General features: G+C 42.3%; 2 protein-coding genes across 8 annotated transcripts in view; one reads left to right on the plus strand and one right to left on the minus strand.

Moving 5' to 3' along the window:
• Positions 1 to 1,353, plus strand: part of LOC144533134 (endoribonuclease ZC3H12A-like) — an 11,621-nt gene extending 10,268 nt beyond the window's left edge. For all 3 annotated transcript variants that reach the window (XM_078274307.1, XM_078274305.1, XM_078274306.1), the window contains one exon: positions 7 to 1,353. In XM_078274307.1, the coding sequence (XP_078130433.1) occupies positions 7 to 926 (920 nt within the window). In that variant the 3' untranslated portion in view covers positions 927 to 1,353. The remainder of the gene's footprint in view (positions 1 to 6) is intronic.
• A 3,789-nt stretch (positions 1,354 to 5,142) lies between these two features.
• tab2 (TGF-beta activated kinase 1 (MAP3K7) binding protein 2) lies at positions 5,143 to 54,479 on the minus strand. Of its 5 annotated transcripts, none has more exons than XM_078274126.1 (8): positions 54,084 to 54,479; positions 19,558 to 19,745; positions 16,397 to 18,086; positions 12,494 to 12,654; positions 11,482 to 11,575; positions 10,527 to 10,622; positions 8,442 to 8,522; positions 5,143 to 5,410 (listed from the first exon to the last, which is right to left on the minus strand). In XM_078274126.1, the coding sequence occupies exons 2-8, from the start codon at positions 19,657 to 19,659 to the stop codon at positions 5,271 to 5,273; spliced, it is 2,364 nt and encodes a 787-aa protein (XP_078130252.1). In that variant the 5' UTR covers positions 19,660 to 19,745; positions 54,084 to 54,479; the 3' UTR covers positions 5,143 to 5,270. The 5 variants fall into 5 exon arrangements, with proteins under 5 accessions (XP_078130252.1, XP_078130253.1, XP_078130251.1 ...); XM_078274127.1 differs by having other exon boundaries at positions 10,542 to 10,622; positions 19,558 to 19,748; XM_078274125.1 differs by having other exon boundaries at positions 19,558 to 19,748.
• Positions 54,480 to 72,089: the final 17,610 nt, after the last annotated feature.

A 72,089-nucleotide genomic window follows, 5' to 3' on the forward strand; every position in this document is an offset into this window, starting at 1 on the left:
CTTTAGGAAAAAAGTGTACTTATGGAGTCAAGTGCAAATTCTACCACCCAGAGCGGGCCAACCAATCACAGCTGTCTGTGGCCGATGAACTGAGGGCTCTGAGAGACAGAGCCAAGAACTTCTCGCCCAAACCGAGCCTGCAGGACACCCACTGCTGCCCAGCTGTGTATCAGCCGGCGGCCAGATACACTTCATCCACCCCTCCGCCTCTGAGCATAGAGGATCAATCCCTCAGGGCTTCACCCAACGAGCAGTTCATGTATCACAGAGACACCAGCAGCCCGAGAAGCCAACCAAACACCAGCCTCCATTTCTGCCCGAGCCCCGATGTGGACGAGGCCTTCGGCTCCATGGAGAGCTCCACGTCCAGGTTCTACATTCAGGATGCGCCCTACAGCATGGAGTGTCCTCCCTACAGCTACAGCAGCGGATTGGCCAGCTGCAGCCTGAGCCACGACGACTACTCCCTCTCAGGGTCCTTTGGCGGGAACACCCAGAGGCCCTGCCTGGTCGGAGGAGGCTACTACTCTCATCACAACGGTTCAGTGCCCTGTGAACACCCCATGTGCAGCCATTGCGGGTGTGGTCACCACGACACAAGGGTGTCCCACCACCTCCACCCAGCATGGAACTCCTGCCCAGCTCTGCCTCCACATAACAGGGAGCATCCTGGCCATTTTTCAGAGAAGCAGTACTTGAGACAGCATTCCAACAGACAGAGCCACAGCTTACCAAGGGACCCGTGGGCGCAGAGAAGAGACAAGAGCCCGTCCGGCGAGCAGAGGAAGGGCGTAAGGAGCCAGCTGAGCACCCTCTTCCCTCAGAGCACGGTGGAGCAAGTCATGAATGCTTACCCACACATCTCAGACATGTCCAAACTGATCTCTCTCATCCAGAGCTACAGGACGAGCCACATCTCCTTCTAGATAAAAAAGAACTCTTAGTTTTGACTCAAACTGAGTCCACATCTTCTCATCCCAGAGGCAAAGTGAAAAGAAATGAACATTTCTACTTCTCTTAACTATTACGAACCATACTGTGGCAAAACTATCTTGCTCGAACACATCCAACCTAAGCCCGAATCATAAAAAAAAAAGTGACTCGATCTGATGAAGTCTTAAACACGTAGCAGACTGAATGCTATTTCTTTGGTATAAAAGTGCAATGCACTACACTCTGTACATGCTACTTAATGTAGCAGTGGAAATGTTTTATTAAAGCAGCATGTGTTGTTTTCTCATGTTGCCTCAAAGTGAGGAACTCTATTATACTATTCTGTACTTGAATGTCATTGATCTGTTTTTATATGAATTCTGTTTTTGCAGTTCCTGTGAAATAAAAGCACTCAAATCATTCTGGATATTTGTCAATGATGAACTCTTGCTCTGCGCATTCAGTAATGACACAGCAGGTATTTCATTATCACAACCAAATACCTGCTGCAACATGCTGGGAGCTCTGGGCCAGTGGAGCAGCAATTTTTGGTTATTTTTTAGGTAACATTTAAAAAGGGCAGTCCAGTGATTTATTACTGCATTTCCTGCATACATTTGGGGGATTTGCATGAGTTTTAGTTTTTTCAACAACAACAAAAAGTCACTATAAAACAGCAGCAGATATCCTGACCACTAGGGGTAGTATTGGATGGTTTTCGAGATATTTCAGTTAACATCCATTTCTTCCTACACCATACAGCTACCATCTGTTTGTATGTATACAATGTATTAATACATGGCTAAAATGCTGTTGACAAAAAAGCGAAGAGTAACACCAGATTAATCCCTTAAAATGAGACTGTCACTTTTTCTTAACAGCAGCCATAAGAGACAAATCATGGATATGGCAAAAGCGAAAACAGAAGCAAAGGTAGAGAAGACGCATGAAGTAATAGATCCACTATACACACTATTATATATATCTTAGGTATGCTAACATTAGCCACCCTAATCTTCTGGTCATACCAGACCAAGTTAGACGGTATAGCAGCAAACTGAGTTTCTTACAGTCCAGCTTTAAAGCAACAGGGCAGAAAAGCACTGCTTCAGAGCTCTCTGTTGGTTCAAACCGTCAGGAGTCGGGGGGGGCTGCAACGTCCCTGCTTCTTGTCTGGCAGATCTTAGTTGCAGCTTTTCCTCCATCACTCTACTGTTATGCAGCTATTAATAAAGGCAGAAAATACCCAAAAGGAGAAGGAAAAAAAAAACTGAACAAACAAAAAACTAACTTATTAGGATGCTTATTATTATGCTATGTTATTAACATAGAGTAATATAACTTGTTCACAGGAGACATGTTGACTGGTCATAAATGGAAAAACACAAGCAAAATGGATAACAGCAATAATAGTACAATTCTGTTGTGTCTCAGTGAGCCAGCCCTGCACTCATTGTTAACTATTAGTTCCAGCTGCAGTTTTCCTGCTAGGACACCATAACCATGTATGCTCCATTAGTTTAGATCCCTTACTAATATTATGCCAGTGTAAAGATTTGGGAACATTACCGTTTTTCTCAATTGCTAAAACACAATTTCTGAAACCTTGCTCCATTTTCTGAAAACATTAAACACAAAACCTCATCTTCAAGCACTATTTCCAAAACCTCGGACTCCTCCATCATAGTAGCTCAAAACTGATCAGAAATTACTACTCTGCTTTGCAATTTGTTTTGTTCTTCCTCCTCCTCGTACCCCTATTTTTACAGTACTGTACCCTGCAGCTCACACACTTGTACTTTGTCTCTGTGATACTGTAATGCTTGTACTTTGTTGATATGAACCTGCAACCAGTCAAAATCTATTGAGCAGTCAGTACTGTACAGTACGTAACAAATGGAAAGCACAATCTTCAGGGCCATACAATGTGTTCATTGTACAGTATACAGCCTACAATGCACTGTACTACAGTATACAATAAGGGACAAAAATCAAAGGAGTAAACATGTGATTAATGTGCTTCTTCTCGTCTTTGGGCGGGGTCAGGCCACGGCACTTTGTCCACATCACAAGCAACATTGTCCCTCCTGAGGCAACGGGGGAAGAAGCCTCTTGTGTGCCGTATCCAGCCCTGAAACCTCACATACGCACTCGTCCTCTCACGTCGTTTGATGAGAATGTGTTTAGAGTTTTACCATGTGAAATGGTCTAAGGTATTGACAACAGACTGCACAGTTATCTAAATGAGTTCAGGCAACTGAGAACTTTGTTCAGCCAATGGGATTTAGTGTTTTAGCAATTGAGAAAAACTGTAAGTGTTAATACCTCCATGTCATGACATATGTTGGTCTCTTCTGCCATCTAGTGGATACAAGCATCAGCATTACAAAGACAAACCCCCAACAAATCTGAATAGATTTTTTTAATTATTTTTACAAATAACTTATCTGTTACAAAGACAGTTTTCCCAGCTAAAATCAAAAAAACACTTTAGATATCCAAATTATGTTGTTTCCATTTAATAAAACATGAATAAACTGCCTCTTCACACCAAGGTGCAGATCAAGCTGAAAACGGATTTCTTTGGATTGGGAAAAAAAAAAAAAAAGTATGGCGTAAGTGCTTAAGAGACAAGAATTCATTTTTAAATGGGTTTAAACAATACCAAGATTTAGGTTTTTAAAAATGGCACTTGGATGTGACAGAATAGAGTATCAATACAAATTCAATAGTTCTAAAAGGCACGGATGATGCAAGGCAACATTTCACAAGTGTGGAAACAAACTAAACAAAGAAACTACTCCACAGTTAAGGTAAGTTAATCACAAGAAGTAAACTTTAGAGACACCCTCATCAATAAAAGCTTAGGAGGATGAAATGAGCCAAATAAAAATAAGAGTATACAAAGTGGACAGTCATGTTTTTGTGACCCATAGGAATATTTCTACATCATAGGAATACTTTAAACACAAACATATTCACTTTGTTACCTCACGAAAAACCCAATTCAGGCGCACAGCAACATGGGAACTTTGAACCCAATCAGCTGCTCCAGGATCGTCCTGACTGAACTGGAAAAGTCTCTTTGCACTGAGGTTGTCGTCGTCCCCCAAAACATTAAACCTACATTCCAGTTGTCAGATAAGATGGTTTGTCAATTTCTTTGCTTTTTTTTTTTAAACCCCTTCCCTCCCCCGATAGTCCCGACAACATTTTTTTTTTTTGGCATCCTGAAAAATAAAGAAGAAAAAAAAAAAAAAGACTGCGCCATCGCCATTCCTCTTTGCTGCATCTGCAGACGGTGCGCAGGAAACCCAGCGATGACACGGAGCGGTGAGCGGAGCGGGCAGACGTAGCTTCATAGTGACTGCTCTGCTGCTCTCCTTCTGCAAGGCTTCAACTCTCACAGAAATCAAGTCAAAAGCTTTAAAAAAGGGAGCACGGTGCTTATTTGTTTGAAAGAGGGAAACAAAACAAAAAAATAGTTAATCAAGTCTATAAAGCTATACTTACAGGAAATACAAGTGATTCATAGTGTGAGGAAGACGGCTTTCAAGGCACATTCTAAAAGTATGTACAGTAAAAAGCTCAAGGGGAGTTCTGCCTCCGTGTACTGTACACAAAGCATGCAACATAGTTTCTTTTTTTTCATTAACATGACTGAAGAGAAAAGGTGAAGGGGGGGGGGGGGGGGAGGACAAGAGGCACGTTTGAGTGGTCCCCCTTTGACATCCTCTAGAAACAGCAAACAAACTTTAAAGTCCACGATTAGTCCGTTAGTTTCCCTTCAGATGGAGAGCAGTGGCTGAACACAGTTCCCAATCCCGCGACCATGCCACCGCACAGGAAATAAAACCAAAAAACTAAATGTCATCAGCAAAAAAGGCACGTTGGCACCTGGGTTGTGTGTGTATGTAGGTGTGTGTGTGTGTGTGTGTGTGTGTGTGTGTGTGTGTATGTGTATGTGTGCCGTCACACTGCAGGGCCACACTCGTAATACTGTAAGTGGGAGCAGCGAGGTATCCCCGGGGGTAAAGTGTCACCCGTCGAGTGACCCCCCCACGCCATCCGAGTCTCTAAGGTGAGGTATCATCCCACTCTGCCAGCCGTTTATGAAAAACACAAGCTGTAAACGCTATCCAGTCAAGCCTTCCGTGGACAGCGTCCTACAAACCTTAGAGAGGAGAAAAGAACCAGGACGCATGATGACGACGCCCACCCCCCCCACCCCCCCCCCTGTACGAGTTTTCATACGACGGCCGAAAAAGAAGAAACGGAAAGGCCCTTTGCTATTCTGGTCTGGCAGTAGACAGGCGGCGCGCGGCGGCCTCGTTGGCTCAGAAGTGCCGCGGGAACTCGCACTGTTCACAGCGGTTGAGGGCGGGATGGTTGAGGAAGGTGCAGGCGGTGCAGCTCCACTGCGTCCCCTCGTCCTCCTCCTGGTCTGCGATGGGCTTCACAATCTTACTGCCCGAGTCTGTGGAGAGGAGACGAAGAAGTGGGTCAGGACACGGAATGGGAAGAAGCAGTGCAATTGTCAAGCAAATTCTGAGCAAACCTATCAGGATTAGATAGTTCTATTTGTCATTTTTATGCACCACATAAAAACTAAATTGTGTTTCGTACATCCACTGGTCAAATGAGGGCTCCTTCACACTGGCTGCGTGGCGTGTCCGTTTTTATTTCGGCTCCCATGGTAACAGGTTAGAGCTTGCACACTGCCTGCGTGATACGCACGTCTCAGGTGCCGAAAACGTGTGCATGCTAGAAATAGAACCAACGCCTATTTTTCACACAACACGCAAGCGTGTTGGAAGCGTTTCCAGGCAAATTAGAATACAAAAAGATGTGTATATGTCATTTTGACAAATACATTTAATAAATGACATTTTGATGTTTGAAAGTCTCTAGGTTTTGACATAAATGCAGATATAAATGTCATTTAAAAAATAATAAATAATCGATTTTCAAATATTGCACCTGTCAATACAGAACGAAATATTCTGTAGCCTATTTTGCCGTCAATACTGCCGACGTTGTCTTTGCTGTAATCAGATCAACATACATTTATGTTTAACATGAAGCGTACTACTCCTTGAGTGCAGTAAATCAATGGGAAACATCCATGTGTTCAGACAAGGCTAGCAGCAGCAGCGCCGCGTCAGACACCTTTCTGGTGGGTAAAGACAGAAAACGCCACGCAGCTGACACGCAACAGAAACGCCACACTCATACCACGCAGCCAGTGTGCAGGAGGCCTAAGTCAGTGCAAGACAGAAGATGTTAACATTTTGAAATGTAGCAAAAAAGAAAAAAACTAGGGCTGTCAGCGTTAACGTGTTAATCGTGATGCGATTAAGGGCCGACGCGATGCGATTAATTTTTTTTAATCGCATTCCGGTATTTATTAATTTATTTTACACTTCACTCGGCTTTGCGTCGTGCCTAACAGGCTACTATTTTGACCCTTTGCAGCACCGTTACTTCTCATCAAGCTTCCACTTCCTCCTAACACATCCTGCTGCTGCAGGCTGCAGGCATGATGGAGAAAGACAGCAGCAATGAAATCCTGAATGGAGCTTTTTATTTTCCAAAACTCCCGGACAGCTCGTAGACAAGTCAAAGCCATATGCACGTTGTGTAAAGCCGAATTAAAATATCACCGCAGCACGTCAAGCTTGAGCTACCACCTACGAGCTAAGCATAGTAGTACAGTTAACATGATGCTAGCTGCTAGCATGCTACCCACTCAGGCAAAGCAGTATTTTGGAGAGTGCTACTTGCCGACCTGTGGATGAAACCAAATCCTAAAAAATGACTACAGCTCTTGCGAAACGGGTGGCAACTAACTGCAGACCTGTCAGCATCGTAGAGGACTCGGGTCTTAAAGACGTACTACGGTTGGCATGTTCTGACCCGTCTCGTTGCCGTCGAGGGGGACAGTAGTTTTCACGGATACACAGCCTGTACGACACGGAGAAAGCAGCCACACTGGAACTGCTGCAAGGTGCTGCAGACGCTGTCTCATTAACCGCTGATCACTGGACGTCAGTGAGGAATCAACATTATTTAGGAGTTACTAAACACCAGATTGACTCTAGTAAGGATAGGGATTTTTAGTTTTTTAGTTAGGTACTTGGAGGACAGAGTCACACATTTTTCTTTTTTTTACAGTAAATAAATAATTACAAATCTTAAAATCAAGTTTATAAAGTAACTTTCTTTGCATTCATTTGATTCCCAATCAAGATCCACTGGTAAGAATAGCTTTCGATTGTTAATATGTACTTAAAAACTGTTCTGAAATGCAAAATAATAGAATTTTAATCATGTGGTAAAATATGCGATTAATCGCGATTAACTATAGAACTTCAGCAATTAAAAAAATGTATCGTTTGACAGCCCTAAAAAGAAAAGAAATGTGAAACGGGTGCATTTCCATCAACCTACAGCGTAGTCAGAAGTCGGCACTACAGGCTACGCATGGCTGTAATCTGCCAATAAACAGAGTAAAATAAGTAGAGGTCGCTAACCGGAAACAAAACAAGTGGCCTTCGCCATCTAACTCATCTACGAGAGGTCTTTGGTTTTAATAGTTCTTTTACATCAGCTACTATTGGCCACGTTTCATGCTGTCAGGAGACGAAGCCACGTTATGGGAATACCCGAAAAGATGCCGACAGGAAACAGCTGATCAGTCCTGGGAGTTTAAATGTTCGTTACGTCAGAACTTACTCAGCAAGGTGTTTCCATATCCCATTTACAGCATCAGCTTTTTCTAAAGACTAAAAAAAAACACCTCAAGAGAGCGAGAAAACGTTTTCACACAACTGACATTTTATTAAATGTCGTTTCAATCCAGCTTTCTAATGCAAGACTTCAAAATGCATAAAAATATGTGAATGGGAACAGGACTAGCGTGTTTATCTGATTATGCTTGGCAGTGAAGGATTTCAAAACAACTTAAAACAGCGACGCGCCGTCTAGACAACATTATACTGAAAATACTAACATCTAGTGTGAAGTCAGAGCTGTAGGCCGCACGATAAACCTCAGAGGCTGTGTGATGATTAACAAGATAGACGATATTTGCTATACAAATACGTTTATTTCATTAACATTAATCTTTAGCATTTCTATTGTGAAATACTGGATAGTTTTACCTCTTCAGAACTCTAAATGCAGTTCATTTTAAATGGTCCCAAGCCAAAACAAACACTGTGCTAGGTGCTTCTGGATGGTGTTGTGTTGCTACAGAACATTTTAGTTTATAAAACACTTTAATGGTTTTATCAAAGCCTAAATACCGAGGGATGGCTATGGATTTCCAAATAATAAGCAAATAGCTTACACAGGGTATATACAATAATTAAAAGACCTGCTACATTAAGACGAGGGGTTTGAATTTCAAATCTAAAAACCAAGACGCTCGTTAAAGACCGTATGTATGGTTGATGATACAGGAAGGAGGAATGAAAGAAGAGGAGGAGAAGGACAGATATACCAACCGAGTGGGAGAGGAGGGGAAGGACCAGAGGAGGGCTCCATCATGAGCTCAGAGGTCACATTATATCTACATCCTCTCCTGTCTGGCCCAGGTATGATGGAGCCGAGCAGAGAGCAAGGGATGGATGGATGGATGGATGGATGGATGGATGAGAGGAAGGCGGTAAATGGATGGGTGAAGAAAGATTACGCAGCAGGTAGGGAGGAAGAAGAAAAGTGCAGAAATGAAGACATAAAACAGGGTTAAAACAATATTGGGGGTGGTTTGTAATGCAATGATTGACTACATCTAATCTATTATTAATGCATCCCTCATTTTGCAGAGATGTATTCACCACTGTGTATCTTACAGCTGTGAGCTTCATTTTTTCAGTAGAATCATAAGGGGGCAAAACAGCGAGTGCTAAAATGTCCATTATAGTCATAAAACACTGCTAATGTTGTTTGAAAGATTTTGGTATTGGTCTTTAACAACCTATATTGGTATAACCCTGATAAAAAAAAACATGAATGGAACAGAACGCCAACACAGAGAAAGAGGCAGGTGACAGACATCTGGCCGAAAAGAGGGACATAAGGTAGAATTTCCGGCAGCAACAGAGCAATCTCGGAAGTGGAAGGTCGTGGATATAGACTAGGGCCATACAGGTGCTTCTGCAGATGTTGGCCTGTTATCTAAACATGCAACACCACTGACAGTCACTTAAGCTAGTAAGTACAGTGTGAAAAAAATGACACCATGCAATAAATAAATGAATAAAAACCACATAAGGAAATATACAGTATATCATCTCTAGGACTGTAACAGGGGTCAATACTAACAAAGTGAATCCAATAGAAGAAGTCCAATAAAGTAAATCTAAGAATGGAAATGTCAATGGAATGAGGAATAACCAGACATGAGTAGGCCTGTCACGATAACAAATTTTGCTGGATGATAAATTGCCCCAGAAATTATTGCGATAAACGATAATATTGTCGTTTTCATCCAATATAATGATAATGGCATAATAATGCAGGTAAACCCATTTCAAAGATCAATACACTTTTATTTCTAAAGAATATTTAACACTGGAACTGGAAGACATAGGATAAGACACAATATGTCTTAGATCTCCTTCAGTATGTCGTCTTTCACGCTGTTAGCAAGTCCTACTGGCTGTCAAATGTTTGCAGCATTCTAGTGTTTGTGGATGACTACAGACTTTGTAACAACATTTAACACTAAATATTAAATTTCATATGAAGTATATTTAGACATTGCACATGCGATGTTTGTGCAAAATATAGCTTTCTGTTCAGCTCTTCAGTTTTGGCAAGCTGTCAGCTTGTGCTACTCTGCAAGTTAGACCGCATGGCTAGCAAACATATGTACACACACACACACACATACTTTCTGCACTCCATTGGCACTATGCTGTCAGCTTAGTATGACATTTGTGAGCTGTACACTCTGAACTGACACATGGCACAGCACACTGTCTGCACTCGATATTCTGTCAGCCATCTTTGGCTTTGGGCGTTAATGTTCTGTGCATTGTCTGGACACATGCAGCCACTTTTCCCGAAACCGCTACGACAAACAAGTCCACAGCGGGTGTATGTCGAGCCTGTCTCCACCGCCTCCACCTGCAGGTTGTCAACTGTATGGTTTTGGAATGAAAGAGAGAAAACAGGGGCGCCCGGTAACACTGCGAGTATAGCTCATATACCATCTTTGTTTTTTGACGGCGTCTTAACTGCAAAGTGCTGCAGGAAAACCCAACTGCTCCAACTCTCAACTAGCGTTTCTCTCTCGTTTCTCTGAGTCCCGCTCACATGGACCATAGGTGCTTCTGCAGAGGTTCCTCCTCGTTATGCTAAACATGAACACGACTGACAGTCACTGCTAGTCAGTCAGTTTGAAAGAGACACGATGAGAGAGACAAGTGAAAACAAACAAGCACGCAAAATGAGTAAATCATCTCTGACTGTACGGGGAGAAAATATTATCGAAAGCTCATTTTTATTGATCGTCCGATTAAAGTGATTTAGATTGACTATCGTGACAGGCCTAGACATGAGCATTCAACCTTTTCTAAACTTACCAATAGATAAAGTACCTTTGGGTTTGGGTGGGACAGGACCGAGGAATCCAATGTTGTCATAAAAATTATGGATTGCACTGGGATTAAAGTGTGGTCCTGTACATAGATGGAAAAAGAGTGGATTGAGCACATATACACACAATAAGATATATTGAAAGCATCACATGTTCAGAAAGGTAATCATTCATCACGTTTTGAATAGACTATAAAACAATAATGAATACATGCATTTACAAATACGTACTGTATACAACTTTTAAAAACCACACACTGTCCGATTTATCCACCAGAAACGTAAACAACTAATGATTGTCTATCCTGTAATATTATTAAAGCTGTGGCTTGGTGTGCCTCCCCGGGCCTTGGATCATATAACATTTCAGCTTTCGTTCCATAGCCATCACTACTGAATACTAACTACAAATAAACAATTAGAAAACTGACGGTTTTTGCCTAACATTAAATCCCAGGTACCACCAGGGCTGTGACGAGGGTTGGCTACCGGACCGAATGACAATTTTGTGCTTTCCTTCTTTCTTTCTTTTTTAAATATCAGTTCAGGCACTGTTTAGGAACCGGTATCGGGGGGGAGAACATTTATTTTTATTTCCAACCCTATCTGTGACAGGTACTATTCATTCATGTTAGCAGTCTCTGTCAGCAGTGGAGTGCTGCCAGGGGGGCAATAAATCCCTTGTTACCAACCAGCAACAGGATGCAATTCAGGAAGAAGTGGTAGTTAACAGCACAATGGCAGCACCTTAAGCGTGTGTGTAGAGAGGATGTGAGCAGCTGCAGAGCCTGGATCAAATCGGACTTCATCACTCAATTACTGAGTGTTACCTTTTATTATTATTATTATTATTATTATTCAACACAGACTTGTGTAAGTGGGATACTAGTTTAAGAATATTGAAGATTATATATTAGAGAAAGAGAGAGAACAGAATCATACCTCTTGTTTGAAGGAGATCAATTTCTTTGGTGAGGCAGTCAATGTCGATCTGCAGTAACCTGTTTTTGCATCGCAGCTGCTTCATTTCCTCAATCTGAAAAAGAGTGAGACAGGAAGGGATCAGCCGGTTAGCCATCCAGCCTCTCAGTCAGTGGGGCAGATCTGGGACCGTGTCAGAAGGAGAGCTGCTCCGCTCTCCAGAGCTGGCTCGCCTCGGGTAAACAAGGAACCAAGGAGCTACTGAGCTCGGCAACACCAGCCAATTAACCTCCCGCAGCCACGTCCCCCTCTGTTGACTCAACTGTAAGAGCCGACAAAAACAGCTGACTCGACCAAAAGCTTAGAGCGGCATTTGATCTGAACCCGAGGGGTTTCAACAAACTTACAGCTGCAGATCTTACATAAACATGAAGTAGTGCAGAAGATAAATGTGGAAAGTTCCCTTTGTTTTCTTTTGAGCTGTCACTTTCACCGTTTTAGCTGCAGAATGAACTGTGAAGTGAATCTGTGTGCTGTGTCAGTCTTTTTTGTCTGTTCAGCCTTCATCTGTTAGTAATAACCAGAAAAAAAAAAAAAACATTTGTTTGCCGTTATGAAGAACATCTCAGATAGCTGCTAATAAAATTCTATGAAACTTTTTTTTTTTTAATTGATTGATCTGCCGATGAAAGATGTTGGTTAGAGTTCCCTGACATTTTCCCGTTCAAATGTCCCCAGTTTTCTACATTCTGGCTGGTGTTAGCTGAAATATGACTATCAACTTATTAAACTAAACTACTGTTGTCAACAACAGATATCACAATTAAAGTAAAATTAGAATTGGGCGGCAGGAGGTCTCCTGGTTAAGATACAGTATACCATGTATAACTGCAACGTTTGAGTCAGTCTGGGGACCTTTGTGGCATTACATACCCCCATATGTCTTCTCTTGAACTGTCAATATCAACTTAAAGCAAGAAATAATCTCAAAATAAGTTCACAATGGACACATTTATGAAATCACGGAGCTTACAGAAGGAATTTGGGAGGCTGAGTTGGATCTCTCCAGCCGTCTCCTGGTCAGGTCGTTTTCCATCTCGTTGACCTCCTCTTTTAGCTCCTCCAGCTTCTTCTTCTTCAGCTCCAGCTCGTGCCATAGCCTCTCCATGCGGGCCTTCTGATGGACCAACAACGCTGGAGAAAACACACAGACAGTACTGTCATCACTGGGCTACATTCATTCACTAGTAAACAACATAATTTAGCATGATACACAATCAAAAGAATATTATATTAAGAAAGTCATGGAACTAAAAACTGCAGTTCAACATAAACACTGCTGATAATAATTACTGCTGTGGATATACAGTACTGAGCACAAGATAATCTCTGCATACACCAGTCAAACAAGTTTGGAGCCTAAAGGAGAGACAGGGGAACCGCATCAGATTCTTCCCCGTTTCATCACCTATTGTGGTAACACAAAGAGCTCATCAGGCGTATCCAGGTTAGCACACTGCTGCAGGCACATTCTGCAGCAGTCTTTAATACAGAACATTCACTGTGCACATGATCTGCTCAAGTCTCTACAGCATGTGTCCCATAATTCATTAAAGTTCCTGATTCTGTTGACAGGTTGTAACACCTCCTCCGCAGACATTCAATGACAAACAACTCTCTCTCCCGCTGCACACAAACACACACTTCACAGCTTATGGGAAGATGGTCTTCTGGTGATCACGTACCTGTTCTCCTGTCAAAATGTCCTCGAGCTAAACTGCTACCCACCTGCTTACTATGAGTCACAGTGTGAGAGGACGAACTAAAATGTGTCAACAGCCCAACACTCGTACAGCTGAAAGTAAACTGAACATGATGCACGTAATGTTACAGTGATTTTAGTTCAGCTATGGTGAGGCAAAAGGTACCTTCATTTTTTACCACGACGGATAATAGTCTCGGTGTTTGGCTCTTGGATTAACTCCACTATTTTATTTATTATGGGATAATGATGTTGTTTAGGCTAATCTTCCTACTTGGCAAACACATGATATCCCACTATTTTTGAATTTTCAAGTAAGCTGCAGTGTTTCCTGTGGAGAGAGAGGTTTGCTGTACTCCCCAGAGAGAGAGGGCAAGTGACAAACAGAGTGACGGCTGACTCATATGAGCGGGTTGAATGCACATCCGCAGGTGCACGTTATATGGTGTATGAAATCTCTGTATCCTCACTGTGCTGCATTTTTTTTAAACTATGATGAATCGCATCTCCTGCCCAGGTGTCCCTCTTCCTCTCTTCTTTACTTTTTAGCTGAGGCGGCAAATGTTCCCGGCAGAAACGCTAAGCTGTACAATAGATGACTGACTACGAAATCTTACACATGATTAGACAAAAGGGACACTTGCCCGCCGTCAAATTTCTCCTAAACTATCCACAAAATTAAGCTGACAAATGGGTCACACAGAGAACAACACTTAATTTTAGATCTGCAACACCTACTTTTAATTGTTGTTTTTATCAATTCAGGAGTTTAACAAGGCAACAAGTCACATCATTATGCAAAGGTTCACTGAAAGATCTGTTACACATCTAAATGACAATACCTTACATTCTAAAATGACATACTAAATTAATTATTTAAAAAAAATGATGTCTACATTTTGCTCACAAGATGTAGTCTGGCTGTGTATGGTTACTCACCCAGCAGAAATACTGGAAGAATCAAAAGGGCAATGTCTTATTATACCAGGTTTTATTTGATGCTTCCATCTTTTGAAGTGTGTATGTGGAGGGACTTAAGCATAGTCAGTGTGTTAGCTACAGTAGATGGTGGTCGGCACGCCCCCAGTTTGGAGAAGCAGGCAGGAGTACCGACACAGAAGCTAAGCTAATGTTCTGCTGTGAATGGGGGCAGCAGCTTAACACATTTTAGACACCTTAAAACATCTATATCAATTTAAGTGGATGCTTTATTTAGATTATTTTCACTGCTTTCCCTAGCTGTCAGACGGCCCTTTACGACAGGGAACTGAAGCAGTTATCGCTGCTCTCTTCAAGGCCACCAGACTCCTTTGACAAAAACAGTAATTTTACCTCACAGAACACGATGGTTGCTGGTCTACCGCTGGCTCGATCAGTTAGTTAGTTAGTTAGTGTTATTGTGTGACTTTGGTCAATCTGAACTAACCTTTTAAAACACCGGTCACATAGTAACACAAACAAACTAACCAATCGAGGCAGCGGTAGACAAGTACCTCCTGTGTTCTGTGAGGTAAAATTACAGTCATTTTTCCAAAAGGAGCCTGGTGGCTTTGAAGAGTGTAGATAACGGCTTCAGTTCCCCCCGCCTAAACTAAAAACAGGGCTGTCTGACGGCAAGGATAAAGCAGTGAAAATATTCTAAATATAGCATACTTTTTTTTTTTTTTTAGGTGGTCCTTTTTTTTTTTAGGTGTCTCAAAATATATTTAGCTGCTGCTGCCCCCGTCCACAGCCGTACATTGCTTAGCTTCAATGTCGGTACTAATGTCGGGGCGTGCCAACCGCCATCTACTGTAGCCAATACACCGACTTTGGATAAGTACCTCATACAACGACACTTTAAAATTCAGTTCTTCAGTTCTGGTGTGAATGCTTAATGTTTAATTAAGTTAGTTGTGTGGTGAGGTGTGTCTTTATCAGGTACAGTTTTGGTGCGAATATACATGTTTTAAAGCCAAGCAGATAAAGTCGGAGGGAAAGTGGGCTGATGAGGGTCAGTAGAGGCAGCATGCCTGGTGTGAAGCCCCGTTTAGTGGTAGTCACCGCAGTGCAGGAGCCACAGCCAGTGACTCACACGTAATACAGTCAAAAGCCCAAAAAAGGAAACAGCGGTGTGCTCTGACACGTTTGACTCACACTACACAATCCACCAGTCTCAGGGGTCGTCGGAGCAAACACTGAATTTAGTGTGGAGGACTCACACTACCGTCATCCTACCGGCCCTCACTGAGCCAGTCACCTTGTATCTACAGTACCTCATGGAGATTGACATGCAGAGCAGCACAGTTTGGCTAAAGAAATACATTACAGTCAATGTTATGTTAAGAGTCTTTTAAAATCACACAGTATACTTTATAGTAAAATTATATTCTTGGCAGGAAGCGATGGAAAAAGACCTCATCTGGCTATCACCAGTCATTAGTCTGGGGAGTCTGCTCTGTATTTCTTACTGCACAAGAGGCGTGATCAACGGGCATAGTTCAAATGATTCTGTACGCAATTGGATAGTCCTTCAACCAATCAGACCAACGATCCGGGTGACGTACTTCGCAACGGGTTGCTGCGCTTCGGTGGCCGCCATGTTGAATGTAAACAAAAGGCTGCTTGCCGTCGCTTCTCTATCGCCATCGTGTAAAACCTGGCAATAGCGCCCCAGGTTGATAAGCCAGTTTGTGATTGGTCCCCGCAGATTTGTAACGGAAGCAGGATAGAAAAATGTACAGGCTTCCAGCCTGAGCTGCAGGGCGAAATCAAATCGCCGGCAGATCGGGCTGGGCTTACCCAGTCTAATTTAGACCCACTGCTGGTTGTAAAAGACCTGCATACTATCTCATCAACCTCATAGTTAACATCGGTCTGACAACTGGTCTTATTGCCTTCTCGCCATCACTGTGCACCCTTTAGCCATCAGAGGCCTACTTGAGTCACAGTGTAAACCATTTCTGGACAAGTCTGTCCGTTTGTCCGAGCTGTGGGCGGTATTCTAAAGTATGTATGCATGAGAGCAGATCGGTGAAAATAGCTTCAAGAAATTGGCCAACAGTACTTTGTACTATTGTGATTGTAGTATTGTAATTACTTATTTTTTTAATATAATATACCATTGAGAAAGAACTCATGAATACTTTAAAGACCGGGATTATGATCAAAGTGATGATACTCAGCATTGCTCACCTTGTGTGTAAGCTGCATCGTCAGAGCCCATACTGAGTCTGCGAGGCTCACTCGGTCTCTCCTTATGTGGTGACAGCGGGTCTGAGAGATGGAGGGGGTCTGGCTCCACATAGTGGTGGTCTGAGGGTAGGCTGAGGAGGTTTTTGGGATCAAAAGTAGGGGACACGACTCCGGGGGACACAGCTGGGGGCTTATTGGGGGACACCGTGATTTTAAAAGTGTATTTGGTGTTGGGCTGAGTCACCACCACACGTGGGGAAGAAGCTGTGCCTCCCCCTCCTAAAGAGGCACGGGACTTAGGTGGATGGTGGTGGATGTAGGCGGGGCCCATGCTCACTTGGCCCCCCATGTTCCTGGCCCCTGAGGACCCCTGTAAAGGAGGGTTGGCTGAGATGTAGACTGTGGGAGGGTTCCTTCCCCCACTGTCATCGCTGGAGGCATTGGCCGAAATGTAAAACTTAGGTTGGGAGCGGGAGCCGGCTGAGGCCACGACAGCCTCCTCAGAGGGAGCGGTAGCAGCAGTAGGCGGGCTGGCAGAGATGTAAACAGTGGGCTGGCTGCGGCTCAGACCTGGGCCTCCGATGGAGAGGGGGGTGGTGGGGACAGTAGCCACCCCAGTTGAAGAGGAGGAAGAGGCAGGGCAGGAGGAGGAGGTGGAGGAGGACCGGGGCCCACTGCTCGTCCGCAACACGGCAGTTGTGGTTGTGGAGTTGCTCCTCTGAGGAGATTCAAGTTTGATCTCTATCTGATTCTTCCGTGGGCCAGTGGAGATGTTCTGGATGTTGTACTGGCTGATGGTAGACAGGGAGGTGGGCATGACAGAGGAGGAGGAGGAGGAAGAAGAGCATGAGGAGACACCGGAGGACGAGGCCTGGCTTCCAGTGGGAAGAATGGAGGGCGCCTGGGGATTTGTGGGGGAGCTGATTGGCATGTAGACGTGAGAGGTCTGGTGGCCCTGGGTCTGGTGCTGTGAGGTATGTGAGGAGGAGGCGTGCTGAGGGCCGGACCAGGAGCCGGACATGGAGGAGGGGTGTGAAATCTGGTAGATCTGCTGCTGGGGCTGGGAGGTGGGGCTGTACTGGGCCCTGCCTCCCTGCTGCTGGTTCTGCCGGGTCGTACCAGACTGGCTAACATAGGGCCTGATGTAAATAGAGTTACCCTGTGGACTGCTGAGGCCCGATTGTGGACCGCCGTGTATGTGCAAAGAAGTGGGAGTGTTGCGGCCTTTCTGCGGGGCTAGCGTCACGGTAATGGGGTTGAAGCGTGGCGTCTGCTGGACACCCATAGATGCTCCTTTGACACCCAGAGGGTAGAGTCCAAGGTGCTGTGGAGGCTTCGGTTTGCTTGTGGGCTCCATCACACCAGACACATTGATGCTGGAGGGCAACTGCACTGGGGCTGACTGGGGCTCCTGCTGAAAGAAGTCACTGTTGGGGGCCTGGCCTGTCTGGAGGGGCCCGTCACTCAGGCTGTGGGCCAGAGTGCGACTGCCGTTCATTCTCAGGCCGTCCCGGCCCGGGGCCACATGCACATTCTGAGACTGCAGGCCCAGGTTCAGCTGGGTCATGTGATTACGAAGCCTGATGAAGCTAGGGTCGTCAGAGAAGCCGAGGTTTCCTTCTTCACTGTACAGGTAGCCCGGACTGACCTGGGACAAGTATTCACAGCAGGCGTCTAAATTGTTGTTGTTCTGAAGAAAATAGAGAGGAAATACACTTATTATGCAACATCAGTGTTTCAAATGAGAAGATGTAACATTTTATACAATACCATCAAATTATAACATTCTTAACTGGCTTGCTATATTGTACGTTTGCAACTCCTACCAAAGACACATACAGTTTTGTCTATATTATTAAGGTATAGGAAACACACCAGCTAAATGTAAGGCCCGGCTCATCTGTAACAGTAAGACACAGAGGTACAGTCAATCAAATCACACAGGCTGACATAAAACAATACACTGAGGGCCAGATGTACGTACATTTGCGAATGTAGCGTTATCAGCGCCACGTCCAACCCGCAGAAAGCGCACGCTGCGATACTTCAGCTTACGTCGTATTTACCAACCCTGCAGTTCATCGGGTAATCAGCGCCTTTCTCCGCCCACTATACCGTAAATGGTGCTGTAGCAAGGCGTTAAGTACTGGTGCTACGATACGGCTGAGTGCAGACTGCGATATCCCCACTGCTGATGCTATGACTGTTTGAAATGATCCTGATGCCAATTTTTGTAATGTAGCGAGGAGTTTAACAACTGCTGGAATGGAACGTGAACGCTGAGTCGGAGATTCAACGTCATCTTTGATTTCTTCCAGTAACTGTAATATTGCATGGCTGCTTAAGCTGTACCGCTTAATGATCAAGTGAAAAAGTGTGATCCTTTCAGCTCGTCTCCTTGGCCTACGTCTTTGTCTTGCTCGGATTACTGCTGCCATTTCACCAGGAGTCATATGCCAGGAAACCCGCTCGCGGCTGGTTTACACCTGCTTTTAAGAGGTTATATTTGTACATACCGCGGAATACATAATTATGCGCACTTTACGCTTCCCCTCCCATCTCTTTATGGGACACTCCCACTTTTCCCTTTACCCTCCCGCGAATGCATATGCATGACACGGAAAAGCGCAATTTGCCATTTTCAGTTCCCGCGACAGGCAGTCTGCGCTTTTACCTCAGTGCGGCCTGTTTGGACATACCTCGCCATGCTTTTGCGCACACGTTGCAAAACAAATACGCCTGAAGTGGGCCGAAAAGCGTAAGTACATCTGGCCCTCGATGTTGATTTACATCTAATTTATAATTTTTCCTCAGATCATTCCTGGCACTTCCCTCTCATGATTGTATTATTTGTTATCTGTCTGTGTATTAACTGCAGTCCTTCAGGTAGTAATATTGTTGGACAATGCTTAGCAGCTGAGCCCAGGCTGAGACTGAAAAAATCCAACTCAACAGTTTATTGTTATTAATGAATTGTGACCAGGATATTAGCGGGATATTGTTGAAAAAAAACTAAACTATGCAATAGTTTCTAAACACTTGCTGCGTATTACTTATCGACCACAATGTACCGTGTATATATGAAGTAAGGATAATTTATCAGTCTGGCTTTACTTTGCAGAAATCAGCTTTTGTGGTGTCAGACGTTTGAACTTGCCCACCTGCAGAACACACTGGGAGACAACACCCTCTGGGACTTCAGGGAACTTCTGGCGCAGGTCATGCAAAACCTGAATGTCAATCTGGTGGCTTCCCTGGGCCATTCGTATGTTGCCAGGTCAGGACTGCTTGTTCTGTTCAGCGCACTGGGGCGTCAGTCGTGGCAGCAAACCGACTTCATCTTGAACATCTTCTAAATTCAAACAAAGAAAAAAAAGGAAAACATCTGATGAGAAATCAGATGTTTGACTCCCAATATGACTTTTGTAAAAACAACATGCACACAAAATCCAGTCTTTACACTATGAGATGGAGAAGTCTATGTTTTGTTATTATTCTACGAAAAAGTAAACATGTCCAAGTGACAGGGACGGAGCCAATGTGTCAACTGCAAGTCCCCTACTGCAAGACATCAATGCCTGAGAATAGATGGCATTCGTTTAAGAAGCCCTTCTCCACACGGAGCTCCTTAATAAAAAAGAGTAGCAGATGAAGGAAACCTCCTCTGACTGACTACCGTGAAAAACAGCCTTTCCAACTGATCTTAACATCAACATTCACTTATTAAGGACAGAAGGAGGGCAAACAGTAGTCTGGTCTGGAGGAAAATCTCCACATAAAGTTCTCTTAAGCTCCAACGAAAGGCAGCTCTGCAGAACAGTTGATTCCCGAGAATCGCTGCTTTCTTTCTGACACTGCAGCACAAAGACAGAGCTGCAGGGCTATGAACTGTGTTTGCCCCTTAACCAGAGAAAAGGCTTTTCCAAAGGGCCTAACGGCAAACTTTCTTACACATACAGTGGAACTAAAAACCGTGGGGCTGTGTGGACTTGTGTGCAGCATTTTCCTTAGTGCTCTTGAGCTCCATATTGGCAGTAAAGATGCTGGTGCTGGCTTCTATTGCTACAACAGCTTCTGAACGAATCACAGTTAAACTGCTATTGGGAGAACTGCACACAAGAGAATATGCATAAAATAGGATACAGTCAAACTGCATGCTCACATGAACTCTCCAAACTTCACAGTTAAGAATTGGGAATAATTTACAGCTCATACAACTATAATAAAACCTATCCCTTTCAAGTAGGGCTGGGCAATATATCAATATTATATATCGATATCGATATGTAAGGGTTAGATATCGTCTTCAATTTTGGATATCGTAATATCGGGTTGTCTTTTCCTGGTTTTAAAGGCTGCATTACAGTAAAGTGATGTCATTTTCTGAACTTACCAGACTGTTGTAGCTGTTCTATTATTTGCCTTTACCCACTTAGTCATTATATCCACATTACTGATGATTATTTATCAAAAATCTCATTGTGTGCATATTTTGTGAAAGCACCAATTGTCAACCCTACAATATCGATATCGAGGTATTTGGTCAAAATTATCGGGATATTTGATTTTCTCCGTATCGCCCAGCTCTACTTTCAAGCTCTATTTTTTATGATTTAATGGATATGGTTGTGCCGCAACGGGGCGGTTGCTAGCATAATGTCACACGAAAAGGGTTACTTGAGCCATGTCTAACTGCCCCCTCATCCCCTTTCAGATAGGAACAACAACTTAGGAGCTCAGAGTGGTGTGAATGGTTTAAGACTGGTTTTTCAACCAGAGTTTAATGCAGGACTGACTCATCTTTTCCAACCAGAAATCAGCAAATAATCATTTCTTCTTCTTCGTCTTTCATCAGCTGCTTAACATGCAACATCTACAAGCCTAAAGGGTGTTAACTGATATACCTATGCTTTATGCCGAGAGGTGTTTCTTATATTTAGTAGGGCTGGGAGGATATGCTTTTGTCCCGATTCAATTCTTTCCCGAGACATAGGTGCCGATTGAATTTGTGTTGCGATTCAGTTGTATTGAGTATTGCAATTTTTTGCTTTTCCTTCTTTAACAAAAACAAAAGTTGAATAATACACTTCTAGAGACAATATATCATGAGACATTTCTAAAAACTAATTGTTTTTCTAAAAAGAATGCACATCACATGTCGGCCAGTCAGTCAGTCAGATACAATGTAGTCGCCATCGGCGGGACCGTATAAACGGAAAACATTTAGGTTGGTTAAAAAAAAATTAAAAAAAATGAATTACAAAATTATTGATTTGGGGGGGAAAAAATCCATTTTAAAAATCTTCACCAAAAAAAATCATGATACATACATGAATCGATTTTTTTCCCCATCCCTAATATTTAGTCTACCCTACAAAATATTAGGAACACCTATCAGCGTACCTTGGAATACAGTTCAACAGCACCACAATATACAGTCTACAAAATGACAAATAGCCTCTCTAAAACGGAACATTATAACCTTCATGACGGAGGATTTTTGCAGGGCTGATGTACTAGACTGCATTTGTTTTACCTAGGTGTTCCCTAATAAACATTATAAAACATTAATAAACAATGCATGTTTCAAATGTTGGCTGTGAGAAAGATGAGTGTCTGGTAGCTGTTCACCGACAATTGTGCTTGACTGTTTCCTATCCACAGTCTACGCATAAGCTCCACTCATACCTGGGAGCTGGCCAAGACAACCACACTATTTTACTACTAGCCACCGTGCAACTTCACTACAGCAGGCAAGGCTTTGCTCAAGACACGACTTGCCTTGCAGTTCACTCGTTGGACCCAGGTTTTACAAAGCTAGTCCAGGGATTCGATCTGGCACACCCTCAGGTGCAAGTTCACTTCTCCAACCATTACCCGACTACGTTAAGGGACGAGAAATACAGACAAAAGTGACGTGGAACAGAACAGTCATGAGAACTTAAAAGTGTTAAGTGCATGACAGCCATGTCTTGTGTTATCCCACACTTTTCTTCTAACCGCACTCTTTCGAAACATCTTCCTGTGGGAGGTTCAGATGTGCCATTCAAAACATTGTGACACATGAAGCACGCCCTGTTCTCCTCTAGGGTGATCAATGTACAGTAGTGTGATGCAGGGAGAAGGAACACGTGAGAAGCCTCTTTACAAGAATCTTAATACATCAGAGGACGTGAATATTGAGGCCTGAAATAACACTTGAACACATGTATTTAATGACGAGGAAAACTCAAGAGTGTGCTTCAAATCACACTGGCCTCTTATTTCTGCCAAGTAGACAAAGTATTTATCTGAGCCGCTGTGCTTCTGTCTTATCTCAGCTATGAGGATGTGTAATGCCATAACTGAAAGGTTGTAAATTGGCTTTGCAAAACATCTCCATGCAGCTGATAACAGAAGGAGGAGCCATTTGGCTATTGTCAATAGGAGTATGCCAGCTGGAAGGAGAGGCTAAAACTCAGAGAGAGGGTCCTGAGCTACTAAGGAGGTAACTGATTGGAAAAAGCTTGTTCAACCACATTCTGAGATACTATTAAGCCCCATGTGAAACAGAGAACCTATCAACATCTAAATCTGGATCAGAATCTTGCAATACAAGGAAATGTAAAGTCTGGCAAGTACACCATTAGACTGTGGGACAAAAAGATGTAAACCAGAGGAGAATGGTCATATCTCACATGACATGTTTAAACAGTCCCTCCAGGAATTTGCGATGTCACGATCGCAACAATTCACGCAAATTCAACCAATCAGCGTGAATTCGGTACCACCGCAACTTTACCGCAAAGTTGACCAATAACCAGAGTTTCCCGCGACTTCAACCAATCCCAGCAGTCCCACGTGCCAGACTTTGCGTCAGTATGTGACGCTGAGAGCCACTGACCAAGCGGGAGTGAGAACGGGTTGAGCAAACTCACGTACGTCGCCGATGACATTTAGTTCCGTTTCTGATATGAAGACGAGACGTGTGTGACTCGAACATCTCACATTTACCAACAAAACGTACAGCGAAAGACACAACATGCACAACATTTCAGACCGTCCTGCCAACCTGTATACATTTTAACATCAACGTACGCTGCGTTTTTTTTCACTCTAAAGCCGCTGAAAGCTGCTGCCGTTTCAATCACACACACAAACACACACACACGACATGAGACGTACACAATGACCTAAATTGAGGACAGCTACTGTGCACTGTGTCCCAGGCCAGAACAGGAAATGAATGTAAGATCAACAAGCCGCTGACACATATGTTCAAATTCATAATAATTTGTTGTCTTAAATCCACCAGCCATTTTCATATTATACCAACATTTGCAGCATCCTGAGCCTTTTTTGGTAAGGTTCCTAGGAAATCTCAGCCCAGAGTAGTTTTATTCTCCCCAAAACAAGTTTCCTTTTAAGAATTATACCCAATATACTATATATATATATATATTTTTTTTTTTTGGCAATTTTCTCTGTTTCTCTCAACTTCACTGCAACAAAAATACATGAGACTAGGGGTGGGAAAAATAATCGATTCTTAGAAGCATCGCGATTCTCTCTAAAACGATTTGATTATTGATTCTGATAAGTTAATAATCGATTTCTCTTTAAATGTGTTGATTTTTATTTAAAAGTTACTGTCTCCAGACGAGTACAAATCAGAAAACAGAGTGACTGAAAGAGGACGGGATAGTTTAACAACTTAGAGTTTAGGCAAGAGTGCAGAAAAAAAAACACACACAAAAATGGCCAAAAGGAAAAAAATAATTACATTTTGTATATATACACATGATCTAATAAGACATACATAAAATAATTAGGCAAAACATATAAGCCGTTGATCTACTTTATCACATGACATCTGACCACCTCATGTTTCATGTTGTAAGAAGCCAATTCTCCACCTTTAAACATGACTGGGCCTCTGACATGGAAGATTACTGGGAGAGAAGGGGACTCTAATGAGCATGTTTAAGGCTTCAGCATGGAAGGACTACACAATAAAACCTTAGTAGACAAAACATTTCATTAAAACTTGTGTGTGACAAATAGAATCTAGCTGCTTTGTCTAGGAAGTGATCAGCAAACTGAGTAGCAAACTCAGATTTCCATGTATATTTTTAAAAATCACGCATGGAAATGTACATTAAAAAAATCATTGCATCGAGATGCATCTATAAATCGGTTTAGAATCGAATCGTTGGCCTCTGAGTTGGAATCAAATCGGATCGTGAGGTGCCAATCGATTCCCACCCCTACAAAAGACATCGCAACTTTTATCGCAATTTTTTACAAAAGCTCCAGCAAAATCAGGCATCTCGCGTCGCAACGATCTCAAAAAAAAAAGGGCCGCGAAATCCTGGAGGGACTGGTTTAAAGCATCTTCCATCTCCTCCAGCAAATTAAGTCTACAGGAAATGAGGCCCTTAAAGTACTCAACTTCACACACCACTTTTGGAGCCTAATACGTTATCAGTTTACATGTACCTGTTTAAATTACAGGTAGAGATGAGACATCACCACACATAGCCAGAGAACAACAGTCCACCATTCAGGCTCTGCTCAGGAAGCTGGGCAGCTCAACCATTGTGGGAAAGGAAACTCACTACTTGGCGGGTGAGCCAGTTACAGGTCAACAGTGTGGTTAGATTGTTTCCTGGCTTCAAAAACAAAAAAGGTCCACACCTCTTCACTGTGCGTAATTATAGGCCTGCAGCCGGTCCATGTGTAGGGGTGGCTCCAAGTGGGGCAGATTAGTCCTTGCTGTCCCTGGAGGAGCTGGTGGAACAGGGCCTGAGGCAGCGCGTCGCTGCAAGCAGAGATAGAGACAAAGCTTTCTATTGCTGAGGCAGTTATTCACCATGCCAAAGCATTGACCCACAGTCCCACTCTCATTTCTGGAAGTAGCAGGCCTGCCATGCTCCATCAATGGGCTTATTCACTCTGCCAGAGTGAATGCACCTAAAAACGTCCAAATCAATTAAAGCCTAAATAAAATGTATAAATAATCAACAGGAGCCTTTGGCAGAAGTATCAGCCCAGCACCTGGTGCTGTGGCCACAGTGATAGCCCACACAACACTAGCTGGGGTAAACAAAGGGGCTACACATTACTGGGGACAAACCACACACACACACACACACACACACACACACACACACACACACACACACACACACACACACACACAAACAAAATGTCATGCCATTCTCTCTTCAGCATGCAAAGACTAGATGCTCCGATCATGATTGTTTGGGACAGTACAGATCTTGTCAAACCGAATCTTCCAACAGATTCGCGGAAATGGTAGTTCAAATATGAGCAGCATTGATCAACATGGTGGAAACAGTCAGGGTCCCATCTGAGCTACAATCCGAAACATGCGCTGCAGCTTTAAGGAGCAGCCCAGTGACATTGCATGGAATGTCTAACTGCTGTGTCTTGGTCCAGCAAAATTTAAACAAATAAAAGGACTAATTGGCAGTGGACGCTGTTGAGGGCTGCTGGCAGGCGCCCCAGTCTTCCAAAGAAGCAACGGACATGCTTGGGTGTGCGTGTGTCTAGAGCACACACTGACACGCACATGCCTGCGCATTCACAAGTATGCTGCACTGCGGAGCGGCATACAAACTGCTGAAAAGTACTCAAAGGACCAATATCCAGTCACGTGCATGAGCCTTGATCTTATTTTCATAACACAGCTAATATCTCCACAGAGTAATTCTGCACCTGAGTGACACATTCACATTAGCTGTTAATAAGTCAATTTGAAATATCAAATGGTTATTAATGCCTGATAATGCAAACAATAACAATCCAAGTGGATTACATATTGATCGATTAGATTTGTTGGACTACATAATGTTGGAAGAATAAGAGTTAGTGATGCAGACTGGTTTGAGCTGTACAACTCAGCTCTGATGGAAACAACCAAACAGCACACTGCTACACTTCTCTCATGCCATTCCTTCTTTTTTCTGTGAACTACTCATATACACTCATCGTCGTTAAAGAATGCAACTTGATTTTTAACATTGCATTCTGATTCAGTGACTCTGAAGAACCACAGGCCATACCTTGCCTCCCACGGAGCATAGGAACGCACAGGCTTGCATGGAAACTTTACCGAGGAGACTAGTCTTAACAGAGGAGCTTTTCACGTCATCACAAATGCTGTGACCCACTGAATCAAAGTAATTTCCCACCATATTAATGTCACCAGTCCAACTAAAATAAACTTTAAAGATAAACTGCAAATGTGTCCTCAATGGAAACTTTTGTGCATCTTCAACGAGATTGTCTTAAAACCTCCTGAAACTTCATCTTGAAAGGTCAGGCCAAGCTGAGAGCGTAAATCTGGAATCTTATTACCAGTTTATGTGCTCGGAATGAACAATACCCCACCTTACTGAGGCAAACACATTTTAGACAATAACATTTTCCTTTAACAATTTACATTCATCATAATAACGACAACACATCTACTGTAAATATGTTAGGCCTGCACATGAGCCCCACACATGAAGCTGTTCTTTTGTTCCAGGCAATGTCTCCAGAACAGAAACAAACCACACTTTATGTGCAGTACCCAAATTGCACTCAACTGTGCAATGAAGCCTGGGCCTCACAGTGCACACAGAGCTGGGATCTGCTCTGCAAGACAGCCTGCTCGGCTTTTAGTTGCCCACTTTTGAAAACAGGGGTTTGAGGGAGTTTGTGTGCAAGTTTGTGTGCAAGTGTGTGTGTGTGTGTGTGTGTGTGTGTGTGTGTGTGTGTGTGTGTGTGTGTGCAGGAAATCAAAAATTCTTCAGCACCGCAGCCTGCAGCTGGTGGTTTATTGGAAGCAGGCAAGGGCACCAGCTCCCCAGGTCGACCAACCCCTTTCCAAGGCACTGTGGGAAACTGGGAGGTATTAGAAACATGGAGGAGCGCCTCTCTCCTGGGCAATCAATGGACTGCCAGGCCAACTTTATGTTTTCCCCTGTAAACACTGTAAATATTGATTAAAAAGCTTTCTGGCCCATTGTGTCTGTCTTGACCGCATAAGGAAAGAAGAGGAGGAGAGTGGTGGTGATGGCGCAGTGGATCTGACACATGCCTTTGGTGTGGGAGACCTGGGTTTGATTCCCGCTGCAATACATCAACCAATGTGTCCCTGAGCAAGACACTTAACCCCTAGTTGCTCCAGAGGCGTGCAACCTCTGATATACAGCAATTGTAAGTCGCTTTGGATAAAAGCATCAGCTAAATGACATGTAATGGAAAGGGGGGTATTAGAAGCAGTAAACAATTAACAAAAATGAACAAAACATATTCCCGACTTCTCTAATCTTTGCTTTTTTTTATTGTGGGTTTGGATACAAAACAACAACTCAGACAGGTGCGTCATGTGTAGACACCTAAGGGTTTAAAAGCCAAAAAGGCTGAGAACCAGTGGCCTAATCACCATGATCCTTTAAAATAATTGATTGATTTCACCACTATGGATTATTTACTGTCTGGCACCACCTGTGTTTTACCCTTATATACCCAGGGTACGCTAACTGAACATGTTCGATGCAATGTCTGTGGCACCATCTGCAACATCTGTCTATAGAATCAAAGACTTATTCAACACTGGCTCCGTTATCTATACGGAGTCAATAAAATAAGAAATATAAAAGTCAAGTCTTTTCATTGTGGTCTGCATTTCTTCTTTTTGGTGGCCTAACACCTGCTACAAGTCACACCGTGGGAATAAAAGTCATTTCAAATGAATGACAAGTTAAACATACCAACACATACTGTGTATGTACCTTACAGTCTTGAAAAGGTTGAAAACATTTCCTTCTACCACATTTGCTGTTTTTGAATGCTTTGAAACCTACATTATTTAGCTTCTTATTTTTTTTTAATCACCAACTTTTGTTGTGCATTTACTGCCTAATAATCTAATGCATAATTCATCTCCTCTTAAACACCATGCAAGATTTTCTCCAACACCCACTCAAATTTGTATTGCAAACCCCGATTGTCTTCTTACAGCGTTACCCACACAGACTATTGTGTGGCAGTGCGCCTCACTATCAACACCGACTGCCGCACATTGCGTTTTGTTATTAATCTTTTCTTTTTTCTTTTTTTTTTTTTTAAACGCTCCTTAAAACTATGTTCTTCTGCATTTCGTTTCCCTGCTCTCCTCCGTCTCTCTGTCACTTGTGTCACACACACAGCTCCTCCAACCGTGCGGTGTTTGGCGTTTTTAGCCCCCAACGTCGCCTTTCAGGCAGCGCAGCAGTGGTTATGTCCTTATGTCAAAGAAGTAATGTTAGTGTTAAGATGAGGGTTAGCTGCCTGTAAGGCGACGTTGGAGGCTTAAAACACCATCGAGCCCATCGTGCACACAGCGTCTGTCTCCGTAAAGGAGAGAAGACGGCTGGCGAAATTCACTAGTTCACGAAAGGTTGATATCTATTTCGCGAACACCTTTACACAATCACCGACCCGAAAAGTATTTTCCGCGACTGAAAAAGGCCCGTGTTGAGGATGAGGACCAGCCTGAACCGGAGGTATCGATCTGAAACTGAGCTCAACAATCCGAACAGTGTAATTAGTTATGTTATTAGTTTGTTTACAATATTTTCAGGCTTCAGCCAGTGAACGACAGGGTCAGGGAGAGAAAGAGATAGATTCGTTAGGCATTGAAATAGGAGAGGAGGACAGCATCCAACAGCGTGTCCTCCTCAGTTTATGGTACTTTTTACTCCCCCCTCCCCCCCCGCCACAAATTGCTTTCTAATCTGTGGGAAACACAAAGTGAAATAGATATTTCAGGAGTGATGGCAATATAAGACTTATATTACAAACACTCCTGAAATATCTATTTCACTTTAAATAACTAAAGGGATTTGTAAACAATAGATACTTGTGCATTTTTGAAAAGTTTGACAGCTGAAATCAGCTCCACAACAATTATTTTTGACGTTTGAATCCCAGCCTTTGGGAGATGTGGGCTACATTTGCAGACTTTCTCACTCTGAAGAGAGCATAAGAACATGCTTCCAGACAATAAATGAGAAAAAGTCAGGTTAGTCTAAACTACGGATTCATGACATACTACTATGAACCATCTTCCAACTCCATGTCCACATGTGAAAACAGATGATCAGAAGGTCAATTACCCATAAGCACATGAACAAGCTTATATTCACAGAGCTGTGCCTTCTTTGTGGTATGAAAGAGATGCGCGAGTTATAGGATACACAGTTTAAAGAAACGCTGCGATAAAAATGCAAATGCATAGTCAACAACGCGTCTGGTCTGCATTAGTGGAGTGACTAACTGAAAATTAACATCGCACACCATGAAAGTGATTCCCAAGCAAGCTGATCGTAAATAAAACATTGCACAGCGTCAGCCGGTGCTTTGTAATGGTTGAGGCAAGGAGGCAGGCCTGCATTTCAGTAGATATATGATACGATAATGAGTATTCACTACTTTTAATGTGACACACCTGAATCTTCATTCACTGTTTTTAGAAGTCGTACTTCTACTACAGGTTGAATAAAATGAAGAGCACCAATAAGTGACATCTTCATTTCAGTCAAACTACATATTTCAATAGGGCTGAATTCAACAACATTGACTATAATACACAGTGTTATTCCATCGGAAAAAGGAACAACACGAACCACACTGACAAAAGAATGACTGCTCCGCAGTTGATCACAGGAGGCTTATTTTCTGGTGCCAGTGAAGCCACGAAGCTGAGTGACAGAGCAAACAGTCAACAGATGCCCTATTGAGAAAGATCAGGAAGTATCTATAACAGTAAACTGTTTATGACCAGCTAGATCGGCGTAATTATACATGGCATTTTCATTTTGGATTTTCTTTCCTCAACAAGCCTTTATGAATCAGAAATATTCGTATATCCATTCATTCGTGTTAGAGAACATAAGTTATCATTTTAACAAGAGGATTTTTAATTTCTGTAAAGACAGACTGGCTCATTCTTAGGAAAAGAAAATGGCTTCAGTGGATGAGAGGTTTGATAGAAGGAATAAAGAACAGGGACACCAAAGCTTCCTTACAAATATCTGTCAAACAAAACCATTACAAGCACAAAGTCCTTTAACCCTCTGAGACCCACATTGACCCATTTTTGTATTTTTTAGGGGAGGGCAGGGGATGTTCAGGGGGAGATAGCAGGTCAGCAGTAGATGCCACATAGGCATGTTATACATCATCTTACAGCTGGGAACCTGAAGATTAATATGAGATGCAGCTCAGCGCTGTGTGTCAAGTTGTGCTGGTCATAAATCTGTAATAAACATTGTGGTCGAACCCTAACCCCATTAAATGCTGAAAGTTTATAAGTGCTAAGAACATTATGATGGAAGTATATAATGCCCACCACCATACTCAATTATGTCTCTTAAGTTGTTGCAGCAATTTTTGGGTTGCTACCATTTGTTACACCGATTGGGTGCAACACAGTTGACATTTGGAGATTTCTGCAAGAATTGCACTTATCAGTAATTGGATGGTGAGCACATCTGTTCTAGAAACTGCTCAAAAAAATTATTGTATTGTCAGTATACCTAGGAAAACCACACATCCTCCCAATTGCCCTCGGTCTTTAGCTGGTATTTGTAAAGTTTCATGAGGCTGCGATTATCCTCGAGGTCACAGCAGGTCATTTTATACAGTGAGGTCAAGTTTCAACAAATGGTCTCACCACAATGAAATGGTTACTATTAGGGATGCACCGATGTACAAATGTTTGAAACAACCTTCAATATATCCTTCTTTCACATGAGAAATAACTGCTTCAAAAGCCCTTTTAGCCTGCTATACAACTAATGTTACCCAATCAGTGACAATAATCTGTCAGCCCAACAAAAAGATTCTTGTTAAACATAAATTAAATGTAAATGTAAATGTAAAAGCAACAGCACAAAAGCAATACAATATTAATATACTGTCCTTGGAGTGGAACACTGCTTTTAAGGTAAACTCTTTGTCAATCCACCGTGCCGTGAGGCTAAGCAATCTCACACAAGCCAGTAGCTCATGAATGTGTGTGGCCACGACGTAGATTTCAGGCAGACAGACGTCAGCAAAATGACTAATGGGCTGTGTAGGCTTTAAAACGGCTGGTCATCTAATGCTATGAACTCCATCATCTTGTCAGTAATCCATTTAACCTTGGGAAACTTCTCCCTAAACCACACGTGTGAACAGCACCCTTTGACCTCTTGCGCCATGCAAGCGTTGCGTCCACTCAGTGGCTTCTTCTCCAAATCAGCAGCTGCAGTAACAGCATATGCTTGCAGGTCATTGTCTGAGTCCCACTGCAAAAAAACAACCCGTAAACATTGGCTACTGCCATGGGAGAATGCCATATCATTTGCAGACAGGCCAATGGCAGTCAACGAGGCGAAGATCGGCTGATACTGACGTTCTGCAGATGAATCCTTGCATCCGGTATTATGGGGACTAACGTCATCACACACGAATACAACTGGGCCAGCTATCTAGCCATTTACCAGCTATCTACAGCTACTGCTGTGAGTTTTGATCACTCCAGTGCAATCCGAAAAAACAGATCCTAATGGTGATGGTGAGATTACACATTATTTGGTGAAATACTGTGGGCCCCAAGACAGGCGTTTTCAAACTCAAGTGTTTAAAACAAAGCTGTGCACCAGCCTATACAAATGATATCAAGACATAACCAGGATTCACATTCACAATATTTTAAAAAGGTATGAATTTGGCCAAAGGTGCAGCTGTTTTATGCAACACTCTACCACCACACTTTGAACAGTTGTGTCTGAGGACCCTCCTGCTTACTTTACTTTCCTTAGGCATTATATGTCAGGACCACAGCCTGAGCTTAAAATAGAAACCTCAGCAAGATGAAAAGCCTTATCCTCAACCACTAATCTTTTTGTATGGTTTCTTCCAATAAAATCTGAATTAAAAAAGAGGGTGTGACCAATCTACAAAGCAATAATTAATACGTGAAAAGAAAGACCAATCTCAGCAGAGCACTGTGCAGTGTTTTGTCTTTTTCCTATTGTGGAAACATTAATTGCCAGCTGACAAGCCCCAACACATACTCTCATTGAGCAGCTAAAAGTATAATCTATAAGCTAAACTTTCCAAAGCAACTCTCAGGAAAGATAGGTTACATGATAAACGATATTTTTCCAGCCATTAAATGTTCAGCAAAGCAGCAGCATCCAAACTCTGTGACCGTGTACATTACTTTCACACCTTATTGGGATAGCGTGCTTGGAAGGAGGCAACCACTTTACAAACTGTTGGCATTCATTGCAAGTAGTGTAGTATTCTGCCAAATACTGCCACAGGCCAAGAGGAGGGTGGAGATTTTACCCAACCAATCCAAGCAGAGACAATGGGAGAAAAGAAATGTCAATGCAAACCCTTAAAATGGGTATATAAAGCAGTTGGATGCATGTCTGAGCACTTTATATCACAGGATAGCACTGAGTCAGCACAGTACAGCAGCAGGGCTCTGCCGAATAGCTATTGGCTTTCTGCTCCATATATTGTTATTTATTATTCCCATCTCTGCACGTCTTGGTGAATCCTGTTGTATTTGGGCAGCAGCTGAGACAGATTTTGGTTTTGTCCAGAGAGAACTGTTCAGATCTTCTTCCAAAAGAACAAGCTCCAACAACAATGTGTGGGACAGCAAATAATGGAATATCCTGAATGCAGATGAGACAGATTTCGCTGTTGAGCACCAGGAAGGGGTGACCAGACAGATAAAGCCATTTTCCTGTCTTCTGAGAAAGCTGACACATTCCTAGTCACAGAAGGCCCCGTGCTCTTCCTGTTTCTTTAACCCAAACACAGTCAACCTGCCCTTCACTGATTATGACAACTTCATCATCTTCTCCAATCAGTATATGGACAAATACAATTACTGAAATGAAAATGTCACAGTTTGCCAAATGTAGGGCTGGGACGATTCATTTCACAGTAGATGTGAAAGAAATGCATAAAATGTGTGCTAATTCAGCTCCGTTTAGTTCCAGTGTTCAGACGGCAAGACGAGCGCTTCGGGACCGTCTACAAAGTACCACACCGAAAAGAGATACCAAAATATTTTCAAAAATAGGCATATGCTTATTTTGTTTTTTAAAGTAAGTGCTGTAGTACAACTAGCAGGAGACAAGTTGTAATTGAGGTAAGTTTGGAGACACTACCTTATTTAATCATTAAATTAATAAATACTTTGTATCTCTTTTCGGTGTTGTAGTTTGTAGACGGTCCCGAAGCGCACGTCTTGCCGTCTCAACACCGGAACTAAACTTTTAGCACAACTTTTATGCAGTCATATTCACTGCGTTCACTCGGAAGGAATCTCTTCACATGGGTAGGCACTTGTAATGACATTTCAAAAATGTTAAGAGGCTAAAAGCACGTTTAAAACTCTCCCCGTTTCAGCGTCCTGGGTGCTAACTGTAGCAGGAGGATAACATGGTGTAGGCAGCACCGATTGTTTTCGTTTTTTCTCGCTACTGACAGCACTCCACATTTACAAACAACAGAGCTACGTGTTGAAATTGACCGGAATTCTCCTTCAAAACAAGGCATGTTACGATCATCATTTGAAAATCTGAGAAAGCAAATGGGCTTGTATGCACCGACTCAGTCTTTAAGTGAGAAAAACTGACCAGACATAACCAACTGTTAGTAAATTTAGGTCATGGCAGGTCTGTTTGTTGACTTTGCAAGAGGTTTTGGTAGGTAGCCGTCAATCACTGGAAGGACTAACGCTGCCTTCATGTGTTTGTCCAAAGCTCCCATTTACCAGCTGTCAAGTAGTAATTATAAAGCCACTGTGTTCGGCTTCTGAGTCACAAACACAGAGTGAATGGAAGCAGGGCCTTCACTTACTGCTAACTCTTCAGTCAGCTGCAAATGATCATTCTGTCGATATAAGTTTAAAAGGTCAATAAAACATGATTCAGAAACTTCTGCATCAAAATGACTTGAAGGAGTCAGTCTATCCATAACAACGAGTCATACAGTGACTCATTGACATGTGGCAGAGTGAACCTGCTGGCTGCTACTAAAAACAACTATATACCAGCTGAGTTGTTAAGTAGAAGAGAGTGTTGTGCAAGCAGCCCGTGAACTACATTTACCAGGTACAAAACATTCAAAGCCTGTTCAAAGTTTACTAAACTGAGCAACTGGCCACTGCCCTGCTCGGAACAACGCAACTGCCCGTTTTTGTTGTAATATCACAGACAGACGGCAATGAATTAAAGGAAACCCAAGTTATGTGAAAACTGATACCGATACCAGTGAGGGTTGGGAGGGCATGGACTGCAGCGTGGTGGTGGGCTAAAAAAAGGTTCGGAAACAGTTGGTTCTGATAGATTTTCCGCCAGTAGTTTCTAAGGCTGTTCGGCTTTACTGGCCAGCTGCATGGCAGTAGTTCCCTCCCCTCCATGATTCACAATAACAGATTATTTGTCAGTTTCAGAGGCACGGTTACAACCTCTCGTACTATTTTTGCTGCGGGCTGCCTCATTAAGGGCTGCTTGGGAATTCATTGGGTTATCTTTAGCTTAGCCTCAAACCCAAAACAAAATCAGGATCTGACAGAAGTTATCAGTTGACGCTTTGGCAAGGTAGTAAGTATTTAGATATGTACATCAGCAATTACTGTATATACAAATACAACTAGAGAAAGCGTGCATTCATCTTGATTATTTGATCAATATCATCATATTTCATTTATATCTCATTTTCAATTACTCAGATGCAGGGCTATGTATATGTCAGCTTCAGGGGGAAATAGTGCAGCGTATTGCCTGTTGAGAGGCTTTTGAAAGACTGTATGTAAACTCCAAATCATGAGTAACATCTACACAATAGTCTGGAGGTTGACTAATATCTAGTTGGTAGTCTGGATCTTTAATAGCCTTCCATGCCTTGTCCTTGAGATAACAAAGCTGCATACAAAAAGCCCTAAATACCAGACATAACTTGTCTGTCAATCCCATTCCACAGCCCCACCTTCAAGAGGAAGTCTCACACTCTCTCTCACACACACACACACACACACACACTCCCATCTCCCTCAAAGATCACACCCAATATTTCCTCTCTTTTTTAACCTGTATTTAATCTGCAAAACTTCTTCCTTTTTTATGCAATGCAATGTCCTGCTTGACATTTGCGCAGTTAAGCCTGGGATCCAGAATAGATTACCGCAAACTAGAGTTGCAACTAATAATTAATTCTAGGGATGCACCAATTGCAAAATTCTTAGCCGATACCAATACCAATGTGGAGAATTGCAGCGCAAAGTAATCTGCTACTGCCATCGGCGCATGTCACCTTATTTGCCGACAGGAAATAGGGCGGACATACAATGTTCAGCCCATGCGTCCGTGCATCCCTGATGAACTATTTTGTAACCGATAAATCTGTCAATTATTTCTTCCACTCATTGTGAAATAATTTAGTCAAGCATCAAAATTGTGACAATGACAATAATCTGCAACTATTTTTATAATCTATCAGTTCAAGTCATTTTTAAAGCTGGTTCTCAAATGTGCGAATTGGCTGCTTACATGATAGTAAATTAAATATTGTTGGGTTTTTAATTATTGGTTGGACAAAACAAGACATTTGATGAAGTCACCCTGGGTTCTAGGATAATGTGATGGGCATTCTTCACCGCTATATAGAAGGCTAATAAACAGTTAATAATCGATTAATCGAGAAAATAATCAGCAGACTAAGCGATAACAATAATTGTAAGTTGCAACCCTAATATTTATCCTTTCTTAGAATTAGTCCTACATTCTCTTATTTATTAATGGACCAATTAGTTCAACACTAAATCCCTTTAGCTATGTTTAGAAGGTACTGTTTTTATTTACATTGTAGCTTTCTACTGTTCACTGTTCAAGTAGCTCCAAGTGCCCTGCTCAAAGGCACCTCCACTTTAGCTACTAAGGAAGGCGAAAGCATTTCGGATCCACTTCCACTTCACAGATTCCGCTGGCCTGGGATTCAAACTGGTGACCTTCTGGCCCACTGTAGCTGGAGCTTGGGTGGCAGCGCTGTCTCTCAACACTCACTGCGAGGCAATTGAGCACAATGTGACTGCTTTGCACTCAGGCGCTTAGCGATGACATGCCAAGTATGCACCAGCCAAATCTTCACCCTTTATTGCCTTACGAAATGCACTTACTGTATGTCAGCATGCTCTTTGAAGTGCACAGACAGCAGGATATTAAGAGCACTTCTGTCTTTGGTCAGCTCATTCCATATGTTCACTCCACCGCTCGTGGTGTTATCAGGTCCTGACACACAGGGAAACAGGCCACACCTTCGACAGGTCCTTATTACAGATGCTGTGTCAGATCTTAGTTAAGGCTAAAACAGGGCAATCAATACCTAAATCTGATGAAACAAATCTATCTTGTCAGATATAAAGGTATTCCATCCAAAGGAATGTCTGTCTTTACTTGTAAATATGATGCTTTCAGATTTCTCCAAAGAAAAGAAAAAATAATTCTATATCACCATTTTTCCCAGTGGCCCTCTAGCATGACAAGGTTCAGTCAAAGTGACCAGCACAATTCTACACTTTCAAAATGTGGTGCTAAGAATATGTATTGGTGGTGGAGAAGTAGTCATCGATACATCCCTGCTTCAGTGTGTTGCTGGACGTCCGTGTGCTTGGCTGAGGAGAAAACCCTTCACCGGAAATGCTTCCTGCAGCTGTTAGGAGTATCATTCTCCACCTTGAGGCCAACCAAAAGACAAATAGCAGCCAGGGCACGTGACTCCTCTGCTGCGGAGATGCCATTCGCTCTTATTCCAGCCCTCTCAAAACATTCAAGTCATACTTGTCTCCCTCAGTGAGCAGGCCCTTTTCACCTACATTAGGGTAATTGACTTGTAATACAACCCTGTTTAATATCACCACATCTATCCAAAACTAAATTGCATAAGCCTTCTGCGATCGGTGATCAGTATATATTAATGTGCAATGTTTTAATCACATAATAGATCAAATCATTCATGTCAGAGAATGTTGATCTATGAGGAGTATAGATTTTATTTCATAATAATTCAAACAGTGCTACATTTTGGTAAATACACTGGTTGGAAGCAACGGGAAACTGCTAGCCTGGCTTCATCAAAACAGAGGTATCCAACAACTCCAAAGCTCCTGCAGTATATTTATATGCTTTAACTTGTTTTATGTGCAGACATAAAACTAATAAAAGGAGACATTGTGGTTTTAGGAGCAGTTGGCGTTGGTCAAGTAATCTTGACTGCATGATTGCAAGACCTGTCCTCATGTGATATGCCTTGTTAAAAAATACTAGACAAAACAAAAAAACTCTGATAGCTTGCTAGCTAACAAGATCCAGCATGTGAAGTGATTATGTAAAGTGATCGGAATTGTTGGAAAGTGGATTTTACTGCACCACCGAATTGAAGCTAGGCTAAACATGTTCTGGAACGATCTGGTACGATCCCTGTGCTCAGAGGACTCTGGAAAAGATGGAAAACACGCATGTTCCCAAAGTGTTGAACTGCTGCTTTTGGCGTTGTTCTACCTTTGTCTTGAAGAAGGATTTAAATCATTTTTATCTGAAATGTGTTGTGTTCCATTGTCAAGCAACACATTCTAATTACAGGGGAGATTACAAGGGCTGTTGATGTTGTGGTCTAAAACGGAGTATGGCCTGCAGAGTGAGATCTGCAGCACTTGCCCGAGACCTTGTTGAGGCATCGACAAACCGGTTCCAACTTGAAATCGTATTAAAAAGTACGAGTCCAATGGAATCGCGTTTTTTTGGAAAATTTGGTTTTGAATCCAATCAAGCGGTTCCAAATGTAAAGCCCCAGTGTGTAACATTTGCAGTTGTTCATTATCTAAATCTGTGTTGCCCTTCACCAACTTGTCCTTTTTCATGAATATTTACCTCCACCATCAATTCCAAGTAAGGATGCCCCCTGGGCGCCTCCCTAGGGAGGTGTTCCAGGCACGTCCAGCTGGGAGGAGGCCTCGGGGGAGACCCAGGACTAGGTGGAGGGATTATATCTCTAACCTGGCCTGGGAACGCCTCGGGATCCCCCAGTCGGAGCTGGTTAATGTGGCCCGGGAAAGGGAAGTTTGGGGTCCCCTGCTGGAGCTGCTACCCCTGCGACCCGACCCGGATAAGCGGATGAAGATGGATGGATGGATGGATCAATTCCAAGTATTCCTATTGGCTTGGAATTTTACATTTGCGTTTGCATGACCTGGGGTAGACGCTCTATATTCATGCTCCATCTTGAAATACGTTAGCCGGTAAGGGACATACAGGACATACTGCTCCGCCTTTCGCGTTTTTGACTCACAGCTGCTGTTAACGGGTATCGTCGCTTCCCGGCCCCGGCAAGTTTGAAGAAGGACACATGGAGGACCACACGTATTCAAAATCCAAATTTCAGGAACAGGAGTCTTCTTCTTCACCCAGAAAAAGGATATCAAAAAGAGCAAGAGACCGGTGTCATCAGAAAAAAGAGTGAACATTGGAGCTGCTTCGGACGCACACACCAAATCCCAACTAGTTAATTATCCTCCGGACCGCTGCAGTCTCCTTTTCTTTCGCTCTCCTTTCCGTCAGGTGGCATGCGTACCCGCTCGTGGTGTGATGCGCGTCCGCGCCACTCTCCGACATGAACTCATGGATGTATTAAGAGAACGCATGAACTCCAACGACGACGGCTGATAGACGGCCTTTTGTACACCTTTGCTTTTTGAAGCGTGAAGGCTACCGTAGCTGCAATACCATGTGGCGAGAGAGAGTTGATTGCGATATATGATCATAACGCTAGATAGCAGTAATTCTTATAATTCTTACACAATGTAGCTTTAACATGCTCAAGTTTTGGTTTCCGTAGCGGCCACCGTACTTCGAAGCGCTTGTTTTGTCGTGTGGCTTTGTTTTTACGTTGAAAAAGCCCGGTAAAACTGTAAAATCACCATTGAATCCAATTAAATGTTCCTCTTATCTGTGAAATAAACATGTGACCCGTTTCAACTCCACCCCTCAAAGAATCAGAACTGAGAATCGATAAAAAAACGGAAACGAACCCCACACCCATTCGGTTTATTAAGGTGATTTTGCACTATATAGTGGACAGTAAAAGTTATACTTGTCAATTTCACGTTGAGACCTTTGCATGTACACTTTGAGGTGCTCAATCAATCACCCATGCTCTATACTGCAGGATGGGCAGGTTTAATGTGTGCACGGCTCTCTTTTCCCACACAACCACAGTTGGCCCATGTGTGAAGGACCAGTGTGTGAAGGACCAGTGTGTGCAGGCAGTGATCGGCTGTGCTGGTGCCTGCAGGACGGGAGGGACAACACAGCGTAGACTGGCACCAACAGGTGTGCCTTGGAGGCTGCCAGCCCTGGACTGGCCTGATACACTGCACAGACAGCAGCCAACACCCCCCCCCCACCACACACACACACACACACACACACACACACACCGAAGGCAGCACATTCCTCTAAGGAATACCACAGCAGAACAGCTCTGTTATGACATCTCTAACCAGGAGCGGAGGCAGGCCAGTGGGTTTGGGAGGCTAAAGGGCGCCATGAAAGAAACAGAGGAAAAGGGTATGGGGGTTAGGGAAGGGGGTGAGGGGAGCGGGGTGGACTTAGCTAACCCAGGGATATCCCTGTACTGAGCTTTCAGCTTTCCTTCTTAAATTGAAGTTTCCATGGATCAGTAACTTAGAACAGGGGAAACTATCGGAAACATTTCAAACAAAGGGAGACTTTAGGCAAGCAGGGGAGAGGGGAAAGTGCAAAGCCCCCATCTTCTTTAGTTGATTCCACTTTTACAAGCATTTACTCAACATGCTCCTGGATCTGGTTAGTTCTAGAAAGTTGTCATTGCAACAAAAAAATAATCTGATGTCTTTGCGCAGTTTGGATGCAAGGGTGAGGGCTCGAGCTTTACATGTGTGTATGTTTGTAGTGCTGTTGTGCAATCTCCAGTGGAATGGAAAAAAGATCCCCTTTGTAAGTGTTACTGAGACGTAAGGTTTGTTTTCTTCTCCCGGAGCTCAGGTGGTTATATCAGAGATGTGAAAGGTTGCAAAACATCATCATTGCAAATATAGGGTCTAATTTAATAGACCACTACTGCTGCAAGAATTTCATAGAGACCCACACAGGCAGTTGCCATTGGCAAAGCTACACTGAACCACAACAAACAAAGGCTTTTCAGCTGGGTGGACTCCGTTGTCCACCACGCCCTGACAATATGTTTTCAGAGTGAGACAGCAAGGGAGCAAGGGAGTATGAGAGCCCGAAGCCCACGCTGTTACTGATAGGATACTAGATCAAAGCCCTTTCCCATCGTCTGAAAACCTGAGAGGGATGAAAGACCATCAGCAGACTGTGGGAGAAATGATGAAGGACAGAGCCGTCCCTGTATGGCATTTAGAAAGAGCACAGAATAAGACAAGCATTCTGTACTGCGTCTGGAGGGAGTCTAGGGGGACATGGGGCCAGAACCTGCCCACAGGATAAGCAGGGGAGTGATAAGACAGCAGCCTGCAATATCCATCGTACAGAAAACAACTCACAATCTGCTTACTCACACATCAATTCCATGGATGCATTGCAAAACTATTCTAGTAAATCCTCATTTACAGGGATCCATCTGCTAAAGATTTTTGATTTCTGATCCACTCACTGTGGATGTGCATCTTTTACAATGCCTTTGTGTGCAGTGTTTCTCAAACGTTTTACACCACATACCACTTCAGAAAATATAAGCCTCTCTAAGGACCACCATTATGGCCAACGTTAAAATAGAGAAGCAAAGGCCTACCCTATTCAGCTATGGACAGGTCACACAGGAGGCAGGTTTATTCCTAAAAACAATATTTATTGTCGACAGCCACGCAGTTCTTCCTCCGTCCCGCTCCAACTGAAGCCAAATTTGAGGCGACTCGGGTCTTATATCCATATTGTTCTGCATCATTTGCTGCTAGCAGGCGCTGTGGAGACTTCACCGCCGCTACTTAAGTAGTAGTCTATATCCACGACGTTCCACTTCCGGGATTGCTCCGTTGCTCCAAGTTCCTTCCCGAGGCCATTTTGCAGGAGCACCGGGGCTACGTGCGGCGCTTAGCTCCACCCATGACGATTGTGATTGGTTTAAAGCCATGCCAATAAACCAGAGCATCCCAGAATGCCGTGTGGAGTAGTCAGACCCTCCTCAAAACCCACTGACAGGTGCATCAATGAGTTTGTAGGTATCTTAAAAGGACAATTCCGGCGCAAAATGAACCTAGGGGTTAATAACACGTGTACCGAGTCAACCTTTCTCTGGGACATGTTTTCATGCTAATCGAAACCGCTGATTAGCTTAACGCTAGGCATTCGGGGCACTAAAACTAAATCGCTATTTCTACACCACTAACAAGGCTCAAAATAGCACCACACTTCAACGGTAGCAAAATGAGGGTCTCTACATGTAAACCCAAGCATTGAGAACTTTGTAAGTGCACAGACAGTTTATTAAAAAGATAGATAATATTAACCCCTAGGTTCATTTTGCGCCGGAATTGTCCTTTAACTCATCTTATCAGGTTGTCAATTCTTCAAAATACACACGGAAAGGAGACTCTAGATCTTCATGTATCATAGAGAAGAAATGGGTTGACCAGTAGGCCAGAGTGCACGTCTGCTATTCTCCAAGACTCACCACCAAAGGATCCTGTTTAGTATCAACTGTGATTAACAGTGCTCTCTTGTAGCAGGAAACACTAGGGGTGGGAATCTCTAGGCACCTCACCATTCGATTCCGATTCAGAGGGTTCTGAGAGCAATGATAAATCGATTACCTATGCATCTTGATGCATCAACATTTTGTATTTCTATACATAATTTATTCTTTCTTACTGTGTGTCTTTCTACTTGCTACTTTTAAAACATAGCGTATATGTAATAAGCCACAATTAAAATAAACGGCTGAATTTACTCCCATTATCTTTTAATGGGCGATTCAAAACACACCAGACCGTGACGCACAGCGCCTTATGTGACGAGCTGCAAATGAGAACGGGTTATGCATATATGAAGGCACATTGTAGCAGTGCTCGAGCACTTGGATCGCATGCTTTAACCCTGTATTCTCTCCGCCGTAGAGTGTGGTCGCATATACACAGCGATTAACACGCTGACACGGTCCGAATGAGCAGCGGGAGGCTGAGTGAACACTGTGGGGAGAAGGACTCGCCTTCCCGTCTGTTTTTGTCTCGTTCTGCTTATTCATACATTGGGGTGACGCCATCGTAAATGAAATGTGTGTTTGGAGTGTGGAACTGCTGACTTGGATGTGCCAGGGGGAATCTGCAATCTCAGATTTATTAGCAGCCATCCTGAGAGCTCCGCCTCATAACATGAGAGCTCAACAGCGCGGCTGCGCTGGCAGCGTGTACACTTTTCTGCATCGAGCTGTAATTTTTCATGAGAGAATAGCGACACATCTAAGAATCAATTTTTCCACCACACCTAGTAAGTGCTAATCATTCAAACATTTATACTGCTCAAATGTAAGATTATATTTTTCAAAGAAACTATGGAGTGAGCTGCATTTATTTCTATTTTTTTTTTTTATGATGATACTATGCAATTGGCCTCTGCACCCCCAAACATGTAGAATTAGGCAGTGGAGGCCAATTGTGAAAATGCAAACTGAGCTGTTTCTCGGAGCAATGCAGTATGGGAGGAAGTTTGTGTCACACACACACCCACACCCACACTCACACTCACACTCACACTCACACTCACACTCACACTCACACACACCCTGCTGCACAGGCTACGGTTTGCAAGACTCTGAGGAGCACAGAGGTCAAAGATAACCACTGAACCATCTTCCTGTGTGCTGCCTGTCACTCAGAAGTCTTACGTTCCAAAAAGCAGCCTGTGTCAGAACGACGCCCATGTGGAAGTGCAGTGACACGTAACACGAGAAAGGACAGGAGATCTGTGGATGTAAAGCAAGCCAACAAGCAATTGAAGGGGACACTAAAATATACTTATATTAAATGGCTTGTTTGTTCACGTCGAACAGCGCTGGTTTGCACTGCGAGCAGGTCTCGGAAAAGTCACAGACGGCCAATTTGTAATGTGAGAGATGTTTTCTGCTGAAAATTCAAAGCAGCCATTAACTGATGTGGAAGAATGTGACACTGCCGCCAGCTTGACCTTTCAGTGATAAACCATAATGCAGTTCAACATTAGAAAACGCAATTGTAACCAAAAAAAGATTCCTTTCTAACTGCTTTCATTTTGTCAAACTGAATCCTAAACCTGTGGGCTCCTGGCACCTGGTTTCATGTGAAAGTAAATCGCACTCATAACTGAAGTCCGACAACAGGAAGTAAACAAGTTTTCTGTGGGCTCAAGTGATTGCATATTATGCTGTTGTGACAGCACATTTTCTTGTCACTCAGAATAAAGGGCAATGTAATCCTACTGGTGTGCTTCTATTGACCAATAAATCTGAAAAAACAAAGCAAGGGTGGAAAAGAACACTTTGAGCACAACACTGATCCCACTAACAATGCCGAAGTGTCTCAAGCGCTGCACTGCTGTCTTTCCAAAACATGCCTGTTTAACACACCAGCAGTTCTGGTTCCAATTAGTTTAAATGCTACATTCAAAGGGAACCGGCGGAGGAGCTCTACTATATTCCTTTAATTGATGGTTGCACTACTATCCTATTTCATAGCCAAGTTTTTTGCAAAGGCAACTTGAAAAACACTTCATTAGCATGAAAAGCTGCTCTTTAATTATTCCACCGCGTTAGAGCCTGATTTACAAGTGCCATTACACGAGATGTCTTTTTTGAGTTCATTTATTTAGCTGAACAATTCACCAGTCTGTACACTTTGGTGATATTAGGGTTAAAGTCCCCTTGTCTCCAAATTTGAGCTGATGAATAATAACATGACTAGGGCTGGGTATCGTTCAAAAATGTTCGATACCGGTACCAATACCGTGGCTTCGATACTGGTTCTTAAACGATGCTTTTTTTCCCCGATACCAATTTTAGAAAACAAAAAGAAATTATGGCACTAATCTTTTTTAGTAAATTCTTTCAGCTCCGACTACGTGTGCGTAACGTAGAGTTTCTCCTGCGTGTCTCTACGATGTGTAACGTTAAGTCCCTGACACAGCAACCCGACGGCCGACCGTTGGCAGAAAAGTCAGTCGGACTGATCAGTCGGCTCCCCGCGGTCCAAAAAGTGCCTCAGAACACACCGAAGAGACGCCGACTTGAGCGTGTAATACGTATCCATAACAGCAGGCGGCGCTAATATGGCGCTGTATTGTCGCCCAAAAAAATGAAAACCGGCAGCTGATTGGACGAACGCGTCACGTTCACGGTCTGGTTTCTCCGGAAATTCAAAGCCAGACTGTCACGGCGGCTTGTTCAGAATACGATCTCATATTTTACTAAAATAGTTCACCGAAACGTGTTTCTGAAAACATTTTCAGAGAGAAATAGGCCGTGTTGCTGAATCTGTCTTCATTTCAGATCGACAAAGGTCAGTTTAAAAGATTTTCGTCAGATTTTGAGAGACTCTAGTCACGCTCATCCCGAAAAAAACCTGCCCTCCGACGCAACAAGTCAGGTCAGCCAAAATGAAGGCCGACGGCTCCTCAGACGGACGACGGCACAGAACACACCCAACAGACCCGAGTCACTGACCTCGCCAGACTGTCCGACGGACGATTATCGGGTTGGTGTGTTACTGCCTTTAGACAGCCAATCACAAACATTATTAGATGTTGGTAGAAGCATGTTGCGTGCTTATTGGCTCACTGATGAGAGCTGATGAGATTTCCTCCTTAGGTATTGAAATTGGGGTATTGAATGACGAGGCATTTTTCAATACTCGATACTTTAGAGGCAATTCGGTTGGTGCCTAAATAGTACTGAATTCGGTACCCAGCCCTAAACGTGACAATTTCAGTCATTAATTCTTCATCTCTACACACCACTGACATGACACGTTTCTGCATTTGTCGATCCGTTTGCCTTTTACTCATCACTGAAACTAAGAGTTATTGCTAACACAAGCTTCCATCAAGTCTTAATGATTAATAGTAACTTCACAAACGTCCTAGTATAATCAACAAATGTAGAGAGTAGTATTTTAATGGGCTGTCAAAATATCTATCACGCTTAATGAGTGAATCACCACTGTATTATTCTATTGCAGACCAGCGGTGGAATGTCACTAAGTACATTTACTCAAGTACTGTACTTAAGTAAACATTTGTGGTAGTTGTACTTTAATTGAGTATTTTCTTTTCATGCCACTTTCTACTTCCACTCCACTATATTCAGAGGGAAATATTGTACTTTTTACTCCACTACATTCATCTGACAGCTTTAGTTACCAGTGACTTTACAAATTAGGATGTTTGCACACAAACCACATAGTAGTTTATAACATACAATGTTTTAATATTTAATTAAACTATCCAACAATATAACGGCCTACAAGTAGCCTACAGCTGAAATGATTAGACCATTAAACATTGACCGAATGGTTTCGCCCTTTTCCAGTTTTGAAAATGTGAGGATTTCTCTATCGAGTACATTTTACTGATAATACTTACATACTTTTACTTAAGTAACATTTTCAATGCAGGACCTTTACTTGTAACAGAGTATTTTTTACAGTATGGTAGTAGTACTTTTACTTCAGTAAAGGATCTGAATACTTCTTCCACCACGGTTGCAGATGCATTACACTGTAATGTAGGGCTGTGTATTGGCAAGAATCTGGCGATACGATACGTATCACGATACATGGGTCACGATTCCATACATTGCAATATATTTCGATACTGCGCATAAGGCGATATATTGGGATTTAAAAAAAAAATAATTTTAGAAAAACTAATATTTAAAAAAAGACGATGTGCAAACTGGCAGTTTGGGACTGTGGTTCACAGGTTCTTAGTGAGCAAATGTTTATACGCTAAAGTAGGCCAAAGTTCAGCCATAGCTACATTGTTAGCTTCTAGCAAAAAGTCAGGCACTGCTAGACACTGTTAGGCGAGGACACTAGTGGTGCGTCAAAAAAAAATAATTAATAATTAATATAATTAATTAATAATTAATAATAATAATAATAATATATATTTATATATATATATATATTTATTTCAAAAAATAATTGTAAAAATAAAAAAATCAATATTGCGTTTTTGAAAATCAATACAGTATTGCTAAATAAAATATCGCAATACTCAAGTGTATTGATTTGCTCTCACCTACCAGGTGAATATGTTATTAAAATTCCAGTTCTGGTGATGGCAGCTTTGTGTCATAATGTAACAAAAACATTCTGAAGTGATTATCTCTAATAAATATGGAGCATCAGTAGCCTTGATGTACAAGGGACCAGAAGGCCACCAGGTAAATTCCCCAACCCCCAGGTAACCAGGACATTTTACCATCTACTGCTCCACCTATATTGCTCTCTGCATACAGTTGAAGACTGTGGTTTTGCAGGGCCGCTCCAAAGTGTACATGTGTGCGCCTGTGCAAATTTGAACCAAGAGAATGCCGATAGTGAACTTGTCAAGCTGACTTTGCCTGGATTTTGTCCTAAAGTAAAGTTCTAGACAGTTTTCGAGAAAGTAGACCAACCAAGTAGTTCAAGGTCTTTGCAGCATGTGAAAGAGCATGTGTCAGTTTGGGGAAGCTGGGGCAGAGATTTTAGAGGAATAGAAAAGCCATCAGAGAGGAAACCTAGAGCCAAGTCAAGGGCACAGGGGTGGGGGAGGGGGCAGGATGTGTTTCACTCTTCTCCTGTTTATTGATGCATGTAACGAGAGAGACAAAAAGAAGGTACGCTATAATAATACCTTTGACTGCAGAGTGTGTGGCATGACGACAGAAGGCCAACAAAGTGGAACTGAATCCCATGTGCACGCCGTTGCAATAACCCACTGTTGACAGCAACGCCGGGTAAAGCTGCCTAAAGCAGCTTTCACCTGAAGTTGCGTAGTGTGGCAAACATATCACAAGTTTAAAATCTAAACCAAAGTGTGAGTTGTTACACACTAAAGCTAGAGTTACTACGTGGGATCTACAAATTGTAGGCTACACAGGCCCTGACAAATCGGGCAACAGCAGCAAGATTACACACAAATTATCACCAGTATCTTTCACACAACATGAGCAAACTGTGTCCCGGGCAGCAGCACCACAGCCCTTAAAATTTACTGGGACAGTTTTTGTTATGCAAACTGTGATTCAAATTACCACCTCAGTGTCATTTCTTAGAAGATCTCAAACAGTCACGTAACGAGAAAAGCCACCACATCGAAATGTACGGGAACATCTAAGAAATGCCATAAATGACAACAGAGGCACTAAGAGCTCAGGAGAAACATCAATGTGCCAAAGCAACTAAAATGGAAATTGTCTGCGGCACTTCTCTTTATTTTCCAGATCAAGCAAATGGAAGACTGTACACATGTGTTAGGTATGTGTAGGTAGGTCAGTTTTAGCTACATAGAAATGGCCTGGGGCAGTTATAGGAACATCACTGCTCTCTTTTATAATCTATAATCAAAACCTTCATATATCTCCATTACACTCCATCTGTATTACTGAATCTGTGTGTTACTGTAACACCTATGCAGTTAGCTCAATACTTCTGAGCACAAACCAAATTGTATCCATAGCAGAGAGTAACATAACCGTCCACAAAATCCTTAGCTTGTCATGACTATTCATTCTTTGCTTGATGGAGATTACTTTTTATTAACCAATGCTGTATTTTATTTTGACAAAGTTCACATTTAAAGCTCCACTTATCAAAAAGGGGTTGCTCACAGTGTCAAATTTGAGAATCATCGCCCAGCTCTTGAGCTTTATGGAGCTTTTTAGCCTCATTTAGCCCGGTGTTCTGGTTTCACGGCCTATAAATGTACTGTATGGTTCAGTTTTGTCACTCACCTCAAGCATATTTCCTGCAGCAGGCAGATGTTTTCAGAAAACAAGCTATAATAGACCAAACAGAGGCTAGCTGCCCAGCACCAACTTGCATGGACTGAATAAGTTAGTGACCAGCTGGTCAAGAGAGTCAAGCATGTATCAACTAAAGACTAGGGCTGGGTTCTGAATTTTGTACTTTTTTTGGGTACGTCGGTAATACCGAGGACTGACTCATGTTAAATAAAATGGTGCCAAATTTCGGAGCGCTGTCAACATAACTCACTGGAAATCCAAAATACTTCCACACCGGCGACTTCAGTGAAAGAGGAGGGTGTTCAAGTTCTGTCTACGGGTCTCATGCATCTGCAGTTTCCACGCTAACTTTTGACTGGCTGTAGCTAAGTTAGAGGAGGCTGACTCGCAGCACTTCAACACGTGTGTGTTTTCCCGCTTGACAAGCCATCCGGACGTGACATGGGGGCGTGGCAGCATCGACGATTCCATTTTTTTAATTCAAAATTCGAGATTGTGACTTAATTTCGGTTGATTACGATGAAAGCGTGACACCCTTAAAACACACACACACACACGTACGGGAGGAGCAGCCTACATTACCTCAGCAGTTTGTTTGAGTCACAGTGAGTCACGAGAATGCTGGTAAAGCCCTTGCAAGTGTTGTTAACCTTTTTAAAATTCCACGCGGACAGCGTTCACTAGGTACGGGCGTCACGGTTTGGTGCATGAATTTACACGGAGAATACACGGTATAAAAATAAATAAAACTCACGTGCAATTAATTAATGTAATGCGGAACTAATGAAATGCAGAACTACTGTTAGATACGCAGGTTCTTTAGGGACTCTGAGGAGGACTCTCTGGAATCTGTAGCCCCACCTTAGCGCTGAAGCTCTGGCGCGTCACCTATGTAGCCGAGCTCCGCCTATATATGCAGTTTAAAGAGTTAGAGGACCTGCCGGCCCCTATAACATTGCAAGTTTGGGAAAACTTGGGTTTCCCAGTCAGTTCCAGTAGTACAGGCGAGAGAGTGGTGGATAAGACTGCTGTTGAAGATTAGTGTTACGTTTCCAGCGTCGCGCCTCCGAACCGTAACGTTAGTTGGGACAGACGCCTTGTTTCTTCAGGCTAACTATATTAGCTTTAGCCAGGCGGGGAGCAGCTTTCTGTGGTGAAAAATGGCCATGAGACGTCATGAGAAAGTTGCATTAATCAGGTAATTTAGTTTATCTTTGCAGAGAACAGAGATGCTGTATTTTCAGTGTTATAGCTGATTGTCTTATTTTGTTTACAAGTTACAGCTGGTGTGGGGTACTTATTGTTTACATCTTACTTTACACACTTCAAGCTGTTGCAGCTAGCTCAGGGGAGAGACTGGATGACACCAGGTGGTACAGCCTGAGACATACACACTTCCTCTGCGACAGGCCGGCACAGCAGTGTTTTCTATGCCAGAGTTAATGTCGGAAAACATACATTAATATGAATCCAACATATTAATAGCAAAAATAAACTGGCCTATTTGTGAGAAAAAAATGAAGATAAGCTCACTATAGGTAAGGTGGCCACTATGGTAGCCATACAGTTAAGCTTAAGGATCAACTGTGCCTTCCACATGTATTACATTACATTTCATTTAGCTGAGGCTTTTATCCAAAGCGACTTCCATTAAGTGCATTCAACCATGAAGGTACATGTATGGTATGTTTAACGTTAAAACACGCTGTATAAATAATAACCATTCCTTTTCATCTTTTCGGCCCAGTTTAACATGCAACTCAATTGTACAATATACGTACATGCAGTAGTAGTCCCTCGGTCTCTCTTTCAGCTGAGGGGTTCCTGGCCTAAAAAAAAACGTTGAAGACCCCTGCTCTATGCCCTGGTGACTGACAGGCTGGAGGTTGTAGGGCAAGGAAACTTTATTTCTATAGCAAATAGAATAAAAGTTTCGTTGCGGTGTAAGAAATGAATAATTATTTGATTTGATAGGTTGTAGGGACAGGTTTGGGAGAGGAGTGGTGTGGTGTGTATTTTACACAAACTAAATAAATAACAAATGTTCTAAGTAAATAGGATGAATAGGTTTGGAATTATTTTTACAACTAAAATCTTTTCATTTCTGTACAGAGTGAAGGTAATGAAAAAAGGTACCGTTACTGTACTGGAACCAAAAATCGGTAAAAAATGTAAACGGTACCCAACCCTACTAAAGACCCAGATGTTACTCACTGGGGTTGAACTAGACCAACCCAGAGCTTAAAGGAGAGGAAGTATTGGCCAGAAACACATCTCCAAATGAATGCTTAAATGCAGTGTCTGCTAGCTGTGTAAACAACAGGCAACTGCAAAGTCAGAATGTGTCAAGGCTGGGGGTTTGTCAGCTTGTTGAGGAGTTCTTCTGCCTTCAAGTGGCCAAAAAAATAAAGAAAAAAATCAATTCATGCAGCTTTATTGTGTCACAATAAAGCCTAGTCATGCACAACTACAAAGTGCCACAGATAAGCAATGAAAAACCTAAAATGATCTTGTGCAATTGCTATCATAATTGTGGATACTTTTTCTTTTTTTTTTTAAAGCTGCTGCAAAAGTAGCAAAACCTACAAAATGCACTCAGCAAAATGAAGAAGTGCTGAGGAGGCGACAGCTAAAGGTGTAGTGGACTTTGCAGTGTCAGCCCCGATGCGTGCAATTTAACCCTTGAACTGGAGAGGACCATGAGCAGCATGTGTAATGGAGGACTCCATTTAAAGCGGAGAAGTCAGGAGAGCTCGACAGGGGGAGGGGGCTTCAATAAGAGCCTCTCTTCCTGACAGCCACACACTGGAGTGGGGGAGGGTTAAAAACACCAAGTTCTCTTCCTGAGTCTACAGCAATGGGCATAATGTGATGGATCCTACCCTTCCACCAACTTGACTCCCATTTGGCATTTTAGGTCTTACCTCGATACTTTTACTCCGAAGACAACACACACACACACACACACACACACACACACACACACACACACACAGTATAATAACCTACAGTAGGTGGACATGTCAGTGATAAAGAGCTGCGTCAAAACATGTATTAAGTTGTACATCTACACTGATTCAGTCTGTTCTGACTCTCAGAGAACGAGAAAGGTAAGCCAATATAATGCCCTGGGTTAAACTGACTCTGCACTGTTGATCCAAACAACTAGCATGTGTGCTCCATCCAAACATACTAGTAATTATCCTTCCCCGTGAAAGGGAAAAATACTACACACCCCCACCCTTTGCTGCGATTGGTGATAAGTTGTTGTGCAAACTGCAAATGATGAATCAGGAAACAGGTTTTTCAGGAAAGAAGATTTAAGTATTGGCACAGACCTCGCGACAACAACATGCCACAACCTCAGCTTGTTGTAAAAGTTCTTAAACGCAAGCGTTATTCCTGCTTGTTTATTGTACGAAAGCAAACACATCAAGTGAGGCCAATTCTTCACCTCTGTCAACAAGTATCAAGGCACTCCGAGTTTAGATCTATAATCTGTGCCCTCACTTAGTCCTGTTGGTTTAGCCTGTTAGCGTACATGCCAAATGACATCCAAACAAAGCAATTAGCAGCCTGCTTGTCTGTAAAAATGCACGGTCCTCACCAAAATCCCGACTGAGCACTTATCATACAGGCTCTGACTATTCACTGCAGAGTCTCCTACCAGTGGTAAATCAGCAAGGCCTCCTAGCAACATATTTGCCATGCTACAGGCACACATGGTTTCAGTTAGGGGTCTGCACCTATAAACAGTTGGCCATGGCAGCTTATTGGTCAGGAAGTGCAATGTTGACTGCAAGTCAAGACAGGCACAAGCTGCTAATGAATGATATACACTCTTACAGTCTAGCTATGACAACACAGTTTAGATTGAAGGTGTTTAGAGGCCGACAGAAATGATTCTGAGCTCCTCAGAGTTGTAAAACTCAAAGCAGACAGGCAGAGAAGCCAGTCAACGTCTGCTAAGGATGGAGCGTATAATGGGAGTCAGGTAGGTGGTACTCTGAATTTGTGATTTCTTACTACAGAGTAAAAAAACTACCTTTTATGTCACAAAGTCGATTTAGGATTTCAAAGAGCGATTCACATTTCTTAGCTGCCAGGTTTGGAATAAAAAAACACTAATTGGAAACATGTTGATTATCTGCCAAACCGGCTGGTAGAGCTTTCCAGCCACAACCAACATTTTGCATCATCTGACCGGTGGCTGGGGTTAATATGTAGACCAGCCTAGTGATTCCTCCACACACCCAGAGGGAGTTTCACTGCGCCATGTGGACCACCACAAACGCTACCATGAATTCAAAGAGGCTTTATAAACGTGCACTGAAATTACAAAAAAAAAAAAATGGACATACCTGTCATCAAACAGTAATATTTGTGTTACATTCGGTTGCAATCGGCATGATTAAATACAATTTAGACTGCGTGAAAATCACAAACAAGACCAAAGCCAGGAAACTATCTCAAAGATCTTCGGTGAACCTGAAATACTCAACCATGTTCGGTCAAAACTTTGAAACAACGTCCATTTCTCTGGGTTTCCAATTACCTGACTCACCTTACAAACAAACATTCAGCTTTACCAATAGTTCAAATGTTGCAACATGTGCCTCCCAGCCCATAGGACACCTATAGCTTTTTTTGACATGACAGGATAAACATCTCTCATCTGAACTATCCCAAGAACACATCACAACATCTGAGCTGTCAAAGGCTCAGACCCACCCATAAGTCTCCTTCATAACCACCAGGAACATCTGATCCATGAGGGACAGAAATGTCAGAAAGTTATCAAACAGGTGAAGTGACTCACTCATCATCACCTGCTTTTGTGTCGGCTTTAGTTTAACTTGGCCACAGTTGAGCAACTACAAAACTATTTGCATCATCTTATTATGAAAATGACAGGATAGGCCTACATATAGTGAAGCTTACAAGAACATTAGCTTGTATGTTTGATCATTTGACTGACACACAACTGGTAGATTACTTACGAGAAAGTTTCCATGTTACACACACACACAAAAAAAGTGTCAGTGTTATAGCAAAGAGATAAACAAGTAATGAAGGTGTAACGTTAACAGCTACATATTTAGGCTTATAGGAGATCAAATAACCCGTGTATGAGTTTTCTGATTTAACGTTTCCATCCAGACAAGCGACGTTTCAAAGTAGAGCTCAATGGAAAAAGTAGCCTAACATGGGCTACAAAACATGTAGCGTCAGCCAGCTTTTTGGTAAAATAAAAAGACCCATAATATATATTTAACGTTACATGTATTCATATTAAAGAGGACTTTGGGGGAAAGTTAACAAATCTGTTTTGAACTTAAGACAGTGATTTGCCAACTCGGCCGAGACGGCAACAGCCTCCAAACACTTCAAGTTAGCTAACTTAGCTAGCTAACGTTACTTGCTGTAGACAAAAACTTTTTCCACATCTGAAAAGTGTTTCTCTCCATTTTCTTCCAAACAGAAAGGGATATTATATAAAGGCGCTTATCGCACAGGACGCTGAAATGCGTTTTCATTTCAGAGTAACGCTATTAAAGCTGCTTTCTTCCGGCTGTTGCTAATTGGCCAAAGCCTGGTTAATGTAACTTACCTTTCCGTCTCTGCTGCCGCCGCCGCTCCCCGGGCCGCCTTCAACACCCGAGACCGCCGCCGGACCTCCAGAGGGCCGCGGAGCTGGGACAGAAGAAGCCGAGAGGAGTCCAGCTACTACCAGGGAGACGAAGAGCTAACTGCACCGAGGCCCCGGGCCTTGTGTGTCCTCGAAATAGCGTTAGGGGAGGGAGCTTTAGCACTCCGCCGTTTGACAGAGACTCGGGAATAACTTTTTGACAGCTCCTCTTCTTCAGCCCCCCCCCTCCCCTCGACAGCCCTTCACTTTTCTCTTTTTCCTCACTTCCAGCAGATACGAATCAAAATACTGTCACAGAATATGGCGGCTGCATAAGCAAGTTACTATCGCGAGAGGAAGAGCTGTTTTTTTTTAGTTTCCTAAAGTTGTGCTGAGGGAGGAGTGAGTTGAGTTGAGTTGAGTTGAGCTGAGCTGAGCTGAGCTGCTGCTGCTGCTGCAGGAGATGCAGCCAAATAAGACTCCGAATATTTTTAAGGTTTCTGCAATGCAAACTAAGCAAGAGAAGTGGGACAGCTAAAGAATAAGGTCTGCTTTGGTCTGACTCTTCAAAAGGGACAATGACAACAACAACAATATACTGTATTGATTTTTGTTTACATTTCCTCATAGAGAGGTTGAAGGTCAGAGGTCGGCTACAGACAGGGTTGGGTCAAATTACTTTGAAATGTAGTCAGTCATTGGATTACGAATAAAATGTAATGTAATCGGAATACTTTTGGATTACTTTATTTAAAATCAAACATAGAAAATATTATAAAAAAATATATATATATTTAAAAAAAATGGACGCAGCCACAAAATTGTGAGTTCCACAAGTCGTGTAATAGGTGTACTGTGTATTCTACAGATGGAGCCTACTGTGTGTGTATGTATAGACCATTTCACAGTTGTAAACATAAACATTCTAAATGGCCCCAAGTTGATTGGTCCAGACTGTTGCCTAGCAATGGAATTCCATTGAAAAGGTGTGTGTATTGTGTGTATTGTACAAGTGTACTGTGTGCACTCTACAGGTGTACTGTACGTATTCTACAGGTGCACTGTGTGTGTTCTACAGGTGTACTGTGTATATTTTACAGGTGAACTGTGTGTTCTACAGGTGTACAGTGTGTATTAAACGGGTGTACTGTGTATATTTTACAGGTGAACTGTGTGTTCTACAGGTGTACAGTGTGTATTAAACAGGTGTACTGTGTATATTTTACAGGTGAACTGTGTGTTCTACAGGTGTACAGTGTGTATTAAACAGGTGTACTGTGTGTATTTTACAGAAGTGTATAGTACAGAATTCATTGTGCTACTAAAGGACACCTGGGCAGGAGACTGAACCTCTAGTTCAGGGGTTCTCAAAGTCCAGACCAAGGTCCCCCATCTGGACCAAACTGCAAGTCAATCCGGACCCAGAGCATATACAGCATGCTATGAAGTGTAACGTTTTCTATTTTGAAATCATTTTTCTATTGATCAGTGGTGTTGAATGTACACGGAAAAAAACAAGTTGAAAAAGGCAACAAAAATGTCAACAAAAAAAGCCATAAAGATCGGGAGACGTTGGGGGGGAAAAAACCAAACCGTCCTTTTAGTTCATGAAGCTCGAAAAAAGGTACCCGTTGGTCAGTCCAAAAGTTTAGTTGAGAGCAGGAAAACTGAGTACTCAACTTGACTATAAAAAGGTAAAAATGAGTTGATTAACTGTTTTTGTTATCTCCAATTGTTCCTGACCTCTGACCTGGAATAAAAATCAGATGCGGGCCTTTGAATGATACGTTTGAGAACTCCTGCTCTAGTTGAAGGACTGATCCAGTGGTATTCCCCACCTGAATCTGTAATTATCACCTTAATGCATTCTAACAATTGGAATTTGCAAATGCACGTTCTTTTTGTTTACAACACTGCTATTCACAGTGCCATGGATTCACACCACATTCTGGTGTTATTGAGTGTGTAGACAACTCTCTCTCTCTCTGCAGGAATTTACAAGAAAATGTGTCTTCCTAAATACCTGTATTTGTTACAGGTGTTATTGTATACAAGTATTCTGTCTAGAAGAGCCTGACTTATCTATTTTAGATTTTTGTTGTCTGCTTGGTTTCCTGCATCACAGACTATCTGGGGTGATACACTGTTTACTGGCTATATTAGCCCATGTGCACAACCCCTCCCTCCCTCCTTCCCCCAGCCTGGACTGAAGTCTAACTTCATACTTGAACAATGGCTGTAACCCTATTACTTCAAACCTCTAATATTGACCTTTGATTTGTGTCTATCCTACTGTCTACTTTATTCCCTTATAATGCCCATATTTAATGCAGTCTTTTTTTCAACTTTATCCTTGCACTGCTATATATCTTTTATATTACTATGTCTAGGTTATTCTCTAGAATGTCTATATTTAATGCTGGTCTCTAGACTTTATCCTTGCACTATTGGACTTACTGTATTTGCACTACCACATGTCTACATGCCCACACACTCTCATAGGTCTCATAGAGCACCTTACCTGCCCTGTCACTGCAAGCGTCTCATGCTTATACATTCCTTACTACACTCATGTGGATTTTTTATTTAGTATTGTTTCTTTTATGGTCCATATTATTCATGTGGATTTTTTTTTGTTTTTGTTATTTGTTATTTCATCATTATGATGTATGTGTATGTTGTGTGTGATGTCCTTAAGCTACTGGGACCTTGAATTTCCCCTTGGGGATTAATAAAGTATCTATCTACCTACCTACCTATCTATCTATCTATCTATCTATCTATCTATCTATCTATCTATCTACCTACCTACCTACCTACCTATCTACCTACCTATCTATCTATCTATCTATCTACCTACCTACCTACCTACCTACCTATCTATCTATCTATCTATCTATCTATCTATCTATCTATCTATCTATCTACCTATCTATCTATCTACCTACCTACCTACCTATCTATCTATCTATCTATCTATCTATCTATCTATCTATCTATCTATCTATCATGTCTTATCAATGTAAATCACAAAGTAGGGCTGGGCAGAGAACAGCTTCCTGTTATCACTTATTGACACCTTGTAGATTTGATGTTGTTATCTTATGCTGGGTAGAAACACCCAGAGGAAACAACACATTTCATCCTGGCGTGTGACATACAAAGCTGTCTTATTTACAGCAGCATGTTGGTGCTCTGTCCAGAGAGAGTGTGGAGCTTCTGCCTCTGCTGTCCTGTCCGAGACAGCTTGGTAAAACATGAGCATGTTGCTTGTAGTCTTTATTGTTCAGTAAAGACTGAACATAACCTCTAGAGATCATGAATGTCTGTGACAAATCCCCCCCCCCCCCCCCTTATATACCGAGGAATGGATTCATGGGGTTTGAAATGGCTCATTCACCAAAGTCTCTGTTGTTTGTTGACAAGAGGCAGTTCGAGATGACGCTACACATTTGGAGCACTGAATGTGGAGACAGGTCTGGTCAAATAAGACTAAAGACTAACATTAACAAAGTGTGCATGGTTGCATGCCATTGTCTGTATTTAAACTTTTTAAACAATGTTTTTTTCAAACCAATATAACACTGCAAACAGTGGACCAGATAAGACTTGGAGTTGCAGTACTTAGTGCAGGAGGCATATAGTGTTGGACAGCAAGCCTAAAAGGGTGAGTAAGAAAATCTGGCAAGTTAAGAACAATCACGATGACATTGGAGAATTGTAAACACACTTCAGTCGTCTGTCGGTCTGTCTGTGTGTGCGTGGGTGTGGGTGTGTGTGTGTCTGTCTGTCTGTCTGTCTGTCCGTCCAACACTTTGGTCCAGACTGAAATATCTCAACAACCATTGGATTGGTTGACTTTCATGTTTCCTAGAGAAAAAATCTTAATCTGCTGTATTAAACCACGCATTATTGCAAAAAAAAAAAACAGTGTATGTGGTGTGTTCCAGTGTGGATGTCTGCAGTGAGTCAAGCAGAGCAAGGAGGGATGCCAAAAGTTCAAATTTGTTGAAGTTGACCCAACCTGTGCTGATCTTTGTGGCTGCAGCCAATAGCGGTTGACCACAGCTTGAACTGAAAGATGGACGGAAAGTATTTGGGTTTTTGAATATCCAGAACTTTACGATAACAAATTGTCCTCATATGGAGACCAGACAAAAATATATTCACTTGGTGAAATTTAAGTGCCAAGTACATTTTCACATATACAAGGATTATATAACCTCTGCATTTAACCTTTCCTAACTATTCAGGAGCTGTGGGTAGCCATAATCTGACGCCCGGAGCCCAACTCGTGCATGTCGTTATGTCTTAATTTCAGCATGCAGATGCAGATTCCAGGTTTTATACAAAACACTCAGTTTTCAGGAATCTGGACTGCAAAGACCCTTCCTGCTGTTAAGTAGGGTTGGGTTCCTACGCAAATTTCGGTTCCTCATTTCGGTTCCACTTAATGTGTTGACTGAAATATTTTCCTCTGTCGCTCCGAAACGGACGTAAAAATGTCACACTTTCTCTGTAGTCTACCGTTAGCTAGCTAGCGTAAATGTAGGCTACTTTTAAAATGCCATATTTTCCCTCTGGGCTCAACAAAACGGACGTAAAAGCATATTAACCATTCACTGCACGTGATCGCTAGTAAACATATTACACTTTTTCAGTTTTTCAAGAATCAGTTTAGGAATCGGAATCGTTTTAAAAGTACCGGTTCGGTATCGGAATCGTAAAAATCCAAACGGTACCCAACCCTACTGTTAAGTGAATACGCGTTTAATGACTATAGAGAAGTCCCTCTCCTTCCCGTGGACCCCATTGGACCCTTTCTCCAAAAAAATATGTATGGTAGTAAATGGGGAGAGACAAATATTGTTTTGATCTCGTTTGAATTTAGCCATGGATTACACATATGATGTTCATCAATTTAAAAGATAATTTTGCTAGTGAAGAAAGTCTCAGTTTGTCGTAGGTTTGTTGTAGTTAGTTTTTTGTGAAACCGCTCAGTGAACTACATATCACATCATCGCATAATATACGTGACCTATTACATTTACATTACAGATTGTAGTGTAAAATGGATATTTGATTGGAATAAGATCATCAATTGAAGCGCCATCATGATCATTTCGGTATAGGAAAAAAAGGAATATGTATTTGAAAAGATAAACTGTTAAAAATTCCTATACCATAAAAATATATATATACAGTATATAGTGCCGTTCAAGGTATTGGTTGAGGGTTTTTGATGTGACATGACCAAAATACAGCTTCAAAGGCTTTTTCTACATCAAGAAATGCTTGTGTCCTCCATGAAGAACCCTCCAGTTTCTTCTTGCAATGTTGCACCCACTGTTTACAGTCAATTAGACTCTTTTATATTCTGCGTGGACATCATAAACAGGTGTCCCATTTAATTTTTCTTTTACGACATAATTGATGTGGACCACGTCTCCTGCTCACTGCTTCTAGCTGCATTAACCCACACATGGGGTGAGTGAGAAAACAGACTCTTGTGGGAACTCTCATGAAAAAGGACGGTGCATTTGTTCTTCAGTGAACTGGGTGGAAACATATGGCGTCTCGTGTGTCGGCGCAGTGCAGTGACTCACACACACAGTCGCTCACAGACACACAAATTGTGGCCCCTGCTATCTCGCACACAGTGACCCCTTGACTCTGGGTTTGAAGCCTGGGGAGATGAAATCCCCTTCAGTGCGAGTAGCAGACTGACAGCACAGTGCAGCCTCTTATCCTCTCACAGAGTATTCATTACTTTACACAATGCCTTATACACTTTGTGATGTGCTGGTTGTGTGTGTGTGTGTGTGTGTGTGTGTGTGTGTGTGTGTGTGTGTGTGTGTGTGTGTGTGTGTGTGTGTGTGTGTGTGTGTGTGTATGTGTGTGGCCAGTGAATCAGCAAAACCAAAAGCAGTGGAATTAAAATTCTTAAGAATTTCCAATGACTTAACCTCATGAATGTAGTTGCATTTCATTCCTTCTCCAGTTTTGGTCTCATTTCACAAGCTGCCTAACGAGTGGAAGTGGACTCTGTTTGCTTTGGAATTACAGCCACTCTCCACAAGCCACCCCCACACCCCTAGCACTCTACCGGCTCCATTTCCCTGCGTACATAGACACAGATTACAAGAATGACAGCACGGTCTATCAGAAGCAACATGTGCATGGTACAGCAGCAGCATAAAAACCTGCTGTTGCACTCTAGTGCTGCAACTGGCCACACTCCTCAGATAGGCTTTTTGGAGCAACTAGGCTGGCCACCCACATTCTTGGCATTAAAAGAGGCCCGTTTCTCACGGTCTGAGGACAGCTTGTCATGGGTCAGCAGTTTAGATTTAGCTCTGTAGTGGGTCTCCAGTCATTATTCCCCTCTTAAGCAAACTTCTGTGCTTGTCCGCTGGCAATTTGGAGCAGGTTATGCAGCCGCTCCAACAAGCTCGACCCTTGTTTTGTTAAGGACAGGGGGAACAGAGAGCAGGAAGTTATTCTATTCTCAAACTTACAAAAGTGACATTTAATAACACTTTCATTATCAGGACCCAACTTTGTAACTGGGGAAAAGAGTTACGCCTGCACACTGACTCAAAATTGACTGTTTAAAAATGGTTCACCCATGTACTGTACTGAATATACCAAAGGGCCGATAGGCTATATTGTGACAGGTGTGGTTAACCAGCCAACCCACCCAGTGCGATAAACATCCCAGAAACAATCAATAATTAAATGAGCACACATTAGAACTGAATCAAAAGTACATCAATCCCAAAGAGTGGGAGCACACTGATGACAATGCATCAAATAGACCAAGTATAATAAAAAATATCTCAAAAATATCAAATTTAAGATTGATATTTGTAAATGTAGATAGATGTATGCTAGTTTTGAGGATATTAGACATGTAAGTGTATGTTAAAAGAAACATGTGAGTAGAGATTTTCTGGTGAAATATATATATATATATATATTTATTTTATTTATTTATTTATTTTTTTCCATCTATGCTGTCTTACATCTGAATGGTTGGAGTGAGGAGTCCCCCACTGCATCTTTTTTAAATCATATTTTATAATTTATCTTGCCTCAAATGAGCTGACCTTCTCCACAATGTTTTTTTGTATCCCGTGGTAACTGCAGAAGTACCTGATGGGTACATTAACTGACAAGAGATAAATGCATGTGTAAGTTTGTCTGTAATCTGAGACAAGAAGCCTCTTACTGATATATTTTTACATGAATAAAAAGCAGCTTTTGTTTAGTTGGCAATGTGGGTTTGACCTGGGTGTACTTTAGGCAGTGAGAGAGGCTAAACCTTTGGTTTTGACGTTGTTAAGCTGCAGGATGTTGTATGGCATTCAGCTAGTCATTTAACAGGATAAGTATCATTCTATGGTAACATATGTTAAGTTCTCAGATTTTTGTTCTGCTCCCAAAAACATGTACAGGCTGAGCAGCAATGGACCAAGTATTGACCCCTGTGGGACTCCACATGTGATGTAAGTGTCCCTCAAGAACAAATATAATACAAAAAACTATTCTGTTAGTTAAGATGCAAACCAGGCAGATAGAGCCACCAACTCCTCAAGCCTTTTGATGAGGATGTGTTCATCAATTGTATCACATGCTGCACTCAAATCTAATTGTACTAACATTAAAAGAACATTATATGGGTATAATAAAACCAATGTTTTAGAACTGTATGTTGGTCAAGGTAATCACAAGGCTGTTTTTCATAGATCCTGGAAAAAAGACATTTTGGAAATCCAAGGTTTTGATCTGACAGTCATAGTGAGTAAGTTACATCGAGGACAAGCTGCATGGTTTCACGTAAACTTGAAAGATAAAAAAGATCATATAATACATAATATATTAAATCGACTTTTCTGGTGGCATCTTTAAATAAAATAAGCTACTGTATATAAGAAAATCTGCAAAACTACTGTGGAACTAGAAGTGCATTGGACTCATTAAGAGGTAACAGATAATGATATAAACACAATCTGTTTCTCAGCAGAGTGGAGAGTTTATTAAGAGGCAATTGGAATTTCAAGGTCTGTGTCAAGTCTGAGAGCAGACTGGGAGTGAGTGGTGTGATGGCGACGCTCCAGACACCGATCTCCTACCCTTACGGTCAAACTGACACTCTGTGGATGGGCCCACCACTTTCCCACTAGAACTGCAGTGGATAGAAAGGACACGACGGCATCTGTTGTTGCAAAGCAAAATAACATTAGCGTGTGGATCAGGCTTGAAAAAGTTTAATATGATGGTGCTTTTCAGCATTCAATCAAAAGACTTGACCAGGGAAACATCTTTATCATCATTATGAACTTTCTCAGCAGTATTTTTAACCATGCAGCGGCTCTGTGGCTCACTGGATCAGTTGGTCCACCACTTTGGTCGAGACTGAAATATATATATATATATATATATATAACTATTAAATAGAAATTTGTCACAGACATTCATAATCTCTAGAGGTTATCCTCTGACTTTTCATCTAGCGCCATCATCAGATCAACATTTTAATGTGTCCAACCAGGGGCGTAGCACAAAATTAGAAAAGGCATTTTCTTTGGGCCCTTCCCCATATCCACAGCTATTCATTCTAGCATCTTTTTGGGCCCTCCTCACATGAGGGCCCTGGGTTCTCAGTCCCCTTTTTCCCCCCAGTCCGACGCCCCTGTGTCCAACACTTTGGTTTATGAACTAAATACATTCCCTGTTTACTGATAACTATCTGATGTTAGCATGCTAACAGGTTAAAGTAAGATAGTGAACATGGTAAACAAAATTACTACTTGCCACTGGGTAAAATATAGGAGATAATGTTTAGTGCAATTATTTAGATCTAAGAATCTTGAATTGATTTTGTAATTGGCTTGACATGTATTCTCTTTTTGGTAGGGTAATAAGTAATAAGTAGTAATAAGACAACTCCTTTGATTGCAATTGTTTAGCAAAAGGCTAACAGTAATCTCTGATGACTGTAGACAATGATGAATTGATTCCCCATTTTTTAGGTGAATACGTCTTTAAAATTGCACAATTCTACTCATTCAGATTCTTTAGTTTCACACAAACACTCTGTACCACACAACCGTGCCTGAGGAGGAGGAGGAGACCGAGAGTCGGTCTAACATCCCACGCCAGGCAGCAAGCTGGTCAACAGGGAGAGAGTCAGCAGTGGTGACTGGTACTGTGTTACTGTAAACCCACAACATAACCCCTGAGCATACAGTCTCTTCAAATGCATTAATCACTAGAGAGGTGTATATGTTTGAAGACCATTACATATTCATTAAATCCCACAAAAGAGGTTTATATGATCTAATATATGATAGAGGACGTTATTCAGTTAGATGAATCACTATGTGAGATTCATCAGGAATATGTCAGTGTTTTGAATGGTGCTAATCTGACTCTAGCATGAAAATAAGCCATGCATCAATACAACTACCCATATTTATGTCCTGCCACCATTGTGTATGATATGTAGGTGTCATGATCCTGAGTTTTGTTAAAGCTTTAGTGCATAACTTTTTGATATTAATGAATGTCCGTTACATTCAAGCCATTGCCAAATGAGTTGCAACAAAGCTAATTAAGACTATCAGCTCCACACAACTCTCTCTGGATTTCTCAGTATGACTATGTTCAGAAGATTGTGGCGTCCGGTGACTTTCCCGCGCAGAAACTGGAGTGAAGATAATGACCTCTTCTGAAGAGTCCATCATGTGTTTTAATCCTCCGTGTCCTCCTTCGCTACTAGCAGCTGCGTGGAGGAGGGGTGGGGGAAGGGCGTGTGCGCGATCACAGAAGGCTTGTATCACGTGGACACGCCGACAGTGTTGTTGTCATTACTTAGAATTCCTCATGGGGGAGACAGAAACTACGCACTATAGCTTTAAGTCTGTTCCCTGTTTTATTTTGAAGGTTCATTTTTCATGTGTCATGTGTTGTTTTACTTCCTGCCTTGTGTGTTTTCCGGCCTTTGTAATTGCCTGCCCCGCCCTGATTTGTTACACCTGGGTTTAATCACCCTTGTGTAGTTAGTCCACATGTGTCAAATTCAAGGCCCGGGGCCCACATCCGGCCCTCGTAGATTTTGATCCGTCCCGCATATCAATTTAGGTTCACAATACATTTTGGCCCACCTAGTTTTTGTCGCTGTTTCCAAAGTTTTTGGCGCCTTTTCTGACGTTTTTCCAGCACACACACACACACACACACACACACACACACACACACACACACACACACACACACACACACACACACACAAACACACACACATAGTCGCTTGCCTGCTTGGGCTTTGGGGTCTTGCCCAAAGAGTCTGGTCACTACAGCATGCTGACAGGAGGAGCTGGGGATCAAACCTTCAACTCTGTCGATATTCCATATTTTTCTATAAATCCCATAAAAATACTCAAACCAACAGTGAATGTATTGTGTGTATCACAGATTAATATATGGTCTTCTTCTGTGCCATAAAAACACATCAGAGAGCCACACTTTTGCACTGGCTGACATGTTCCTTCATCACCATGAACACATACACGCACACACACACACACACACACACACACACACACACACACACACACACACACAATGTAGTTTATTTTGACTCAATCCCACACACACCGTCCTGCTGTCACAAATACTCGGTAGATTAGAGCACCAAATGTGGATTAATCCGCCGCTGTAAATAGTCCCCAACAAACAGCACTATTTCCTCTTGCTTGTTTGTACAGTGACCAGCTGTTATAGGAAAGGACTGAGCCTTTTTTTATTCACATATTTATTGCCCATTTTTAAAGATTTCCATCATCAGGAGACAGATTGACACATTGTTGGTTTAGGTCTTTTCAATAAAAAAAAATATAGAATATGGCATGTCCTTTAATGGTGGTCTGGGGCCCTTTATACATATGTCATGGGACATCTGTACTTTTTACTCCACTACATTCATCTGACAGCTTTAGTTACTAGTTACTTTACACATTAGGATTTTTTTGCACACAAAACACAAGGATCAAGGAGACAATTTACATCCGGTCCAGAGAAGACAGAGGTTAGCATCTCCCCCACACCAGACTCATGTGAGAGCGTGAGATGCGGCTGAAAGCTCCAAAAAGCTAGTAAGTCAAAATATTACATGTACAAAAAAAAACATGCAATGGTCAGGGGCGGGGCTAGAAGGGGGGCACGGGGTGGCACCGCCCCCCCCCCCGAAATATGATTGCCCCCCCCCCACCAATTGGGCTAGAGTGCTGTCACTCTGGCAACGGTGATTTCCATTGGATCAGAGTACTGTCACTTGGCTGCCTGTTCTGCCAATCTTCCCAGCCGTCACATGACCTATTATTCCATGACGACTATCCAAAATTCTGATACCATGGAACCAGCACTGGAATTGTTTTTTTTTTTTTTTTAAAGTGGCAGACTGAGTCTATAGAACATTTGTATTGTATTCAGATATACAATAAGTTTAAAATGAAAATAACTTTTATTTAGCAGAATTACATCGTGTTGTTCTATCCTATCCAATATTTCCTATATTTCTAAGCAGATTTTCTCTGCTGTATTCTGATAAAATGTCAACCTCCCAGGCCCCCCTGACAGATTTTTGGTCCCCCCCTGTGCCACCCCGCTCAAAACATCCTGGCATTGCTCCTGACAATGGTCCTTTAAAAAATATAAGATGACATTTTGAAAGTAGTTTCCTTTTTTTTAAAGATTATTTTTTTGGCACTTTAGGCCTTTGTTTTTGATAGGACAGCTGAAGTCATGAAAGGGGAGAGAGAGGGGGAATGACATGCAGCAAAGGGCCAAGGGTCGGAGTCAAACCCACGGCCCCTGCGTCAAGGACTATACCTCTATATATGGGCACGCGCTCTACCAGGTGAGCAACCCAGGCGCCCAAAAGTAGTTTTCTTAATCTGCCTTTTTTAGAGGACTGTGCTGTCGTACTCAGAGCTGAGTTATTGGTGGAATGTAACTAAGAACATTTACTTAAGTACTGTACTTAAAGGGGCGCTATGCAGTTTTGGCAATTTCTTGGCTGTTTTCTCGCTTTTTGCTCGCAGGTTTCTATATAGAGCTCCCCCTACAGCTTCAGAATAGATATTTGGCAACACTGTTGGAAAAACTCGTTGCCGACTCTCCCCCCCTCCCATCTTCTCCCTCTGGTCATGTGCATTTGTTTTCAAAGAAGCCGGTGAATGCACGGAGCCATGTCCACTGAGGTAGACAGCTAGTAAGCTAGCTAGTAAGCAGTAGTAACAGACAGCGATCATAATGAAAAAACAGACAATAGCAAACATCCTGAGGTCACAATAACAAAAACTACAAAGATTAAACAGAGTTTATCCCAAAGATACTTACAAGTGCATAGTTCTCCTTTAAGTACACATTTGAGGTACTTGTACTTTAGTAGAGTATAGAGTAGAGTATTTTCTTTTAATGCCACTTTCTACTTTACTTTTTACTTCACTCCAATAATCTGACAGCTTTAGTTACTAGTTACTTTTTTTCATTTCATGTTTATTTGAATAGGGACAGATGCTACGACACGGACATGTGTCCAACAAATCTCTAATGTACAGCATCACAATATTTATAGCTATTGCTAATTTCCAATGCCTGTCTTACTTTACGCCAACAATATACCGGCCTACAAGTCCAGCTGATATGATTAGACCATTAATCACATAGCTGATTGACAGAACTGTTTTGATCGTTTCCAGTTTCTTAAATGTGATTTTTCTGCATTGAGTACTTTTACTTTTAGTTTATTAGTTTATAATGTTGTGGACCGTCCCCTTTAATTAACTGCACAGTAAAAAGAGCAACTTTAGCCTCTACGGCTAATTTCCAGCTGCATTGCGTTCACTCATTTCCTGGTTCTCCTTCTCCATAAACATGAAATCAAGGAGAGGGTTAACTTCTCCTGCTCCAGATTTCCCACCGTGGTCAGAAAGAACAGGGGAGACACTTTGGTTCTCTCACTAGGACTCTAGAGTCACTACTCACTCTGAAGATAATCACCGTCACTCTCTCACTGCACACATGCCGGCTCGACGCACACAGCAGCGCACGCAAATATAAACATCAGGCCACTTACGTAAGCTACGGTAAAAGCTCTGCGTGGAGCCTCAGCAGAACCATAAAACAGGCTTAACACACGCTGTCACTCAGCACACACTGAGAGGAAAAACACTAGCATCAAACACCAATACAGAAATTACATACTTTCTCATCTTTACAGTTTGAGTGACTTACACTACTCATTAGTTTCTTTAAAGAAAAGATATAGATTTTATAATATACCAATTTTTACGTAAGGTAAACAAGAAGGAATGAAAATCAGCAATTTGCTTCAATATAGTATTTTGTCTCTAGTAATTTATGGAATTATTGGGAAAAAACTACTGGTGCATAACAGTAACAGAGAATAGTGTGACTAATCCTTATCTTTGCTCTTTTACCTGAAAAAAAAGGCTTTCTGAGATTTCTCTGTATAAATACCGTCTATGTTCACTAACTAGTCTAAAACAAGACACCTGCTTAGGCTTTCAGCTAAAATTGTAATAGGCACCAGACTGAAATCTATTCTGTTTTGAATGTGTGGTTAACAGTTTAGACAGCAGTGTGTTAGCATTTCAACAAGGTGGTGTAAATCCACAGCGTTGTGCAGGTTGTGGTTAAAGTCATGGGATAAGTGTGTAGAGTTTTGAAAACTGTGTTGAAGCAATGAAAAATGAACAAGAGTTTGGTCCACATGAGCTGCTGCTGTGCAGACTGTAGTTAGTGGTTTGCACGTTTCTCCAGTTGTGCCCACTGTCGTCTAGCAATCGGAAAAAAACTATAATTCAAATTCAATAGTATGACAGGTAATGAAGTGGCAGTTACAAATGGTGAAGTGCAGGGAAACCCTGGTCTCTGTCTACTGTTGGATATCCAGTATAAGGTTAAGGGCTATATATATATGTGTGTGTGTGTGTGTGTGTGTGTGTGTGTGTGTGTGTGTGTGTGTGTGTGTGTGTGTGGGGGGTGCTTGTTCTTCAGCAGCTGACCCAAGCAGCAGCAGCACCTGGAGACAGAGGAGGAAATGGGATCATCTGCGTTAACACGTTCTGCTGAGCTCTCTCCAAGTCATAAATTTTCCTTCAAGTGGTAGCAGTAACACTGCAGGCTGAAGTCGATCCAGGGCTTCTGCCAGAACTCACGGAGGCAACGCCAAGTCTCAGCTTGCCTGCACTGGTTTCACTTGTCAAACCACCAGCCCATAAAGGCAACTGAATGGAGCGCTGACTTGACGCATCTTGTGGAATGTCTTGATGGTGGATAGAAGGGCTCGAATCATCCAAACACATTCACACCGACGTAATGTGTGTGTGTGTGTGTGTGTGTGTGTGTGTGTGTGTGTGTGTCTTAAGTAAAAGTATGGATCATCAGGCAAATGTACTTAAAGTATTAAAAGTAAAAGTACTCTCAGTGAGCTGTATCAGCAGAATGTCTACATGCTCTCTGTATTGTGTGTGTGTGTGTGTGTGTGTGTGTGTGTGTGTGTGTGTGTGTGTGTGTGTGTACATTCACTGTTGTTTTGAGTCTTTTTATGGGATTTGTTGACTAGAAAAATATGGAATATCATCGACAGAGTTGAAGGTTTGATCCCCAGCTCCTCCTGTCAGCATGCTGTAGTGACCAGACTCTTTGGGCAAGACCCCAAAGCCCAAGCAGGCAAACGACTGTGTGTGTGTGTGTGTGTGTGTGTGTGTGTGTGTGTGTGTGTGTGTGTGTGTGTGTGTGTGTGTGTGTGTGTGTGTGTGTGTGTGTGTGTGTGTGTGTGTGTGTGTGTGTGTGTGTGTGTGTGTGTGTGTGCACACAGGTTTCTAATATACATATGGCCTAAATGTACTGTCTTTTCATAGCATTTACAGATAAGGCAGCAATAGCTCAGCGCAGGAAAATCAAAAAAAGATAAACATTTATTTAGCTGCTTTTGTCTGTCTGTGTGTGTGTGTGTGTGTGTGTGTGTGCGTGTATGTCTGTAACCTTCAGTAACAGGGACACGTCCACTTTATGCAACACATGCAGCATTTAACCCTTGTGTTGTCCTCCTTCTGTTTGGTCTGTAAAGTATAAAGTATCACCCCATTCTGTATTACATCTTCTTAGTCCACTTCATTCCAACCTATTACCACTAGTGTTACACTTATTTCTGGAATGCATGGTCAATAAACCTCATTAACATTAACGTATACCTAATTTCTGAGTTAAAATTATTTTTATTTTGACTAACAATTAAAATCAGAGGATGTGGAGTGGATCACAGACTGGTATGTGTCAACGTTTAGTCAGGAAACTGTTTTGAAACCATTTCAGTTTCTTTTCAAATGCTATAAAGTTGAATAAAACTCCCACAATTCGATGAAAGTAATGATCCGATCCTTCATTTTACTTGCAAAAAGCGTTGGAACCATCCATGTTATTTTTGAGGCAATTTGGTTAAAAGTAACCTATATTTCTGATATAGAAACTTCGACAACAGGAGGGTTAAGGTTCTGCTGTATAAGCGCTACATGTTGTGTTTGTGACGCCCCCTCTTCTGTCTCTCTGTTGTGCATCTGAAGAAATATTTGGTTCTGAGCACTTTTAGCACTTCAACCACGAATCTCACATAGTATCATTATTGCTGACCTACACAAAAATAATGACAACTCAAATGTTCACTGTGATGGATTGCCTTCCTCTCGTCTGTGGAATTTGTATCTCCTGCCATTAATTCAATTCAATTCAATTGTATTTATAGTATCAAATCATAACAGGAGTTATCTCAGGACACTTTAGAGATAGAGTAGGTCTAGACCACACTCATTAATTTACAAAGACCCAACAATTCCAGTGATTCCCTCCAAGAGCATGCATAAATGCGTAAATGCGACAGTGGCAAGGAAAAAAACCCTTTTTAGGAAGAAACCCAGGCTCTTGCTAGGCGGTGTCTGACGGTGCCGGTTGGGGGTGTGATGAACAGTGGCAATGATAGTCACAATAAAGATAATGACTAGAAATAGTAGTTGTAGTAGTTCATAGTGTTGCAGGGCACTGCAGGCACTACAGGGCATAGCAGGGCACAGCAGAGCACGGCAGAGCACAGCAGGGCGTGGCAGGACGTTGCAGGACGTAGCAGGGCATTGCAGAGCATAGCAGGGTGTAACACGGCGACAGCTGCAACCATGATTTAGGTGCCATCCTAATACAAGGAAACATGCTGGGCGAAAAAAAAGCATAAGGATTCCGGGGAATAAGCTCCCCAGAGCTAGGTTAGTAACAAGCATTTCTGGGACATGAATACACACAGATGGAAAGAAAGAGGAGAGAGAAGCTTAGTGTGTCAAAGGAAGTCCCCTGGCAGTCGAAAACTATAAGAGCATAACTAAGAGCTGCAGAGAAGCAGAGATAGGGAGGCGAGCGCCGTGACTGTGGCTACACACCCTCCCCCGCCAGTCTAGGTGAACGCTGCAACTCCTCACTCCCTAAATATACGTAAGCTTTCTATGAAGAGAAGCAGAGATAGGGAAGGGGTGCGCCATGACTGTGGCTACACACCTTCCCCCGCCGGTCTAGGCGAACACTGCAACTCCTCACTCCCTAACTTTAAGCTTTATCGAAGAGGAGAGTTTTAATTTTACTCTTAAACGTGGTGACGGTGTCTGCCCCCTGAACCCAGACTGGGAGCTGGTTCCACAGGAAAGAATGTACAAATGTGTACACTGCCCTGCAAAGGCAAAAGACCCTGACTCGCCAGAGTGTGAAACTGAGAAAAATTACTTTAACGGTGCTGTAGGTAGGATTGTGAAGATCCAGGACTTAGCCAAAAAATTTGAACATCAACAACTTCTCAGTCCCTCCCCCCTTTCAGCTAAAGCCCAAAACTGTCTCCTAAGCCCCTCCCCCCACAAGGGAGAATGAAGGCATGTGCATGAGCAGTGATTGACACGCAGTTAGACATCCCCCCTGGCCCTGATTGGTGCATCTGAACAGGGAGCTGTGGATTTTTGCAAATCACACTACAGGCTGTAGGTGGAGCCAGAGGAGCCAGATTTTTTTAATGACCTGCGTCATGTAGTTCTTCTGGAACATAGGGTCAGTTTCAGCAAATATGACAGAAAGTTAGTTTTATAAGTCTTACCTACTGCACCTTTAAAGTGTCTTTGTTGTCTAGCCAAATGTATTATAGGTAGGACACTGGAAATCTGGCTATTACTTGTTTTAATGAAGATAAGTCTGTAGCCTACATAAAAAAAACCTTGGGCTCAAACTTGACCTTTGAAGTGACTGTACTCTGCCTTATGTATACCCTCTGTATTATCTGCCAACAAATAAAGAGCCATGCCAAGGCTCTTCCATAATAATCAATATACTGTAGCTGCTGTACCCGGCCCAACAAGGAACTGAAATAAATAGAGAAATCATTATAATGTTAATAAAAAAGGTATAAAAATATAAGGTCCAAAAACATTTTATTTGACCAATATGCTAGCCTATTTTATTAATCAATGTTCACCAGGTTTTTCAAAAAAACAACCAAATATTTGGCGGTCCAATCAGTGAACAGAGGGAGTGGATGAGAACGATGCCGTTGAGGTTTGGTAACCTTCGGCGAGTTCCGTTATGGCGGCGGAGAAAGATGCGGTCCGTTGTGGCAACGCTGCCGAATATCCAGAAGTTAAAGCCCGAGCAAGAACAATCTTTGCTGAGTTGTGTTGGGGGCCATGATGTTGTGGCCCTCCTCCCCACGGGGTTCGGGAACAGTTTGATTTTCCAGCTCGCTCCATTAGTGGTGAAGGAGTTACGCTTGCGATGCTAAGCCGACGTCACGACCAAATGTTAGCGACTGGTTATGGCAGATCCAGAGCGGCTCTGGGCAGATCCAATAGTTTTAAACTTCAACAGAGTACCCGC

The sequence above is a fragment of the Sander vitreus genome, chromosome 18 (genome assembly GCF_031162955.1).
Source record: "Sander vitreus isolate 19-12246 chromosome 18, sanVit1, whole genome shotgun sequence".
In the NCBI taxonomy this organism is placed as follows: domain Eukaryota; kingdom Metazoa; phylum Chordata; class Actinopteri; order Perciformes; family Percidae; genus Sander; species Sander vitreus.

Excerpts from the sequence above, each read along its gene's own strand:
- tab2 (XM_078274126.1), bottom strand. The coding sequence starts at position 19,659 with ATGGCCCAGGGAAGCCACCAGATTGACATTCAGGTTTTGCATGACCTG. Across the intron at positions 10,623-11,481 it reads TGATCTCCTTCAAACAAGAG|GACCACACTTTAATCCCAGT; the intron begins GTATGATTCTGT and ends ATCTATGTACAG. Across the intron at positions 5,411-8,441 it reads TTCCCCTCCTCTCCCACTCG|ACTCGGGCAGTAAGATTGTG; the intron begins GTTGGTATATCT and ends TCCTCTCCACAG.